Consider the following 72,089-nt stretch of genomic DNA (forward strand, 5'->3'; position numbering starts at 1 on the left):
ATTGTGCCCACACCCCCTTGACTGGGTCCCCTTGGATTATTTAACTCTCTGCGTTGTCCACATGAACCTCCAGCAATTTGTCAATTACAATTCAGGTTTTCCTACCCTGGCACTGGTTCCTATAGAGGTTTCTGCTTCTAATTCTTGACTGGGATAAGACTTGCTATATTTGCATGTCTGTCTCTCTGATTTTGGGGGCAGCAGTTTACCCTGTGTCCTTCCTTCTGTCATGGATCCAAAGATAGCTGTTGATTTCTCAGTCTGTTCAGCTTTGAACTTGTTAGGATAGAGTGGCAACTTCTAAGTTCCTTACGTGCAGAACTGCTATATGTAGTATAGATAGAGAACTCACATATATCCATAAGAAAAAAGATACCCCCCCCCCCCAAATAAGCTAAATTTACGAACAGGATTCTTAGAAGAGGAAACCCAGATCCTCCTAAAAATATGTGAAATGATCATTCTCTCTGGTAATTGGGGAATGCAAATGTAAACCACAATGAAACAGGATTTCATTTACACCAGAATGATGGTAATATTAGTTATGTCAGTACCTTGTGAAAAGTCAGTTGTCAAAAAAATTCCACTTAGTTATAGGTGGTTTCAATTAAGGAGGAAGAAGCCAGTATAATAGAATTGGTCAAACACGGAGTTAGGATTATCCCAATTAACTATGATGCTATTTCTTGGGTGTACCTTTTAGGTGACCAATGCAAGACTATTATTTTTTTTCTAAATAGCCAAGTCAAGGAAGTTTGTCATTCCCTGGATGACTCCTATCTTGAAACCATGGAAATATGACAGTCATTCACACTAGTCAGACTAGTTCCATCTTATTTGTTCTCTACATTTCACCCAGCCCATATAAACAAACGAATCAACACTGGATGTAGCACATAAACCTATGAAACATCGGTCACCTTAAAAGCTACACCAGAAGGTCTTTATTTTTGTTATCACTATCATCGTTGTCAACATCATCATCATCATCACTGTTGTCCCTGACACCACCTCGACAATCAGATATTATGTACAGGTAAATGGGATTTTATTTGGGAGATTAAGTCTACAAAAGCTAACAAGTTGCTACAGAGTATCTTCTAGCTTTTTGTTAAATGATTGCTTTCTATAATTTAGATTTTTATTTCTGGACAGTGTCAAGAAACATGATATTGTTTCTGAGGTCTGAAGTCTCTAGGAAAGTTTCAGAAAGCTGGAAAAAAAGAATCAGATTTCAGCAAAATTTTGCATACCTTTTTTTATAACCATTCATAAGAACCCTACCATTTTTATTCTCTAGTAATGTAATTGAAATCATACTTTTTAATATAAAATTTTTAGAAATTAAAAGCTCTGAATGCCTGTATAGATTTCTGAAATAATGTACTTTACAACATGTATTCTGAATTAGCAGCTGGCAAACTGCAGGGGGTCCTCAAAACTTCATAGATTTTCAAATGAGTTCCCTTCTATATGCTATCTGCTTCCCAAGAGTTCCAGGAGAAAGTCACAGGCGGAGGCCATTCAACTCCTTTGATCATTAATTTCTCTATTCCTTATTCACAACTCTCTCCCTAGTGATTTAAAGTCCTCTCTCTCTCTCTCTATATAAAAGGTTTATCTTTATAAAATTTGGGGAATTTTGCACTGGAATCTTGCATTATCACTCTCCACTATGTAACAGAATTCAGGAGAATCTAATTTAAATGGTCTGTAAGTGAAGTTGAATAAATGAAAATAATAGTTTGCTATGCTTTGTAGTTTAACTGGTAATGTAATATCAAAACGTGGTTATAAGGGAATCTAATCTAGGAGTCGATACCTGGTATGGACTGGGAGTATAAATTATAGTGAGATTGATGTTTTAGAATTGTGAATAATGTAGTTACCATCATTTTTATGAACATTATTATTGTAATTTGATTAAAGTGAATGAATGATTATGACAGAACAGCAATGAGCCCTTACTTGAAGTAGATTCACTCCAAAAGTGAGGCAATTATGGTTTTGTTAAGTATATGGAGTTGGTTAAATTCATTGAAATTTAATTTTTAACTTATTGTCTTTGTTAAATGAAGGGTTCTTCCTGGAATGTAAATTCCTACCTTTAGAAAAAAACTATGGCCAAAAATTAATGTGGTAAATGAAAGAGTAAATTGTTTTAAGAATGGAAGTTTTTCGATATTTAGAAAATAATTTTAAAAATTTCAGCTGTTATTCAAAAATAGTATTCAATTCCTAGATTCCATGCATTACATTTACTAAAGGAAAGGTTGAATAAATCATAAACTACAGTGATCTTTTAGATATAAAAGAATCTCCTTAATTGTTTATGGCAAGAAGAAATCCATAATGAGGAGAAAAAAGCCATATCAATGCTATAGTCAACAATATGTGTTCTTTAGAACTTTCCAGAGCATCTAAAAGGGGATTTCAAAGAAAAGCATTTGTAAGGAGTAATGTAGTGATTATTTGTATAGAAAACATCTCAGCCACTTTAGAATCACTACTTAGGGTATGTAATGTTTGAATCCTGCAAACTAATATGCATGTTTCAGAAACACTAAGCTACCAGAGTGTTACAACTGTCTAATACAAAACAAAGTTGAGACCTCACCATCACTGTGAACTTTTCTAGTCATTAGAAGAAACATGTCATCAGATATTAATAATGTTATAAATATTGTTGTTGGTTACATACTCATTGAAAGTGTGATTCATCTAGTATGAGAAACACTGTGCCTATAGCCTTTTTGCTCTGAGGATGAGATTAAACAGCAGAATTACAGTATGAAAGGATTCATGGAATGTATCTGAAATAGGGAGTTTCTTTGAAGAGCTCTGACAAATAATGTTGGTCCTGGGAGAAACTAATTAACAAGTCATCAAAAGAAGAATAAGGAAGAGGTAGGATTAAGAACAGAGAACAGAACAAAGAGGAGAAAAGACTGGGTGGAGTTGCACAGTAGCGGCATAAGGTAGTCTTTTCTTTTTCAAGAAGAACTTCTCTAGATAAAAATCACTTGATCCAAAAAGATTCTCATATTCATAGAGAATATCTAATCTGCTAAATATATCTGCTGAATACACACTCTTCTGTTTTGCGAGTTTTTTTTTTTAAGATAATGCAGAATGGAAAGAGATTGAAGAAACAGCTGAGGTTATTTTGAAATTTGAAATCAGATTTTTTTGTGTGGATGTTACAGCTCTTCCTCCAAATGGGCAATTTCATGACATCATGTCTTTGAAGATATGGAGAATAACTAGTGTCCAAACCTTACATAGATTAGACTAAGGGTGGCCGTAACACCTAATAGTAACCCTAGACCACTCTATCTGTATGATGCCAAGTCACATCATTTTCTGATTACTTTTTGTTTAATTGATTGGTTTTGTTAATGAAACTTACCTACCTGTTAATTTATATTATACAAATAATCCATGTTTATTGTAGAAACATTAGAAAATATAGTTAGGGAAAAAATAAACAAAAAAGAAAAATCTACCCATAATCTTATAACATGGGATAACTGCAGTTGACATCATGATGTTTCTTTCCACATTTAATTAAATATATAAATGATATTATATTATATATTTGTGTTTATAAATTTATATATGTCCAAGTACATGATGTGGCTAGAGTTTACAAAAATACAATCAGACCATACTTAATGTTTTGTAACCTGCTTTAGGTAAGTAAAAAGAGCAAATAAGTTTCTCCTCAGGAACACGAAAACAGAAAACCATGTCTATTTTGCTCAGTGCTATATCCCCAGCATGTAAAATAGTACTCAAATATGATTTATTAAATGAATGAGCATCAGGGTCTCTCCTCTTGGAGGCATTTGAGGTGAGTATGTTTTAAGCTAACATAATGGCCTAATGTATAAATTATAAATCATGTTGTATGTGTTGGAGGAGAGACAGGTAGATTTAGAATGTCTGTCATCTGATTTGAGCCATTTTCCTCTTTTCATAGGCACGGCATATCTTCAGAGAGAAGATCTCGGCCACTATGGATGATGGTCCTTATTTTCCTTGGAGTGATGGCAATCTTGGGAGTAACTATTGGTCTCCTTGTTCATTTTCTGGCAGTTGGTCAGTATTGACTATTTTCAATTTTCACCATTATTACTAAATCTCCTTTTGCTTTTAGAAATTGACAAGGAACACCATGAATATTAAGTTTCTTCATGGAAATTTTATCTTCTACTTACTATCTTATTTCAACATCAAAATTCTCTATTATTTGACACCAAAGTTTATAAATTCTTTTGAATCAGATGCCTCCTTGATCCACACTATATCACTAGTTCTTGGAGTATGGGCAAGACTGAAATGCTCAATACTTTGATGCCAATATTTATTGTCAATAAAGAAGCTTATATAGTAGGTTTGTAGTTGAATTCTTACATCTTTTAGTAAATATACCTCAACTTTTGAGATCCCTAGTCTTCTTAGCTCAATTCTGGTATTGGTTGTTAAGATACAATTGGTAAGTAGCAATGTTGGATAATCCACAAATGGTTCTTCTAATAGTAGATAGTCAAGAGTGGTAGAATGGCTGAACCTTCATATAACTTGATCTTATTTTTAAAATTTTTATTAACACTGCACTCAGAAAGCTTGGTTTTTCCATTTATTTTTTCTTTCAGAAAAACGAACACTTAAATTTGTGTAACCATTTAATATTTTTAAATAATTTGACATGTGTTATTCTGCTTGATGCTCTAAATAATCCTTTGAGCTAGGGAGAGAAAGCTGTACTACTTTCTCTATTTTCACTTGGGAACGTAGGCTCAAGAAAGTTGAGTGACTTGCTTGATAGCATGGGCTTTTTAGTGGCATATCTGAGCACAAACCCAGAGCTTAATATTTGAAATGTATTATTCTACTTTATCATGATTTTTCTGAGTTTTATTCCTCTGAAACATATTATCTTATACAGGTATGCACTGTCTATAAATTTTTCCTGATTCAGTGACAATTCCAGTTTTTCTTTCTACCTGGTCTCTTCCACTTTGCTTTTCCTCAGTCATCTTGATTTCAAATTTCAAATTTCAAAACTTGTCCGTCAGAAGGGTAGCATATGCTCATAGTCTCTTTCCTGTCATGTCTATCCATGAACTTTCCACAGTATGGATCCTTCTGTTCTCTCCTTGACTCTGCTCATTGAAACATGACATTCTTGGGCCAGCCCTGATGGTCTAGTGGTTAAAGTTCAGTGCTTTGACCACATCGGTGGCCTGGGTTCATTTCCTGGTTGTGGAACCACACCACTCCTCTCTCAGTTGCCATGCTGTGGCAAGAGTTCACATAGAAGAACTAGAAGGACTTACAACTAAGATATACAATCATGCACTAGGGGGCTTTGAGGAGGAAAAAAAAAGAGGAAGATTGACAACAGATGTTAGGCTCAGGGCAAATCCTTCCCTGCACAAAAAAAAAGATACACAAGTCCCTACACTTGTGTTGTTGAAAAAAAAATAACATTCTTCACCTAATTTCCTTAAGGTCAGTGCTCTAAGTTTACCGAATCAAGACCCTGTGAAGAAGTCCAGTAGCTTAATTAGTTACCCTTCCAAAATATAGTTTGAATTTTAACAAGTTATTCTTCTGGAGAAACAATGCATTAATGGACACGAATGAAGCCAAAGGGAGAACTACATCCTGGCTTGAGCAGGAAGTGTGTAGGACAAGAATTCATCCTTGGATTTCTCTACATGGTCAACCACCTACGTTTTCAGATACAAGGCTAGACAGGCTTACATTACTTGAAGTTAAATTAATAGAACTGGGCTCCTTGTGATATAAAAACGGACGCTCAAACTCTTGTTGTAAAAGATTGTTTAAAGTCAGTTTGAAAGATGGGTTTGCTCTAGGATTCTGGCTTAGGAACCAATATAATCTTTGTTAACATTGAGAGCAACCTGAGTTGGATGACAACTAGAGTAATCTCTCATTCAAGTGGTTTGAAATTACTTTCCCTGTCTGAACATATCTATTGTTTCTCAAGACATTTCTTTATTTTTGGATTTCTACTTCTTGTATTAACTCGGAGATTAATATTCCAGAAAGATCATTATTCTAGAAAGGACTTTGGTTCAGCTCTTTCATGTAACAAAACTATTTCCAAATTTTACATACACACTTATAAACAATTCTAAAATCCTTCAGATAGTTTATCTAATAGCTCAAAACTCTGGCTTCCCCTCAAAATCACTTGTGGAGCTCTTTTAAAGAAGTGCTCATTCCCTAGGCCCCACCTCAGTTTTTCTGATCCAGTGGGACTGGGGCAGGACCTGCTCATGTCTGCCTTTTAGAAGCTCTGTAGTGATTCTGATATATAGATAGTATTACAACCTATGAATCTAAAACAATGTTTTAGAAAGGTAATAAAGTATATTTCTATCTTAAGATAGAAGATTTTTATCATGAACTTTGGGATTGGGGGCAGATTATCATGTAAAGACTGACTGTTCCTATGTCTATAAAACTGAAAATCAGCCACAGTTTAGGGTATAAAGTAGATTTCCATTTAATTTATCTAAATTATTGTATTATTCAGTTCAGGCTGCCATGACAAAATACCACAGACCAGGTGGCTTAAACTCGGACATTTATTTTCTCACAGTTCTGGAAGCTGGAAGTCCAAGATCAAAGTGTCAGCAGAGCTGGTTTCTGTTGAGACCTCTCTTCCTGACTTGCAGAAGGCCGCCTTTTCGTTGTAGCCTCATATGAACTTTTCTTTGTATGCATACCGGGAGAGAAAGAAAGAGAGAGAGGTCTCCAGTGTCTCTTCCTCTTCTTAAAAGGACACCAGTCCTATTGAATTAGGCTCTCAACCTTATAATCTGATTTAGTCTTAATTACCTTGTTAAGGGTCTCATCTCCAGATACAGTCACATTGGGGGTTAGGGCTTCAACATAAGAAATTTAGGGATACACAACAAATTGTTTTGGTTCATAACAATATCAAGTGAAAATTAACTTAAAAATGGCACCTCAAATCAGTCCAATTTTCCAGTAGTATTATAACCAGAGTCATATATCGAAACACCATGGTTTTTTTAATAGGGGCATGATATACATGACTTTTGACAAATTAATCTGCTTACCTGTAAATACCTAAGTTCAGCACACTGGATGTAACTCAAAGTTAGCAGATTCTAGTTGTTTGATCTTCTATTTAGCAATAAACTTCACAGATTAAAAAGAGAGTCTTGGAGTTTATTTATTGCAATTTAGTCTTTATTAGTGAAAAAAAAAATCCCAGCAGGCTAAAGCAGTCTGCCAAGGTGGCACAGCCAGTTTATGGCAGGGCTTGAATGAGTTCCTCTAACTTCACATGCATTATTCTTTCCAGAATGACCTTGGGTAATTTGTTAGGCAGAACCTGACATTTGCTTTTCATATGCACTGGTTACCATGAGGGAAAATATAGGAAACTATAGGAATACAGGAAACTAATTTTTACTTTAGATTGAAATGATCCTTCTGACTTCCAGGACAATTAATTATTTCAGTTCAGAAATCACAGTTTTCAAAGTCTATTGTTAGCACTCGTTAGAGACCATGTGGTGCTTTTTAAGGTGGATCCAAAGCATAATCGTTCTCAAAATATATGAATGGCTAATTCCATATTGATTTCTATTTTTCAAAAGTACATATTTGACCTGGAAGAACTAACTCTAAGCTTGTCCTGTTGTAAATTATGGTGGCTTAGTATACCAGGTGAAGCAGTTTACATTTGGGGATGCGAAGGAATGGGGATGTGAGACCTTGTAACACACATCAAGCCCCAGGCACTATATGCTGTAGGGAAGTGGAAGGGCAGCACGACGCCCTGAAGGAACGACTTCGAAGGAGTGGAAGGCAGGCCGACAGGCAAAGGGGTATGAGAAATGGTACAAGAGCCTGTAGATCATCCAGAAAGTGAAGGAAGATGTTTGTAATGTTTCCTGTATCAGAACTGCTTAGAAAGATTAATTGCGCAATCACTAGGCTAAGGATTTAGATTATACATGAAAAATAGGTTTCATCTCTATTGCATACTCAGGTAAATTGCTATTGGCTGCCTAGATTGCTGTTTTGAGGAGGATGCTGAGGGGATCAGTGGCCTTAGCTGGACAGTGACGTCTATTATCATACGAATGAAGTGGGGGAATCATTTCATGACTGCTGGGTAGTTGCCATTTCTAAAATAAGTGTATATTCATTCTCCTCCATTTCCCTCCTCTGATTTTCTCCCTCCCTCTCGTTATTTCCAAAGCTAGATCGAATGTTAATTTTGAGAGAAAAATATGGAAGCACTTGAGGCCACTTCCCCTTTTACAATGGAGTATTTCTTTATTTCACAGGAAAGACTTATTATTACCAAGGTGATTTTCATATTTCTGGAGTTACATACAATGATAGTTGTGAAAATGCAGCTTCACAAGCCAGTACAGATCTGAACAAAGATATTGAGACTAAGGTGAGTCAGAGATTTCTTTGATTAATTTCATTATAAATTTGATTGAAATAGACATGGCGGCTCTTTTGTTTTTTTCCTCTTGACAGATGTCCGATGCATTTCAAAATTCTAGTTTATACAAAGAATATACCAACTCTCAGGTCATCAAACTTCTGTAAGTACCAATTCATTCGGGATCTTATGGAAAGGGAAGTAGGTCGAATGTCACATCAGCCCTGGTTTTAAATAACAGCAAAAAAAAATAGAAAGAGAGAGAGAAAGACAGAGAGCGAAGGAAAGAAGGAAAGAAAGAAAAGAGAGAGAGAAAGAAAGAAAGAAAGAAAAAAGAATTCCCCGTAAATTAAAGTGTCATTGTATTTAGCAAATTTCTGTTCGGGGTAGGAAATGTTCCATACAAATCTATAATCTCCATACTTGAGAGGGAGAATTGCAAGGTTGTTGGTGGCAGTCTGTCTTAACTGACTTCTATGACGAAAGATAATTGTAACTCTATGGAAAACAAGGAGTCCAACCTGATTGTTTGGCTACCCTAATACTAGCCACCTCTTCTCTCATCCCTATCCATCTGGCCATACCTTTTCTAAAATAATTCTCTTTTGTCCTCTAGTCATTACCATCACTGTAATAACTGTGGAGCAAAGTGACTCACTTAAGATAACATTTGTCTAAAAATGTCTTTGAAGTGTGCTTGAGGGTGGTGGTGGTAGGAAGGGATGCAGGGCGGAGGGTATCATAGAAAACAGGCATGAGTGATAAAGAGAGAGAGGACTTATATTTTGGGCATTGTCAATATTTATTCTGGGGAATTCTGAACTTCCAAAACAAAACAAACAAAAAAATCCAGCTGGCCAAACAATCAACCAACCAACCAACCTACTTACCTACAGCTAAACAAAAACCTTCAAAGACCAATTGAAGAATCGATCATAATTATTTGAAAATAGTTGTGGGTTTTTAAAAAGTTGTGATTAATATGGCTTTTAGTCTGAAAATCTTCCAAAATGAATTAATCTCCTTTCCTGATTAATAAAAAGAATGTACTGAAAATATAGCTAATGGAGATTATTCCCATGCCTTAGTGTTATCTTTCTGAGCTTTCTCCTTGTACAGATCTATTGGAGTAGACATGTATAAGAAACTATAGAAAGAAGCTTAGTAGTGGCTCTTGAATATATGCTAGGAGTTATCTTTTGAATGCTTCCCGTTCCTGCATTTAAACTCTCATTTACTTCTTTCTCTAAGATTAAGTAATAGAAAATATCTGTACAAGAACAGAGTTTTTACTGTGTCATAATAAAATCTCATGCTAATCATTTGTTGGCTAGTCCTCAGTTTCTTATATGTATTTGAAATACTTGGATTAGTTTGTGATTCACATCTTCCATGAACAATTCCTCAGAATCAGTCAGAAGATCTTCAGGAACCCTTGCACTTTATACATACTGGGACAATATCTGAGCATTGTTCTGTAATATATGTAAAGGACATATGATAAGTGAAATGTGGGAAATTCAATGTGTTCACAAAATATCTAAAAAATCAAGAAGCAACACACTAGAACATTTCTGTTGTTTCTAGTCCTTATCTCAATGGCTCCAGTGTACAGTTACAGCTGACATTCAAGTTTCCTCCAGCAAAGAGGGATAGAATGAAGACTGAAATCGAAGCTATCTTACATCAGATATTGAAAGACAACATGGCATCCTGGAATGCAGTTCCCACTTCCATTAAACTTATAGGTATTTCACTTATTTCCATTATTTTCTATACTTAAGTTTCTGAATTATTATTTTTCTTTTTCTTTTTTTTTCTGGTGAGGAAGATTTGCCCTGAGCTAACATCTGTGCCAATCTTCCTCTCTTTTGTATGTGTGATACCTCCAAAGCATGGCTGATGAGTGAAATAGGTCCACACTCATGATCTAAACCTGTAAACCTGGGACTGCCAAAGCAGAGCATGCAGAAATTTAACCACTCAACCATGAGGCCGGCACCCTATGGACTATTTTTTTAAAAAGTAATAGGAAAAAAAAATGAACCAAGAGTTTAAGGAATTTTCTGAGAAAAACATATGCTTTCCAAACTCTAGTATTCCTGCCAATGTAATGGAAAGGGCAGTGCCGTGGAGTCTTTGTCTGAAGAGTGATGGGAATGAGGGTTAAAGTGCAGGCATGCATGTGAGTTTGGAATGTTGGCTGTGATGGAATAGGGAGTGAAGGGCCCTAATTGAAACATTATTCCTCCTACTTTCTACTGTTGGCAGGATCTTATTACGGGAAACAGATTTAGGGTTTTCTTGATCATTCAGTGTGGAGGTTGCAGGGGTAAGAGTAAAGTTGGGGATAGGGAGTTCTCACTGCTTCCTGTGGAAGAATGGGAGTAATACTATTAAAGAAAAAAAATTGTTGTAACAAGTCCCTAGAAAACAAGGGAAGAAAATGATAGGATTTTGCCCCAGTACAGAACTTGAAGTTTGTAAAGATCATGAAGTTTCTGCAAAGGTCTTAAAACTCTCACGTGGGTTGTTAAAAGGCCTGTTAGGTGATAAGCATGTGGTTCCAGAGCCTGATTTTGTGGTTCTTCCATATTGGCTGTTGATCCTAGCGTCATTGAAGGCTATCATGGCTGACTGTTGCCAGTTACAGCTCCCTTGCTTAAGAATATAGACGCTGTCACCAATGGGCCACTCATGAGAAGTGAGTTTGAGGTAGTGCTTCTCAAAAGAGCAATGCAATTCCTCTGTGGGTAGCTGTTGGGAAGGAAGACTACATCAGTTACTGCCCCCGTGTGTCCCAGGGATTTAGAGTCAGCACTCTGGCATGTTTTCCTTTAGTTCTTGACTCTTCTCTTTCTCTCTGAAGTCTCTTCCCAATAGAAAAGAGACTTGAAATTAAGTTAAATTCTCAAAATTTTAAAATTCAGTCTTAGTAATGAGATGACTCTGAAGAGCAGGATAGGCCTAATGAAATATAATTCTAACTGGAATTTTTTTCTTTAAAATACAGATAACTCTGTGTATTTCAGAGTAATGAGAATTATCATAGGGAAAAAATCCGAAGATAATGCCCAGCCCCTCTTTTAGTGAGAATGTCAGCTTTTTACTTCACTAAATATTTTACTACAGCTATCATAAAATTGAGAGCTTTGTTTTTTATTTCCTTTCCTCTTTTCCTATACTGCCTGGTAGAGATGTGGAGACATGGTCAAAATATAGCAAGTAGCAGTGAGAGGGGCTGATAATCAATACATGAACTAGTCTGAATAGTTAAATGTTGGGTGTAATTGGGTTAGGAAATTCAGCATTTATGTCCTTGGATTGAAGATAATTGCTTGGTGATATTTTATCAATTTTATGGGTTTTTTTTAAATTTCAGAAATCAGCAAAGCCGATGCTGAAATGCTTACCAACAACTGTAAGTTTAGAAACTTTATTATAAATTTAACACATTCACAACTATTTCTCCATCATTTTTCCAAAAAGGACCTTGAAGTACATAGTGTGGAAATCCATAGTGGTGTTTCAAAATTTTTGGATATAACAGATATCTATCTGGAATTTCTTTTTGAAAAACACTGGCCTATGAATTTTAGCATTTGTAAGGAGTTGTCCAAAAGGGTGAAATGAGAACTGATCCCAAAGAATGGACTCATAAGTGAAGACTGTCATATCTGAAAAAGTTAAAATAAGCAAGATTTAAGGGAAAAAAACTTAGGACAATAAGAAATACAAAACTTGACTGTATCAAATACATCTATTATAAATTAAAAAACAGTTCTGTTCTTTTAAAATAAATTCTCTTTAGAGTATCATGAAAGTAAATATCCAGTCAATGGATATTTATGGAGTATCCATTCTCCACATGCGGCCTTATAGACAGCACTATATATGCTATGCAAGATGCAGATGCTAATGAAGCAAAGATTCCATCCTCAAGAATTTTGCAATCTACTTGGAGAGATAAGAATTATAACAAATAGATACAATAAAACTCAGTGAATGAAAGCTATTTGAGACCAAAAAGAAGATAAGTAAAAGTCACCCATACCAAGATGGAATAGGGTACCACAATAGTACATTCCAGAAAAGAAACAGCATCGCTTAGGCAATGCCTGACAATCACTGAGGAATTTCAAGTAATGTTTTAAGATATATTTCTCATAAAGCATAATCAAAGCAACCTGCTCTTGTATAAATAAATCTTTTCTTCAGGTTGTGGGAGACGACTGACCAACAGTATCATAGCAGGCAATCGAATTGTGAATGGGAAAAATGCCCTGGCAGGGGCATGGCCATGGCAGGCCAGCATGCAATGGAAAGGTCAACATCACTGTGGAGCGTCTCTGATCAGCAGCAGGTGGCTTTTGTCTGCAGCACACTGCTTTTCTAAGTAAGAGTGAAAGTCTGACTAAATGTAGGATTCTGCGTGCAGGCTATTTTGGGTAGCCTATGGGGGTTAACCTAAATGTGTGAATGCTCACCAAGTCGATATGGAATTTACAATTACCTGCATAACTGAAGGGCGGTGGATGCATTTAAATGCAACAAAGAAGGGAAAAGTGAATGGAAGCAATTCACATTTTCCAAATAGCTAGTTTGGCCTGACATTAAGTGCTTTATGGACATGATTTTATTTAATCATAATCATAATTCTGTATGGAAGGTATAATTTAACCTATTTAAAGACGAGGAAACTAGAGTTCAGAAGTGGTGATGTAACTTGGCCAAGATCATACAGTTCTTAAATAACAGAAATTGAACGTGAACTCTGGTATGTCTGATTCCAGTTATTAGGTGCTTATTTTTCTTGCCCTCCAGCGGTTTACAATCTAGTTGAAGAAATTCAAATGTGATATATCAAAGGTATAAGGCAGGGCCAGCATCATTGGCCCACTGGTTAAGTTAAGTGTGCTCTGCTTCAGCAGCCAGGGTTTGGTTCCTGGGCACAGACCTAGACTGCTCTGTTAATGGCTATGCTGTGCTGACGGTCCACATACTAAAAAATAGAGGAAGATTGGCACAGATGTTGGTTCATGGTGAATCTTCCTCAGCAAAAAAAAAAAAAAAAAAAGATATAAAGCAGAAAAGAAAAGGGTAGTAAATGTCATGTGTAAGATACAGATATTAAGTGTATGGAAATTTGATAAAGAAAGAGCATATCTAGCTGAAGTATGAAGATATAAGATTTGATCTGAACCTAAAGATATAAGATTTGATTGCAAGGGGTGGTGGATGGGAAAGAATAATATGCATTTCGGGTTGGGAAAACAGTCTTCTTTAAATGTGTGGAGATAGAAGGACACAAGTTGTATTCTACGTATAGCAAGCAATTTGAAGTACAGATGATTTGTAAAAGGAAACATTAGAAAATATGCAAAAAAAAATTTAGTTTTATTGAGCAGGGACCTACATGGCAAGATTCTTACTTACTGAAGAAGTCTCTTTTATAAAGCACATTTGTAGGATTTGTCTCTCTGAAGCAACTTTCAAAAAGTAGTCCTTGGCGGTTGGCCCAGTGGTGTAGTGGTTAAGTTTACATGCTCTGCTTTGGCAGACCCAGGTTTTGGATCCCAGGCATGCACCTATGCACCACTCGTCAAGCTATGCTGTGGCAGCATGCCACATGCAAAATGCAGGAATATTGGTACAGATGTCAGCTCAGTGACAGTCTTCCTCAAGCAAAAAGAGGAAGATTGGCAACAGATGTTAGCTGAGGGCCAAGCTCCCTCACCAAAAAAACCCCAAAAAACAAAAAACCCAGTGGTTCATGAGCTATGGACCAACTGGTGTGAATGTTGAAAGCAGATGCTTAAGCATCACACTAGAACTTTTAAATATAAATCTCTGAAGGTCGAGTCTGAGTTGATTCTAAGGGAATGAAGTTTAAGAAATACAGCTGTTGAGCATGTGGAGTCAGCAAAGTTCTTAGAATGGAGGAAGGATTGAAGAGTGTCACAGGTACATGTAGGTCTTGAAACCTTAAAAATACTCAGCACCTGACATTTTGAGGGAAAGTAAGAATAGTTAAACAAGATGTTAGGTTCTAAATTGAAAAAGAGTTTCAGTGGGGAACTGGAGAAACTGGTCACCAAATTTAAATTAGAAGCCAAAATGCATTGACTTGGTAAATATAATAGGGTGATTGGGTAAGAACAAGTTGCAGTTTTTTGTGTATGCAGAAACCCAGAGTCTGCCACAGGCTCTTGGAACCCAGGGTGTTTGGCAATCAGAGTGATTCTGGATCCCATCCACTGAGGCTGGTCATATGATTCCTACCCAAGTCAAATGCTCAGAAACTAGATGGGGCTGAAGTAGCAGCAGAAGATGTCAGAGACTAGGTAGGAGGATTTGTGGAAGGCTGACAGCTCTAATAGTCCTTAGCGCTATTTTTATGTGACTGCAGTGTTTAAAACATCCCCATGGCAAAGACATTTTTAAATACGAGAATTTAAGTGCTTTATAGGGTTGTTTAGGAACCTCATGCCTTAGAGTTATGAGATAATAACCACTATGAACAATGTCGTGGCTCAGAAACTGAGTGTGCTTTAATTAAATTGTGTCCTCCAGGAAAAATAATTCAGAAGATTGGACTGTCAACTTTGGAGCTATAGTAAATAGACCACATATGACACGAAAAGTCCAAAACATTATTTTTCATGAAAATTATAGCAAGCCTGGGGTTCATGATGATATTGCCCTTGTGCAGCTTGCTGAAGAAGTCTCCTTTACAAAGTATGTTCGCAGGATTTGTCTTCCTGAAGCCAAAATGAAGCTCTCAGATAACGACAGTGTTGTAGTTACGGGATGGGGAACACTTTACATGAATGGTAAGTTTTTCAGTACAAGCAGAATAGCTTCATGGGAATAATTATTCAGATAAGCGATCAATCAATCACTCTGTCACACAATTAACCAATCAGCAAATATACTGAAAAGAAAACCAAGTGGTGAGACCAACACATGGCATTGTCTTCAATTTCTAAAATTTCTCTGGGAATGAGATTTGGAAAAATTGGAACGATGTGTGAGGCAGCCAGCTGTGATAAACATCAGAGACAGACCACTCTATCCTTGGGCTGGACTGGTCCTTGGTGACCAAAAGAATATGTTTTATTCTATAGATGTTCTTTGTCTCAACAAACAAGTTATGATCCCCATAATATGCAGAATTTATTGCCTTTAGGTCCCCTTCCAGTGATACTTCAACAGGCCTCTGTGAAGATTATCGACAACAAAGTTTGCAATGCTCCACATGCATTAGCTGGCTTGGTGACCGACACAATGCTATGTGCCGGATTCATGTCAGGAGAAGCTGATGCCTGTCAGGTACCTCTGGATACATTATCAAGTCATTTTATCCCCAAATACTAATTAAATGGAAGTTTTTGCCAATACAAAATATTTTTTGTGTTAATAATTACCAAATAGTAACTTCTTATTTCAACCCAAATAACAAATATTTATGAATCCCACTTACGTACCAGACACCAACCTAGATGCTGGGGATGCAGTGGGGAACACAATCCCTGCTCTCATGGAGTTTTCAGTCTAGAAATTTGTATGATGGATAATACTTACAAGGTAATAAAATAAATTTGGCCCTGTTTTCTGGGCAACCTGCAGACCTGGAATGCTGCCTCTTCCTAATCCAGAGATGCAGCAGGAGCTTCAGCATGTGCTCATGTCACCCATTCCTCAAAGGCTTCATCATGGCCCAGCTAAGGCACTTTCACCATAGTGAGGGCCAGACTCACTATAAAGTCAAATTCTGGTCTGCCCAAAACAACACTTGGCATCTGTAGGCAATATATTTCGGTTTGTCCTGGGTTTTGAATAAATTCTAGAGTTCCACAGTTTTAAGCCTAAAGAGGGCGGATTGTTTTTAGTGTCCAGGGGCTATTGGTAACTCCAGAGGAGAGGTAAAAGAAATTATTTGACAGGACAAGAATAATTTTTTCCCTTTTTCTTCTAGAATGATTCTGGTGGACCACTAGCTTACCCTGACTCTAGAAATATCTGGCACCTTGTTGGAATAGTAAGCTGGGGTGAGGGATGCGGTAAAAAGAACAAGCCTGGTGTCTATACTCGAGTGACTGCTTATCGTGATTGGATTACCTCCAAGACTGGACTCTGAAAGAAAAGCAACTTTGGAATGCAACATATGGACAACTGGAGCGTATTCTCATCTGTTGCTTCAAAATCTTTTTATTTTGATTGTTGGCATGCCAATCATTTTCTTATATACAAGTCCATAAAGGTCTTTACCAATATTTCATTATATCTAAAACACTGCACGTACATTTATTTATCTATTTACTAATATAGGAAATTAAGGAAAAAAGATGGTCAAAATATTTTTGTTAATTACCTAGTTCTGATTTCTCTTACCATTTTTTCAGAATTGACCTTAATTTATTTTTCAGAATTTAAAAAAATACACATTATGTTAATATGAGAATATATATGCTGGATCTACGAAACAAATTACTTTCCATTCTATAAATTATCACTGTGTTTTGTTAGACTGGAATATGTAAGATAAATAATGTATGTTCAATTTTTATTTACATGTGAGGTAGTTTGTATGCCTCAGAAAACCACACAGTCTTGGAGTGGAGAAAGGATATCAGAGGTTCAGCTAGACCAAGTCTCTCAATTTGTAGATGAAAAATTACTTGCTTAAAGTCACTCTTCAGCTTCTCTGATAAATTGTAACCCTCATGTGAATTTCCCCATAGAGTTTAGATCCAAAATTAGTCAGGAATTTAAAAATGATTTCTTTTTCTTCTTCTCCCCAAAGCCCCCCAGTACATAGCTGTATATTCTCGTTATAGGTCCTTCTGGCTCTGCTATGTGGGATGCTGCCTCAGCATGGTTGATGAGTGGTGCTAGGTCTGCACCCAGGATCCGAGCTGGTAAAATCCTGGGCCGCCAAAGTGGATCGCATGAACTTAACCACTCGGCCATGGAGCCAGTCCCTAAACATTATTTTTAAGTTGCGATTATTTATATAACACTTTTCTTCATGTCTTTCTTTAGTCATTTGTTTGCCTTCTCTCAGTGCAAAAATAATATGAGGTCCTCAAGGGCAGGCTCTTCTTACAGTGGGCATGCAGTTGTATGGAGGGCTGACTTTGTAATCTCTGCAAATAATTTTCCTTTTGTAATTTCCTAAAATAAAAACAGTAGCTAAAAATTTGAAAAGCAGCTAAAATAAACTAAAAAAAATACTCCTTCCTTCAATTGTTTGTGATGTTACTCTTATTCTTTCTTTATTATAAAGTATGGCTCAAGTGACATGCATAATGATATCAAGCCAAACCATAACCAGGTGTGACAAGGTGGTGTTTCTCTCTCTCTACTCCTTTCTCAGTCAGGTCATACTTACTTTTTAACACCTAGTGTTTTCAAGGAACTGTCAGGTATAGACACAGAATCTCCTTTCAAGGATGCTGTATTTAGTGGATAAAGCCAGGCAGTAAACATATAAATAAGAGAATTTTTGATTGTGATAAATGTTATGAAAGAAATAAAAAGTAATATGATAGAAAGCAGTGAGGCGATGAGGAGTACTAGAGATTGAGCAGTCTGAATAACCTCTCACAGAAAGTAGTATTTGAACTGGACCTAAGTGATGAAGAGGCAAAACATATGAAACATCTGAGAGAAGAGAAATTCAAAGGGAATTGTAACATCTTTGAGACAGAAATAAACGTTGTGGATGTGTGGGCAGAAACAAGACTAGTGTGACTGAAGCCTGGTGGGGAAGTGAGAGATTGTAGGAAACAATGGGAAGAGGTAGCTGGGGACCAAGTCAAATGGGGCTTTGTAACGACCTTGGATTTTATTTTAACTGCACTGGGAGACCCTGGAGTTTTCTAAGCATAGGAGTGAGTGAGATGATTTAATATATACTTCGAGAAGATTGTTTTAGCTTTGACGAAGAGAATGCGTTGGTGGGGGGTCGGGGAGAGTGGTAAAGAGAACAGGATGAGAAGGAGAAAGACAGGTTAGAAAGCTATGGCAGTTGTCCTGGTGAGAAAGGAACACATATTCACCATTTTCCTTGGGTCAAGAACTTACCTAGGTGGGATAACAGAAGGAATCCTTTTATAATGCAACTCAAAATGGAGAAAAAAAGATAGAGCCTCTTTTAGTATAATACTACTACTAAGAGTTGTGAGAGGTATTGCTGGCTGTGTAATAGTCTCCCTGTCTTGTCCATACTTAATTCAGAAGCCAGATATTCAAGAACTTAGTTCCTTCTTCCCCAACCTCATGAGCACGGTGTCTTAGTCAGCTTGGGCTACTATAACAAATTACCATAGACTGAGTGGCTTAAACAACAAACATTTATTTCTCACAGTTCTGGAGGCTGGGAAGTCCAGGATCAAGGTTCCAACAGATCTAGCATCTGGTAAGGTCCTGCTTCCTAGTTTTCAGATGACTGTCTTTGTTTTATCCTCTCAGGCTAGAGAGCAGAGAGAGGCAATCTCTTTCTCTTGTGTCTCTTCTTATAAGAGCACAAATCTCATCATGAGGACTCTGCCCTCATGAGCTAATTATCTCCCAAAAGCTCCATCTCCAAATACCACCATTAGGGACTAGGGTTTCAACACATGAATTTTGAGGCAGCACAAACTTTCAGTCCACAGCACATAGATCTGTCTTTCTCCTGCTTTTTCCAGGGGCAAAGCAGATGGAACTGAATGAGTGATGACTCCAGTACAGAAGTGATGGGAAGTGTTGGGTTTTGTTTCCTTGTGCAGTCTCTAATTAACCAATTAGCTTTGGCTTTAACAAGGGACTTTTAGTCATGACTTTCTGTTCAAGGATTGTATTTACAATAGAAACATCTCCAACCTATCAGTGGATGGAAACTAGATCTTTTAACTCATAATTTAGTATCTTGTTTAGGAACACAGACTTTCATATTAATGCATTCAAGTTTTCACTGAAAAGTGAGCCAGAGAAGAGAAGATAAAGTGATGCAAAATTTAGAGAATTATTTTGTTTATATTTTTTAATTTAATTTAATCTTAGATATAGGCCTAATGGCCCAAAGCCCATTGTAAACTCTATTCCATTGGCTGAAATTTTTTTTGCATAGCTCACAAATATCTTCATGTTCTGCTTACTGAGCTTATATACTATGATCAACCATGACATATACACCCACTGCCCTTGCCCCTTTCTCTGTTCACTAGCTAGCCTGGCAAAACCACAAACTTGATTACACACCACTCTCCAACTTCCTGGTGCATAGATCCTAGTTGCTGACCATAGCTGGAGAAAAACATACACCATGCTGACCAATCTCACTTTAAAATCATGATCACAAACCTCAAATAGGTCCATAATGCTCCCTGAAAATCCTTTTGCACTTCCCTAGTAAAGCTCCCTCTCTTTCTCCTAAATAACTCATTCACTCCTCTTCTCTCCTTAACTCCAACAGTTTCTTCTTTTTATACTCAACTGATAATTTTGCTCATGATTTCACCAAGAAAACAGGAAGAATCAGATGAGAGTTTCTACTAGTACTTACTATAAAAATCCATTAACCCACTTGCTTCTTGAAAGACAGTATAGGTAAGTGAACTCTAGTGCTAAACTGCCTGTGTTCAAATCCTAGCTTGACCACTTACTAGATGTGTGACCTTGGGCAAATTATTGACATGACTGTCATAGCTTCCATGATGTTCCATGGGGATAGGAATAACATCTACTTCATGGTGTGATTGTGGAGTTTTGAAGGAGTTAATCAATGGAATGCACTTAGAATAAATAGAAGATGAGTGTTAGCTATTACTGTGATCTGTCTTTCCTTTTGTTACAATAGATCAACTTTTGGATCAACAACAATCTAAAGCCAATCTCTCCACTTATGGTGAGATCCTATCTATACTCACAATCTCAAGAACTTTGTTTCCATAACTGTCACCTAACCCTCTTAAATTATTCATCTTACCCTCTCTATTGGATCATTTCCAAAGACACAGTAATTCTATAATATTTCCCAGATAAAAACAAAGGGCTTTTTTTAGCCCTACATCTCCTTCCTGCCATATTTCTCTGCAAAACTGGCTGAAAGTATTGTCTCCACTTCTTTTCCTTCCATTTTTTGTCAGACTCACTCTAATCAGGATATTGAGTCAGACGCTCCTCCAAAACCACATTTGTCAAGGTCATCAACAAATTCCATGTAGTCAACTCCAATGCTCAACTCTCAATCCTCCTCTTACTAAACCTATCAATAGCATTTAGTGCTATAGATCGTTCCCTATTGAAACACTTTCTTTACTTGGCTTCCAGAAAAGAGAAAACAACAATAATCTTTGTTTGTCATCAGTTATTCCTTCACAGTCTCTTTTGCTGGATCTTCTGCATCTTCTTAAACTCTAAATGTTAGAGGGCCCCAGAGCTCAGTCCTCAGATCTCTCCTGTTCTCTACTTACACCACTACCGTGGATGACCTTATCCAGTCCAGGATGGCTCCTCCAAGATGTATCACTCTGGTATGCAGATTATTTCAAGTACTTAAGTACTGTACTTCAATACCAACTATTTGCTGACTATTCCCAAATGTTTTAGCGTTAGCTTGACTTCTCCATGGATCTCCAGTTGCATATACCTAAAATTTCTACTTGAAGGTCTAATGGGGAATTAACATTAGTGTGTCAAAACAGAATTCTTCATCTTTCCTCGGTCTTCCATATCTCAAAAAATATGATCCTAGAGTTATCTTGGGTAATAGATATTTGAAATATTATCCTTTGTTATTTTTGTTATTGGATTTTATGAAAGATTTGCAACTGGACTGAGAAAGCTCTATCTTCATATCTGGAAATGCCTGGATTCTTAGCTTTGACACTTGGCCAAAATAGGGCCAGTGGGATTTATGCGAGGTTTAAAGTCTAAAAGTATCCTGCAAACCCCTGGACTAGTGTGTTTACTGATCCTAGATCCTGCTGGGAACTTCTGCCTTGAGCTTTCTTGAAGTTAACAGATTTTGGTGGTTCAATCTTGACACAAAATGTGTATGTGTGTGAATAAGGACTGTGGGGAGCTTGTATCTGTATATCTTTTGGTCTCCCAACATTTGCCTGTACTCCCTTTATGTACTGTATCCTTTGTTTTAAATAAAAGCTTTTTTAAGTATTCCCTATGGAATCTTATGAGTCCTTTCAAATATGCAAACCTGTGAAATCTTTGCAAATTTTAATATTTAAAATGAAGCAATGGTGTGCTGAAGCTGGCTTGCACCAATGTACAAGTTGAATATTGAAATTTCAGGAATTTTTTTAGCTAATTGTGAAACACATCATAGTTTAAGATTAAGTGTATTAAATACCCCAAACTCCTCATGTCCTAATCATTTTACTAATATTTATGGTTTTGAGGTTATTTGTCTGTATTTTATCTATATGGTAAAGCTAAATATAATACACTGCTACTGTGCATCCCTTCCCCAATTCATGTTTGATGAAGTCATGTGGGTAGCTTGAAACTGGCCATGGTGTGACTATTTACACCATGGAAATTGGCCAATACTACAAATTAGTTCCAACCTCTGGTCCTGACACCTAGTTGTTAAATATCAGCATATCACCGAATGTAACAATTCATCGCTTATGCTTTTAAAAGAAATCTTCACCAGATGATGCAACTGGAGCACAATTTCTATTCCATGACATTACTAACTAGCTTTTTTGGCCATGTGCCAGATGTCTTTTTAAATGCCTTAAGTACTGCTTGCTAGTGTCGGAGGTCAATAAGGTTTGTTACTGGTTTTTATTTCTCATAACTTCAATGCAAGAGGAAGTTTCAGAAGAAGTTATTTTTGAAACATTTCCTGGTGATGTGTCAAGGACACTTCAGCTTTGCAGTTTATAGTGATAATTAAAGGATTCCAGGAAAGACAATTACGTGTTTTTATAACATGTTATTATGCTTAATTATGGAAATAAAATAATTCTATCATGCTTTCTTATGCTGTTTCCTCAAAAAATTTAATTATCTTCATTTAAAATTTGTCACAATTGACACTTTTGTTTGAGTAAACAAAACTTTATTTTCATTAAGTATAAGAGTACTTATTATACAACAATTCCATTAAATAACTATCTCTGGTTTTATAAGCCCAGGTTCACGATCTTTAAGTCAGATTTATCTCATTTACCAAAAAAGAAAAGATTCAGCAAAGTAGAAGTGACTAGCCAGGGTAAAGAGAGATTGTCCCTACATTTTCCTTCCTAGTCATTTGATGAAAGAGAAAGGATTAAGAGGAATCAAACAAAGTCATGATCAGAGCACGGACAAAGTCTTAGCAATCAGAGAGCACTAGTCTAGCAGCACCTCTTTCTTCTGCATAAAATCCTACTCCTCCATCTCAACATCCTTAGGGAATAAAATCTAAACTCTTTACTATGCATATGACTTGCAAATGCATAAAAAGGTTGACTCACTCTTCCTATTTATTTTCAAGACATAGCTCAGTTGTTACTTCCCACCAGGATGCCTTCCTGACATCCCCAGGCTGGTGCTCCAGATTGCCTCCTGCACACATCTGTCATTGAACTTTCTGCAAGATGTAAAAATTATCCGATACATGAATTTAAGTGCATGATTGGGTTCAGGATGGCCCCTCCAAGATGTGTCACTCTGGTATGCAGATTATTTCAAGCTGAAGACAATCAAGGCCCAGAAGACTCAGGAAGAACATTTGACCTTCTCCCAAATTGCCCAAAAGAATTTATAGAAAGGCCTGTCTCAGGAAGGAGCCTAGATAACTCTAGGTGTGGTAGGCAGAAAGGCGTCTAGCAAGGGCCATTTTACCAAAAGCTCTCTCTCAGGTCTCACTGTCAATAGATGGCCCAGTAAACATTTGTTTACCAAATATTAACTCTTTCCATCTTCCTGTAAATTGCCTTCCCTTCCTTTGAAGTGTCAGACCTCTATCTCTTTCTCCTTAGTCCATAAAGACATATATATCTCATTTTGCATCTCATCTATCTCTGGAATTCTTCATGCTTATGAGAGTTCCCTTTGTGCATGTATTAAACTTTGTTTGATTTTTCTCCTGCTAACCTGCCTTTCGTCATTTTAATTATTCAACCAGCTATAAGACCCTGAAGGGGAAAAAGGGGGAGGAAATTCTCCGTTTTCCTCAACATACATATATTAGCACCCATAAAAATGTGAAATATTATTTACTGTTTCTTTTCAGTATTAATGGTGTCTATTGAATTATTATTCTACACTCTGTATCTTTACTCAATAATTTTTCTTGAAGTCTCCCTATATAGATCTACACCTGTGTCAGTCAGGATTCAGAGAAGCAAAGGCATTTTAAGCAGAAAGAAACTTGCAAGAAATCTTGTACTTCAAAAATTGTCAGAAGGGCTGGGGGTACAGGGTCTAGGCTAAGCCTCAACGATAATCCACAGAACACTAGAGAACTGGTGCCCAGGGGAAGAGACTGCAACTGGCATTATTGAATCCAATAGCTAAAATCCAGGGTTCAGAGAGCCTCCAGCACCGCTACAGCCTCCTGACACCCACAAGCTGGTCTGGTCTCTGCCTAGTCTAAAATTGTTTCTTGGCTCCCGGAAAGCTGGAGAATGGACAGTTGGATACTGCTGCATGAAACATCATATATCCATGATCTTTTACCAGCATGAATCCCAAAGCAGTCCCATTTCTTCCTTAGAAAATATCTGAGTTCTCCCTTCCAAGTTTCGTGTGAGTATATCTAACTGTCAGAATCTAATTTGTAGCCAGAATCCTAACCGCAAGGGAGTCTGGAAAATGTCATTTTTAGCTTTCCAATCTCTGCAGCATAGAAAGGGACCTTAAAATGGAGGATAAGGTGGGGACAAGTGTAGTGGTTGAGTTTGTGTGCTTCATTTTGGCGGCCTGGGGTTTGTGGGTTCAGATCCTGGGTGATCCAGGGCACAGACTTACATACTACTCATCAGGCCATGTTGTGGCGGTGTCCCACATACAAAAAGTAGAGGAAGATTGGCACAGATATCAGCTCAGTGACCATCTTCCTCAAGTAAAAAGAGGAAGATTGGCAACAGATGTTAGCTCAAGGCATCTTCCTCATCAAAAAAAAAAAAAAAAAAATGGAGGATGAGTGAGTCAGTCTACCCACCATATCTACTCTAACTTCATTCCTTTTAATACCTGAGTAACATTCTATAATATTGATATGCCATAGTTTATCTAACCATTCTTCTACTGATTAATTATTTTCTTCTGTTTTTTTTTTTTTTTTTTTTTTGCTATTGAAGCTTTGTAATAAACATCCTCATATATTCCTGTTTGATTACCTGTACCAGGATTACCAAAGATAGATATCTAGATAAATACCTAGAAGTAAAACTGCTTGGTTATAGGGGATAAAGTTGTAAAATTAAATAGATGCTGCCAAACTACCCTCTAGGGTTGTTGCCTCAATTCTAACTCCTACCATCAATATATGAGAGTCCATTAAAATTTTTAATTTTAGTAGTTATATTATTGTTTTACTGTCTATTTCTATAGTTAGTAATGTATGATGTTAAGCATTTTTCTATGTTAACTGTCCATCTGTTTTCCTTCTGTGAATACTCTGTTAAAATCCTATCCATGCTTACTATTGAGTTTGTAAAATATTTTATTAACTTTTAGGAGATTTACATATATTTTGGATGGTAATCATTTTTTTGAAACATATAACTTATTTGCTGATTATGTACTGGATACTAAGCACTCTGATGATCATTATGAAAAACAGAGCTATATGAGATGCAGCTCTTGCCTTCAAGTTCAAGCAACTTACATTTTCATGGAGGTGACATGATCATGCACAGGACAGATTTAAATACAAATCAGCCTAACACAGCAGATGACAGTAAATATTAAAGGTCAGGAAAAAAAAATAAAAGAGGATGATGCTTTACAGGGAAGTTTTCATGAGGGAAGCGGCAATTAGGTTGGACTATGAAGCATAAATAAACATGGGATGGGTAGAAATGGTAGTATTTCTGGGAGTATTAAACAGCATTAATAAAAGCATGGAGGTAGGAAAGCACTTGCTATTCAAGGAATGGAACTGTGGGAAATGGCTCAAGTAAAGTCAAGTTTTAGGTAAAGTCATTGTTAAGATAATACAGTATCCTGGGCATTGTGCCAAGCACTTGGCATACACAGTCTCAGTTGATACAACAACCTTGCTAGTATGATCTTGTTAGAGTGTATTTTCACCCATGAGAAAGTTGAAGCTCAAAGAGATTTATGTCAAACAACTAGTTATCAGTGGACCTGGCATTGGAATAAGGGTCATGCCCTTTTTGTTACACCATACTACTATAAAACGACATGGATAAAGGGCCTTGAATATCAACCAGAGAAGTTTATATTTTATCCTGAACGCAGTTGAGAGTTTTCAAGATTTTTAAATAAAGAAACATCATGAATATGTGTTTTTGGAAGATGAATCATGCCAGTTAATATCATCATTCAGGTTTCTGCTCAAAAGCCTCCTCCTCAGAGAGGCCTTTCCCGACCACCCTAAAGATAGCCACCCCACCACTACCTCTCCACACAGCACTTTCCATTCAATTACTCTGCTTTATTTTCTTTATAGCATGTATAAATATCTCATATTAAATTATGTATTTACTATTTTCTTGGGCGCTCATCTTTCTCACTAGAATGTAAGCTCAATGAAGGCAAGAATTTTATTATACACATTATTATTTCTACTCCTAGGAACAATGTGTAGCCTCAGGAAGTCCATGAAAAATATTTCTTAAATAAATGAATGAATGGAGTGAGTGGATGGTTAAAGTTATGAAAGATGGTGCCTAGAAGGTAGATATTTGTATCCTAAATATCTAAATGACCTCCTGATTTTTTGTTTTCATAAGAATTTGGTGTGTCACCCAAAAACTTAATCCATATTCACTCAGTAAAAGAACTCTTAACTGGATTAATTAGTTCCATTTCCTATAAAGAATTACCAAAATAGAACTGATATTTCTTATACCAAAATCTAATTCCATCTGTAAACCCATTCCTACAAAAGTATGTGACTATGTATTGAGTCACAGTGAGAATTTTTAGATTAAGCATGTTTCAGAACAGTAATGCTGTAGTAGAATTACTGTATGAAATAAACACCATGTATTTTATCATTTGTCAGAGACTGCTCTGCCGGACACAGCTGGTTTCACTGGGGAGGAGCTCTGTATCATGAAAGGGCTGGACGGAACCTGAGTCAGAACACTGATTCACCAATCTCTGCTGGTACTTCTTGGGTGGACCCCTCAGGTGACCAATCCAAGTTATGCCTACTGTCTTTTTCTAAGTATCCGCTCAAAGAGAATTTTCATTTCTTCCTTTAAACCACAGATCCACACTGTCATCAACACTTGTTAAACAAGTTTCCTTTTAATTGCTTTCTGCTATTGCACCCAGCCCTTAAAATCCCAAGTATCATTGTGGTTAGTACATTTACCTGAGAACCACTCATCAGGACAAAAGAAGCGCAGAAGTTTTCTTTATCTTTATTACCATCAACAGCCATTATATCAGCACATTATGTATAGGTAAGTGGAGATTTACTTGCCTAAAATTCTGACATAAATAGAATTAACACCGTTTCTCCAATATGACTCCCACCCAAAAGTTGCAGTAAAATAACCAAATTTACGGGGGAGTTTGTAACTTTTCTACAGAATTTTGGATTTCCTTCATGGAGAAAATCCTATTGCATACAAGTATCTGTGTCTGGAATCTGTAGTTTTGTGTAGTGTTTTGGGGAGTGCTTCAGAGAGGTAAGATGCAGCTTAACATCCTGCAAAAAAAAAAATAATATGAATGTGTGACTGTTGTAAAGTGGAGAGAAGGAAGCAGAGAGAAAATTTTCTTCTCTTATAAATCAAATGTTAAATTGTTACTGGTAGTGATGATGATTACGACTCCCTTGTATTTGTTTAACATCTTGTGCTTTTTAAAATGCCTGCGTGAATATTGTCTTTAATCTCACAGTACCATTGCTTCATAGGTGTTCTCTGCAGAATGAGACATAAAACCATGTATTTTTATCTACAAAATGTTCGTGAACTAGAATAGTATAATTATGTATATATATACATATGTGCTGTTTATCTTTAAAGTAGCTAAGTAGATAAATACGTTCAGTGAACAGTGATCATTAATGCCATTTTAAAAATATACTTTGAGCTCCCAAGGTGCTTTCATCAAAATATATGCAATAGGCAAAATTAAGTGAAACTAATTATAAAATATTTAACACTCAGGGGCTGGCCCCATGGTGTAGTGGTCGGGTTTGCCTGCTTCACTTTGGCGTCCTGGGGTTCCTGGGTTCTATCCTGGGGTGGCCCTACACATCGATTGTCAACCATGCTGTGGTGGCCTCTCATATACAGGATAAATGAGGATTGCCACAGCTATGGGCTCAGGACCAATCTCCCTCTCCCCCACCCCCCCAAAAAAGAATAAAATATTTAATGTTCAGATAACTGTGAAATATAAATGCATATCTTACACAAATATTTCTTTAAAAATGTGCCTCTTGAGTCAATAGTTGAGCCCTTTAAGACACATATATATTTTCACAATATAAGTTTTTATATAAAAGTGTGATTAGAAAAAGCATACTCACTGTGATAGCATATATACTAAAAACATTTTTTTCTCGAACTAAAGTAAATAATTTATTTTTGTGTCGTTTCTTTATTAAAGATACCATATTATTCCCAACCCTGATGTTTTCATATTAGCCACATCTCTGATCTATCAGTAAAGAGTGGTCATACACATCTAAAAGTGGAGAGGAGATAGCATGATTGTTTCGTTTTGTTTTATTTTGTTTAGAAGATAGTCATCACCACTATGCTTGGTGGATGATATTTTTTTGTTTATAGGGCACCTCCTCCTTCTCCTTTGACGTTTTGACACTTGTATGAAGTCCTAACGTGAAAGATTTCAAAGGATTAAGCCATTGTTTCTAAGCACTCCTAGTTACCTAGGAAACGGTTGAGCCCTAATTGAGTGGTTAGCTTCCGACAGTGGGGCCTTAAACTGATTTCCCAGAGGAGCTTGGAGGCATTTGGAAACATGGTTGATTCTGCGGGTGCATGTGAAGAGGTCTTACTCAATCTCGTGGTTGCACATGGGTGCCTGAACGATGAATCGACAAGAGGAAGAAAAGGAACACTAGAAGCGGAAGTCAAGACTTCAAAACCACATTCACCAGTTTCAATTTTTCTCTTAGGGTTAGTTCTATAGGATGGAATGGGAAAGATCTCAGAAGAAAGCTGTATTTTAGATCCTTGCCAAGGTAGCATTGAGGGTTCATGGCCAGGAGTTTTGTTTTTATGGCAAGACATAATCGATATTCTGTATCCTCTTCCAGTAATTCCCCTTATGTGATTTTTCAGAGAATTTTCACTGTGGACTACCAGAAATATTAGCTTAATAGCTGAGTAATTATTCTGCCTGGGAAGTCTGTCATTTTTAAGCAGATATTTAACCTATGTTATGATTTGTAAGATCTTTAGGTTATGAGTTAAAGGTAGGTACAACCCAGAGAAGCATCTAGGCTGGTAACAAGCTATAATCAAAATGGAAAGAGAGGATAAGGAATGTAGATATAAAATTCCACCGTGTTTTCAATGAAAGACAGTTGAAAATTAGAAAGTTATTTCAGTGTCTGGATGAATTCTAAGGCATTTTATTTGATCATATTTTAGTATATTTAGATTTATTCCTGTTCTTACAAGAATACAAATTCCTAAAAGAAATTGCATAGATAAAAGAAAAAAAATTTGCCCAAGTTTATATGAAGTCTTTTTCTGAGGTAAAGTTTTAAAAATAAAACCAGTCAATATAAGAAATGTGTTAACATACCCCCAATTAAGAGATTACTAGGAAAAAAAGCAATTAGTCACAGTTCATGGGAGACAGAAAAGTAAAGAAAGGGTGTAGAGTAAAGATCAGAGAACCAAGCAATGAGCAAAGCAGTTTTGGTGGAGCTGAATGCTTGTGAGATGAGGTAAGTGCTTACCCATCACTGAAAGGTGAACAACATTTTGGAATTTGACAGTTAAGAAACATATGCTGACAATTTTAAGTCTTTTGAGAGATATCAAACAATGAGACTGTGAAATTCAGGGGGGTGTATGAAAAAATTGACATAAATTAATTGTAGTTAGGATGGAAACAAATGTTTGCCTTGGAAAGAGAGATATCAATTTTTTCTGCAATATTCTATATAACAAGCACTATAATATACTAATCGAGCTTCGCAGCTTTGTGTGTTCTCTGTTTTTGGATGACTCCTAAGTTTACATCCCAACTATGGTTCCTCAGTTAACTACCAGTCTGATATTTCTAATTGTGTACTGGAAATTTAAATATCTTTCAAACTCAAGATATAAAATATTTACCATTTTTCTCCCCAAGTTACCTCTTCTAGATTTCATTTTACTCTTCTTTACGTCTTGAGAGAAAATCTTGTGTCACCTTTAACATATTCCCATCCTTTAGCAATATAGCTAATTAGTTACCAAGTTCTGACAAATATTCTACAACAAACTTTCTCAAATTCATCGCTGTCTTTCTTGTCTTGCTACTATCATCAAGGATCCCATCACTCCATTCCCATGGATTACAGTAGCCTCTTTCCTCATTGGCCCTTCCCTTTCATTGTTTGTCCCTCCTTTAAACTATCACCACACAGACTGCTCAAGATTCATCTTAAGCACTACGAGTCCTCAAGTAAGTCATTTCCACAGGATAAAGTCAAAACTCTTCTGATTAGCACTGAACGTTTTCCATAATCTGTATCCTTCTGATCTATCTATCTTCATGATCTAGTTGATCTTGACATCTCTTAGCTTCCTTCATTCACTCCTTCGACAAATATTATCTATAACGTACTAGACACCACACTCTGCCCTGGATATAAAACAACAAATAGCAACATGGTCCTAGACAAAACATGGTCATGACTAAAGATGAAAAGACTGCCATATGAACATAAAAATTACTCTCAATGTAGATCCATAATAGGGTAACTATGGATGACCTCAATGAAGAGGAGATGACAGAGCTGAGAGAGAAAGTTTGAGTGGAAGCTCACTGGGTAGACTTGGCATGGACGTTTTAGGTAGAAGGACCAGAGTGTGCAAGGACATAGAGACACGAAATAATCTGATTGTCCATGGAACTCTGAGTCGTTTGAAATGGCTAGAACATAGCTTAGAAACATAGATTGGGGAGTGAGATGAGCTGTGGAGAGGTTGGCCTAAGACAAAGGCACAGTTTATTTATAGAAACATGAGGAAAAAGCAGTGCAGACTACAGAGGAAGAGAAGTTCACAAATGTGATGATGGGTTGTAAATATCCTCTTCCTGTGCCTTCCATTTTCTCAGTGGACTAGGAGGTTAGGTTATCAGCTAAGATTGAGGATGAGGTAGACAGTGCTGGAGGCTTGAGAAAAAAGGGTAAGTATGAAATATTTTTCAAAGAGAGTGAAAAAGCATCAATAGAGAATGGATTAAAAAAAAAATCTTGTTCTCGTGAAAGCATCAACCCAATTTATTTTTACCCAATACATCACACACACTGTCCCCAGTGCTGCTTCTAATTTGAAAAACTGGTTGATATTCCCTGGACAGAGTAAAATTTATCAATATTTTTCCATGAAGATAGCACATAGTTTAGTGAGAATCTGCATCACTGGGAGTATTAAAGAGCAAACTCTCAGGTCCCTCCAGGAATTCAAATTTACTAGATCTGAGGTAGATACCATAATCTGCATATTTAACAACCGCTCTCAGGTGATTTTGACTAAGGTCATCCTCCACTCACACTTGGAGGTGCCCCAATATTTAAGACAAAAGCTCAATGTCTTTGCATGGCATCAAAGTTTCTTCTTGTTGTTGCCTCTCTCTCAGTCAGGATTCTCCAGAGAAACAAAACCCATAGGGTATCTCTTACTCTTTCTCTCTCTCTCCAGATAGATACAGATATAGCTAGATATATATAGATATGTAGGCATATAGATATACATGATATATAACCAATAGAGTCGATTGATCTATCAGTCTCTCTCTCTCTCTCTCTCTAGATTGAGAGAAAGATTTTATTTTAAGGAATTGCTTCACACAGTTGTGAGGCTGGCAAGTCTGAAATCCATAGGACAAGCTGGCAGCCTGGAAATTCATGCAGGATTTCTGTTATACTCCTGTGGCAGAATTCCTTCTTCTTCCAGAAGCCTCAGTTTTAGCTCTTAAGGCTTTCAACTGATTGGATGAGGCCCACCCACATTATAAAGGGTAATCTCCTTTACTTAAAGTCAACTGATTATAAATGTTTATCACAGCTACAGAATACCTTCATGGCGAAATGCAGACTAGTGTTTGATCAAGCAATTTTGCACCATAGCCTAGCCAAAGCTGACATAAAATTAACCATCATACTGTGTAACTTTATCTTTTGGACAATTCATGACTCAGAGTTTGCTGCAAGAAAATTGAGTTGATGGTCAATATTTGAGCACTGCATATTGTTCCCTGTTTTTCTAGACTGTCTTTTCAAGCCTCTTTGTCTGAAAAGTTCCCACAAATCCCTGTTTCAACTTAGGCAGGGGCTCTCAACACATGTTTGTTGTCTAAATGAAACAGTGAAAATATCTAACTTATTGTTGGTTGATCACAGCATGCTTTACTACAAAAGATCTCTTTGAAACCACAGCCATAAAAAAACTGGTAAGAGAGATGGACACTGCTCTGACTCAGTACAGCGCTTCATGTTTATGTGTATTCTTTGTACATAATAAGGACACAATAAATAAAAGAGCATCATGATTATACTTTAAAAAATTATGATAAGCTTAGGCATAAAGAACTTCTAAGACATTTCCATTCCCCACTCTTCTCCTCCCTCGCACCTCCCACTGGCAAGTTCTTCACTTACTGATACTCACTCTGTCACTACATGCATGGAAGGGAACCAGATGCTAAGTATAGATAACTTGGTGCCAACCGCAATACTCCTGAAAAGCAATTTTACAGCACAGATCCGAATAGGCTCAACCATAAGCTTTAAGGTAAGCTCACAGGCTTGCTTTCTTCCCCTCCCTCCCTCCCTTCTTCTCTCCCTTCCTCCCCTCCTCTATACCTTTTCTTCCCTTCTTCCTTCCTTCCCACTTTCCTTCTTCAAATTTCTTTTGCTACTACTGTGCCTAAATTGTGAAACTTCTAGGGATGAGCAAGAGGAGAGAAATAAAGATTGGAAACAACTGTGATTTCTCTGATATATCCTTCATATTCATATCCTTTCCTTGCAGACCAGTCACAGCTTCCCGTACATCTTTGCCACTATGGATGATTGCCCTCGTTGTGCTCGGAGTGTTGGCAATCCTGGGAATAACTATTGGTCTCCTGGTTCATTTTCTGGCAGTAGGTTGGTAAAGGATATGTTTTTAAGTGTTTCAGCTTGTTGTAAACTTTATTTCCATTTCTGTAAAAAAGACAATTGCAAACAATGAATTATCTCCCTTTAAAATGGCCATTAATGACCCCAGATCCAAGAAACAAGTCCTGTTAACATTTGCTAAATACCGTATTACAGATATTTTTTTGAATATACACAGGTAAAAGAGTGTATACCATATCGAGATACAAATGCATAGATAGGTAATCAATAGGCCGAAAAAGTACTGTAAACATGGTATACTATTCGTTATTTTATAATTAAAATATTAAACTTATTTTACATGAAGAAGAGAAACCAAAGAATATTGAATTTCAACTAATTTTTCTTGATAACAAAGATGTTAATTTAAAAAATCCTCTTAACATAGATTTTAAAAAGTTTGAAAACGTGAGAAAAGTTAGACTTATTTTTTAAAAACCAAGTCTTTTAACTTTAGACATTATCTTATTTATATCCTGCTAGGAAAGGAAAGAAAATTAGCATACTTGCACTTCTCATTTTTCTCCAACACTTCCCAGTAGTTTGTTAGAAATATTATTCTTTTTACCCTGTCAACATTTATAACACTTTTTTCTGGCTTGTAATTATAATTACTACATTTGCTTAGTTTTGAATATACGTTTATATGTATTTAAATGGAGCATATGCTCACCATCAACTCTTTTTTCATGACTTTGCCATGGATTAAGCTTGGAATTTTTTCCTCCAAAGCTATGTATACTCATAATCTAAAAAGTCAAATTGGCAGAGCTTTTTTATGAAAAAAACAGCTCCTCCTCCACTACCCCTATTTACCATTTCTCAGAGGCAACCGCTTTCAATTCTTTAACTTGGTTCTTAATATTGCAATATCCTAATTTTTCAGTTGTTGGTATTATCTATGCACTTTCTACTGCATTGATGCAGTCTATTTATTGATGAGCATTTACACTTATTCACACCCTAACTATATGGCTGTGACTAGGGATTTCCTATCAGCAGCATCCTGGGGATTACTTTCAATTGTCTGTTGGATTTAATACCCTAATGCCTGGATTCCATATTTCCTTTTCATTATTTTATTTGCTCAATTGTGGTGGAATGTATACTCCAGGAGCTTTCTGGGAAGTATGCATTTTTTACAACTCAAATGTCTGAAAATGTCTTAATTCTACTCTTAATCTTAATTAATAGTATACACTTCAAGGTTGGAAAAAATTTTCCCTCTGAAGTTTGAGGCTAACGCACTATTGTCTTTTGCTTTCAAATTTTCTGTCAAGAATTCTGATGACATTTTGATTCTAGAGCTTTTGAGTGAAATCTTTTCTCCTACTCTCTGAATTTACATACTTCAGTTCCTGAAAATTTTCTTGGATTATTTCTTTGATGATTTCCTGTACTCTTTATTTCTGGAGCTCTTATAATTTGAATAGTAGGCCTCCTTAATATTACCTCTAATTTTCTTATCTTTTCCTTTCTATTTTCCATCCTTCAGGGCTTTAAAAATGACTTTCTTAGTCATTTCTCAAATTTAGTTTCCAATTCTTCTATTGATTTCTTTATTTCTGCTGTTATATATTTATTGGCTAAAATAGTTCTTTATTATCTGGATATTCTTTTATATAACATCTTGATATTAAATCTTCTCTGAATATAATAATTTGTTTTAATTTTTAGTCTCTCTCCTCCAAGATTGTCTCTGTTTCTTTTGACAGTATTTCATATTAGATACTTTTCTCAAATATATGTTGATCTTTTAGTGTCTGCTAATATTTAAGATTCGGGATTAAAGAGCTAACTGGAAACTCTCTATGAAAGAAGTGTCTGTTGAACAATTGCTTTTGCTATAGACTGTTCTATGTAGGTTGTTTTGCTGAAAGAATCCAAGTTACCAGTATATTTAGGTCTTTTCTCTTGCATTGGTCAGAATTCCCATCTCGGGGAAAAAGCTACCCTTGTTTAGTGTGGATACATTTCTGGCTGCTAGCTTTCTGTAGTCAAGTTGGGAAAAAAAAAATCCAACATATAAATTTTGAGTATAGTGCACCTGCCCTCAATTGTGTCTCAGTTTCCCTGACCTAAAAACCTCAGAGATTGGGCAAAAGACTTGGATCTAGCTGTTTCAACCAATCTTGCTACTTTTAATCACACTTCCACCCCTACTTCCAGAAGTTCTTGGTGCCATTTAGGGTTCTTTGGTTTAAAATGACAAAAATCTTTGCTTTCTCCACTGTAATACTTTTTGTCCTTTAAATTCACCAAGTCCCATCTGTCTTAGAGTTGTGTTCATCCTGCATCAATTTTTCCTAGAACACAATGGGCCTTTTTAAGCTACTGACTCAAATTCATTTGTTCAGTTCTTTTTTCAGGAATATCAAATATGCATTTGTTGGATCTCCTCTGCCTCTCATGTTGTTCATTCCCTCAGTAATAATTTTATATTGTTTTCCTTTTCCATTTCATTCTTTTTCTTTTGCTCAGGCTTGTCCTCCATGTCACAAGATTTTGAATCTATATCCATTGTTTCCAATGTGGCTTCCATCTGTGATAGTCTTATTTTTCTCTTTCATTTATTTCTTTTTTTTTTCTGAGGAAGATTAGCCCTGAGCTAACATCTGTGCCAATCTTCCTCTGTTTTATATGTGGGTCATTGCCACAGCATGGATGACGGGTGGTGTAAGTCCATGCCTGGGATCCGAACCCATGAACCCAGGCTGCTGAAGCAGAGCATGCTGAACTTTACCACTAGACAATGGGGCTGGTCCCTTCTCTTCCATTTCCTTACTGAATTCTGCAGTTTTTCTTCCTCACTGAATTGTAGTATGTTGTTGAGCTCTTTTTTTCTGTAATATCTTCAAGATAATGGGAACTAGTTGTTAAAACTCTTTTTTCCTTTTTTCCTTGATAATTCATCTTCTAATTTTTGTTTACTTTCTGTCCTCCTTTGGCTTTTTTCCCCTTCAGCATCTATATACAACTTCTCTACTGGATCCTTTGTAATTATTATTTACTCTTCTTGATCTGGGCGTGATGTTTTCTAACAAATACTATGGGAAGTGAGTCTAGGGGTGGCTCATAGGCTGAAGAAGTTTGCAGCTTATATTTTCGTTTGTCATCTCAAACATTCTCTTATCCACTCTTATTTTCTTCAACACTAGGGCAAATTTACCTTCAGTTTTTAACACTTAGGAAGCTAGGGTGGCCCTGAGGAAAGCTCCTCAATTTACAGACTCTCTGAAATATGATATAGTGATCCTGACTTCCTTCCTTTCTCCACCTCAGCTTACCTCTAGCAGCTTGCTTCAGCTGGGAGATTAGATCATATATAATAAAAATGGCACACTGGTACGGTTTCACTTTTATTTTTGCTGCTCCCATTCTGCAGTGTTAAAATAGATCTCTAGAGAAATATTCCTTATGTTTTTTCCAAAACCTGTAGTCTTATTACTTAAATCACAGAATTGTTGAAACTTTTAGAAAAATTTTCGTTCAACTCGTGAGGAGATGTATCTCTGATCTATTTCACTCCTCACCTTAGTGTATATTTCACAGCTTTTGTCATGCTTGTTTCATGGTTTTCAGTTTGGAGTTGTGGCTGTTTTCTTCCGTTTCCTGGAAATTGAGACTTCCACCCTTATCTTTTGTTCTTTTTCTGGGCCTAGAGGCAGGAGAATGTAGAAGAAGTGCTTCACTCTGTCAGCTTTAAATAGAAGTGTTCTAATAATTCATTCTTAAACTCTGTTATTGCACCCAGAGCACTCTTAGTACAAACAAACAAAAAATTATGTGTGTGTTTAAGTTTTAAATTTTCTTTACAGAAATAAGTTAGAAGCAATCAAGTCATGGAAAGTTGTAACACAATTTCCTTCTTTCTGCCCCTATCCATCTTTCTCAATTCATATTGGCATTTGAACCATTTATAGAGATGGGAATGGTAATCGTATGGTGCAAGTATGCCTTATCAATATCCCATCCCTAAGAGGTTACTTTCCTCTCATCAGGTACCAGCAGAGCACAATGGCTGTATTCAGTGAACCCAACATAGTGAGCAATCTCAGTGGCCCATTAAGCTTGCTGCTTAGAATTAAAATAAGAATAGGATACTGAAGAGTTGATTTCCTTGGTCTAGAGTATGGTTTCTTAGTCTTAAATGTCCTAGACATTAAATATTCAGTTTATCCGCTGGCCTTGGGAAAGTGCTCCATACAGTTATAATAAAACTAGTTTGTATCTTGCCAATATATTTATTTACATTGAAGAATGTTCATGGCTGCCTAATTGTTGTAATAGGTAGAAATATTTAGGAATCTAAATGAAGAACTGAAGGATGCGTTGTAAGTACTGAATTATGAAAAAGGAAGTTGAATAGTTTCAAGGTCTACTTTTTGCTACTTACGGTAAAACCTAATAAACTACCATTGCAAAGCCTGGTTTCTATAGTAAAAGATCCATGACATATAGAGAAGCAAACTACAATTAACAATGTTCATTCACAAATTATTGTTTAAACAACTCATTTTCAGCATTTTGTTTAGAGCTTTCTGACTTCTTTTTCCATCACCTCTCTCACTGTAAAATATTTTCACCACATTTTTAATGGCAAGTCATGTTTTATTTTAATTATGGTGTCTGCCTTCTCTGAATTCATATAGAACTTGTAGTTGAACAATTACCTTGATCATTTAATTATATCCTTATTAGTACCTCACAAGTAATGATTTCATCCATATTGAGCCTATCTCTTCCACAAGATGGTCTTCAAAAGCAATGATCATATTGCAAAATAATATTAGCATTTATTTAGTGCTTATTATATGCTAGCCACTGTTATTACATAGTATGTAGCATATTCCTAGGTGCTTAATATTTATGATATATTAGAGGTAAGATATATCATATATCAAATAGTTTAGTATCTAAGAAAATTTAGGAAAGCAATGTAATGGATTAGGTATGGGCTTTCGAATCAGACAGATCAAGTTTTGATTCTTGGCTTTTCTTAGTAGCTATATGATATTGGATAAGTTACTGAATACCTCTGAGATTACATTTATCCTGAAAAATGGGTATGCTTCATATGGTTTTTTACAAAGTATCTTCACATAGTAGATACTTAATAAATGGTAACTATTTTGATTCACAATCTGGCAATTGATTATTCTACACAGAAATCTCATTTCTAGTATATAGGTCTATCTATCTCAATAAAGATGTCACTGTTCTTTCTGACCTTTGTCTGATATATATCTGGTCCATTCTTAGTCTTGTAAACACTTTCCACAGTGCCCTGGTTATCTAGTCAATTGTGCCAGAAAGATTCATAGGGTTTATCAATATTTAATATGAGCACAATACATATTAGTTGGGATTACTATGTAACCTACATCTGGATTTGAAATCCATTTCACTTAAATAATTCTTGGATCATTTCTTTATCTCACAGAAAACACAACCTATTATTATCAAGGTAGCTTCAAAGTGCTGAACATTCCATATAATAGAAATTATGAAAGGGAGACATCACCAGAAAATAACTATCTTAGCAAAATTCTTGAGACTAAGGTAAATTAGTATTTTCCTATATTTATTTAATTGCTAATTTTCTGAATTGTAAATGTATTATTGGAATTTGACATTTGACTCTATGTTCTCTTTAACAGATGGTTGATGCATTTCAAAGCTCTAACATTTACAGACAATATATCAATGCTCAAGTCATCACACTGGTGTAAGTAACTAACAATAACAATCAGAAAAGAGATCAATACATCATACATACTGAAGTATACCATTATACTTCAAGTTCCTCTGTAAAAAGAGTCTATTGATATGTTACAGTCATTAGCCAATGAGTGACTAATATTCAGCATTATCTTTAGCTGATTAATTGGTCAGTATAAGACCAAAGCAAAGATCAAACTATATAGTTGAGTTCATTAGATCTACGAGAATGTATCAATCCTTAAATTATGGACGACATATCCCTCTGGTTTCTTAAGTTTTTATGTCCAACAAACATTAGATGGTACCTTAGACCAACATTTGATGCTATAAGATTTTTATTAGCAGTAGCATGAATACAGACCCTGTTTCCTCACGTCTTTGTACCTCCAAGTCAGCTAAACACCTTGTAGAACTGCCCTAGAGTTCGTATAGGGTAGAAAAGAGCATTTCAACACCAGTGTTTCATGCCAAGGAAATCTTTCTAGTCACAATAACAAAAAGTGAAACAGCCGAGCTGTGTTCCCTGCATGTGGGTTTGGAGTAGCATGGAATAGCAGAGGGAGCCCCAGAATAGGAGTTAGATAGCCTGAGCCCAGCCTTTGCCACTTAGCAGCTCTAGAGCCTGGCTCAAGTCACTATATCACTTTGAGTCTGCCCCTTTATCTGTGAAATATTGATAATAGCACCTACACTGTCTCCCTCATAAAACTGTACTCAGGATCAAAGAAGATCACGTGTGTGGAAATATTTGCAAATAAACACATTTCAAATGAAAGCAATTATTGCTTTTACCTTAATCAATGCCACCAGACTATGTCTTCCCTTCTTTCCCTGCTCCTGGAACTCTTGGAATTGCAGAATTGATCAAGATCTCAACTAGCATTAACCTTAAGGGCCAACTTTAGTATTGGAAAGAAATGGGAGACTAAAATTGAAGGACCATTTATCGCTCAAAGGTGACCACAACCACCAGAAGTCTCCCGCTTTGTTTTCCCATGCCTGTAACTTCAGGATTCTATAAGAAGTCTGGGCCCATAGGAAGTGATGGAGAGCCTACAGGACAGAGGTTTTGTTTTTGGCACACCCTGCTACAGTAATCAAACTTCTGTGAGCTGAGTACTCCCTAGAAACGATTATTGATTTATATGCCAAAATTTTGGTCATCTGTTAGAGAGACCCAGAGCATAATAATGCCATTTCAAATACTAGCCTTAGGGCTGTTTGACAATTCCTACACGTCCATTGTTTAGCCTCTTGGGCTGCTCACATTTTCCCAATCCCAACCAAATCTGGAGTGAATACCACAGTCAGGTTAATCTTCCTCGATCATGGGTTTTACTCAACAATTTATCTTTATTGCTACGTCTTGACTGGAATTAAAGGTCCTCTTCCATCTGAGCTCAGTCTCCTAGACACTGTTGTCACTGGCTGACTGATTATATGGAGACAGAATACATAGCATGGAGAGCCCAGGTTATGGAGTCAATTGACCAAATCTGGATCATAGTTTAGTAGCTGTGTCATTTTGAGCACATTAGGTGATCTCTCAGAGCTTCAATTTTTCCTTGTCTATAAAATGAAGATAATGACACTTATGCTGCAGTGTTGTGGAGACTATGTGTGATAATAAATGTGATAACAAAGTACCTGGAACACAGCAGATGCTCAATAAATGCTAATTAATATTATTGCTACTCAGTTATTCTGGAGTACTATTTCTCCTCTTCTCTACCTGATGAAATTTTTTGCTTGATGATAAAATAGCAATGAGAATACTTTAAGGTTCAGTGTGTATGTCACCATTTCCGTGAAAATTTCTCTGATCCTTTAAGTAAAAAATGACATCATTCTTCTGACTATCTGCAATAAGATAACTATCCGATCATTTCTGCCTCATTAATTACAATCATTTGTATACATATTTTATCTTACCTGGAAGTCTGGAAATTCCTTGAGGGTAGGAACCATGTGCTAGTCACCCTTGTGTCACCCAACAGCACCTAGCCCAGACACTTGGCTATAGCAGTTACTCAATAAATAAACTGATGAATACATTAATAAATGATCCCAGTTCTTATGCAATACTTCTACTCTGTGCCTCAGGTCTTTCTTAGTTTTCAGATTGTAGAACTGCTTGTCCTCTAAACTGAATAGTATAGCTGCATGCACACTGTCACCAAGTAAATGGGCAGATAAATGATCCTGTGATTAACCTAAAGTGAAGGCGCTCTACAAACCCATAAAAAAGCAGAAGGAACCAAGATATGAATGATCAGGGAATGATGAAGGAAATGCTATTTTTTAGCAACATATGAAAACTTTATGTTGTTTCCAGTCCTTATAGCAACAGTGTGACAGCACATATATGGCTGATGTTCAAGTCTCCGAGATCAATGAAGGAAAACACAAGAGGAAGAATTGAAAGCATCTTACGTCAGATGCTGAGGAATCCATCAGGATCCTTGACTACAGATCCTAATTCCCTTAGGGTCGTGGGTAAGCTTATGTATGAGATGGGAGCAGTGTTACTTTCACCTTTTTTGTCTCTAACACATATCACATGCACCAGGCATAAAGCTGAACCTCAATATATATATTTTTTTCATATACTTTTTTGGTGAGGAAGATTAGCCCAGAGCTAACATCTGCTGCCAATCTTCCTCTTTTTTTTTTCGTCCACAAAGCCCCAGTACATAGTTGCATATCCTAGTTGTAGGTCATTCTAGTTCTTCTATGCGGGATGCCACCATAGCATGGCTTGATGAAAGGCATGTAGGTCCACGCCCAGTGTCTGAACTGGCAAACCCTGGGCCACCAAAGTGGAACAAGCGAATTTAACCTCTCGGCCATGGGGCCTGTCCCCTCAGTACATATTTTTTAATGAATAAGTCATTGTTTCACATCAGAGAAATAATTTGTATTCTTCATTATTAAAATCATATTCAAATCATAATAATGCCACACCTTAAAATTGTTTTTGGGGTAAAAAAGTTGCTTCTCATTCTAAAGCAAATAGTAAGACTTTGAACAGTCTTTATAAATGTTGGTGTATCTTGCTATTCTTTTTGTGATCTCCTTTAACTTTGAAAAGTAGCATACAATCTGTCGTTATAAGGCAGGTCACTTTTTTAAAGTTATTTTTGTGTACTGACAGGAATCAGGTTCACTGTGGGTCTTCTTGTTCTTCTAAGGAAAGATACTGGCAATTTTCAACTCTAGATAACATAGAGTACAGTTCCAATTAGAAAAATATAAGTCGCTCACGTGGGACCATGAAGATGTTCTTTCCATATTATACATTCACATATAGTAAAACAACAATTAAAATAAACCAAGGTTCTCTCCTTTCCAACAACATTTCATCCTGAGATTCCAAATTCTTTCTGGAGACCTCTGCACTGCTGAACCTTTGATCCTACTCCATTGGCCCCAGGGTCAGTGGAGTAATGCTAGGTATTAAATTTACTATGGGCTTTTTGTTCTATTTCAGAAATCAATAAGGTCAATGCGGAAAAGATTATCAACAACCGTAAGTTCAGAAACTTTTTGATTAAATGTGTGAGATGATCTAAAACACAGCAGTCAAGATTTGTTACTCTTGGCCAGGCACAATTCTAAGTGCTTTACATATAACTCATTTAATGCTCACGGTAATTCTAGAGATAAGTATTATTATTAATCCCATTTTAGAGATGGGGAAACTGAAGCACAAACAAGTGAAACAACTTGCCCAAATTCATCCAGCTTATAAATGGTGGGGCCAGAATTCAAACCAAGGAGGCTGGTTGCAGAGACCATGGACTTAACAGTGACTTTATCTACCTCCCACAGCTTTTGTATTCTCCAAGGCTGAAGTGTCTTGGAGATACTATGCTGGGTATGCAGGTGATTCTGCAGATGCTAGTGATTTCTGTGCAGATTACATTCTGTTCTAATAAAGACCTTGTCAGTGCAGGATATTGTCAGATAGAACCATACAAGAATAACTCAGCTCACTGTTGGCTTTGTAATCAAGTAAGCAGTGTCTTCCTATTCTCAGTGGAACAAAATTGACTCTTTCTGACAGGCTGTGGGAGACGAGCAAGGATGTCAGCTACATATGATAGAGTCAAGGGAGGTTCCAGTGCTCAGGAAGGAGAATGGCCATGGCAAGCAAGTGTCAAAAAGAATGGCCAGCACTACTGTGGGGCGTCTTTGATCAGTGAAAGATACCTGGTGACTGCAGCTCACTGCTTTCAAAAGTAAGTTCATCATGTTGCCCAAGGCTAGGGACGCCAATGGCCCTGGAACAGTTCCAGTTTGCATCTGTTATGCCAGTTTAATTATCAGTAGCACTCCCTCTCATTCTTAAAAGTGTCCTGGTTTGGAAGATAAAGTCTTTGGTAAGCCAATCTAAGGCTTTCTTATCTAACCAGTAAAATTGGAAGAGTCATTCATTCTTGATACTACATTTTTTTCTTACATGATTCTTGTCTCTCATCACTTTATCCTCCAGACATCCCAAACTACTTGTAATTGCTAAAACACATATCCTGTTTCATACTTCCCTCCCCCTCTGCACACGCTGTCCCTTTCTCCTAGTCTTTTAGGCAAATACGACTCAGCTGTATGGTCTCATCCAAAATATTACTTTCCCGAAGAAATCTTCCATTCCCTAGGGCAGGCAGATTTAAGTCCTCCTGTTTTGTGGTCCCAGTAAATATATACATAACCATTTAAGCAATTATAACTGCTTGTGTTTATGACCCTCTTTCATCAGATTTAAATTTCTTGAAGGCATGGGCAATTTATTTTTATTTCTATATCCCCATTGCTTTACATAGTATACAGTGTAGGGATTCAAATGAGATTTTTAAAATGATTTAAAATATCATATTAAATCACTGCTGATGGACTACAGAGCAAAGAAATATTAGTGTCATGAAAAGAGTATAGTATATGCAGGCCATATTTCTATTATTTTGAAATAAACGCAAAATACATGGTTTTTGTTTCTTTAGGTCACAAAATCCAAGAAACTATACTGTCAGCTTTGGCACTAGAGTAGTTCCCCCCTACATGCAACATGCTGTTCAAGAAATTATTATTCATGAAGACTACATCCAGGGTGAACATCATGATGATATTGCAGTCATACTGCTCACTGAGAAAGTTCCATTTAAGAATGATGTACATCGAGTTTGTCTTCCTGAAGCCACACAGATTTTTGCACCAGGCGAAGGAGTTGTTGTTACAGGATGGGGAGCACTTTCATATGATGGTAAGTCCAGTGAAAACTTAACATAGTGTGTAAAGTACAAAAACAACCAGAACCATTAGTGATCTACGTAGAGCCAAAGGCATCATTTACCTCCAGATGCCCACTACTCCCAGGCGATTCCTCAGGGAACGGTGTCTATGGGGTTATAATTTTGCAAATTGCCTTGGTTTGGAACATTCCAAAGAGACCAAGTTGGTTGCAGAAACTCCCTAACCTGGAGAACCTAATTGAGAAAGTTCTGGTCCAAAGATGTAAGAAGAGAGATAAGGACATAGAAAAGCAATGTTAGATATTTCAAGTCATTCTTTGAACGTTTCTTTTTCATTGGTTTGTGTGAGGGAACTGAGTGAACTTTTTCATCCTGAAAATAGGCAAGAGTCAAATATTAGCTTTATGCACAGAGGACAAAACAAAGTTTCCATCCTGCTCTGTTTCAGACAAGCTCTTTTGCTGATAACGTTTACTTCATCTAGGTGAATACCCAGTGTTACTGCAGAAAGCGCCTGTGAAGATTATTGATACAAACACTTGCAATGCTAGGGAAGCATATAATGGCTTGGTACAGGACACAATGCTATGTGCTGGGTACATGGAAGGAAATATTGATGCCTGCCAGGTAAGTCTGGACGTTATTTACATTGACCACATAGTACATAGGTAACTGCAATTATTTTATGAAAATCATCAATATGGAGACAATTCTATGCTTCAATTAATTTGCGCTTTGACAATCCTGTCAAACTCACTCTCGGTTTTGGTACTAAAGTAGTTCTCCTCTACATGCGAAATGTGTTTATAGCATTTAACAAATACTTATGTTGGACTTAACTCTGAGCCAAGCACTGACTGAAGTCCTTTACAAGTATTAATTCATTTAATCCTTATCACAACCTTGTGATGTAGGTACTACCATTATTATCATTTTATAGATGAGGAAACTGAGGCAGGTAAGTAAAACTGAGGAAGGTAAAGTAATTTACACAAGGTCCACAGCTAGTAAGTGGGAGAGCTGGCCTACAAACCAAGGTAGTCTAGCATCACAGTCCGTATTCGTAACTATATTTCAAGTAAGGATCAGTCTCAGAAATTTTTGAATTACTTCTGGTCCATTTCTCTTACCTTCTTAGCCTCCTCATGGCTAGGGTTCTGGCTGCTTTTCTCAGACATGAAGCTCCGTATTCAAAGTATTTCCATAATATATGTCTCCCAAAAGCTTTCTCATAGACCCAGACCTGGTAACTTATCAGTTCTTGCGTTCAAGGTTCAAGTCAACCCCAACAAGCCCCAGAGAATATATTCTGGCCAGTCTCGGTTGTGGTTGGCGTGCTGCAGGGATTGACACCATGTACCTTCCTGGGGTCTCTGTGAAGATGAATCACAAACTTCATCTGGTTTATCACTTAGTGTAAGTAAAGTATCTGGAAGAAAATTCTCATAATGATAAATATTCTCTGTTTTATTTAGGGTGACTCTGGAGGACCACTAGTTTATCCCAATTCTCGAAATATTTGGTACCTTGTTGGAATAGTGAGCTGGGGAGTCGAATGTGGTCAAATCAATAAGCCCGGCGTTTATATGCGAGTAACCGCCTACCGCAACTGGATTGCCTCCAAGACTGGTATCTAAGAGAAAAGCATGCATCACATAGCAACTGTCTTAGGTCCTTTTTGCCTGTTACTCCCAAGCCTTATTTAACATGCATTTTAAATTAGTGTGTACAATGGCAATTTTGAAAGAATTGTGGTCCTGAGGGAGTATTTATGAACTTTAGTTTTAAGCAGACTCTATGAGACAAAACAAGAAATCTCATGATTAGTCAAGGAAGACCTATGCAAAGAAATTACTCCTGTCAAAAATGGGCTAATACTATTTGCTTTCTATTTCATGGACCTACATCATGATTATCTCAGCACAGCATAAAGTTCTTAGTTTTAGTATTCAGATTTTCTGGGATTATGAAAGTATGTCCTTGTCCATTGCAAGTAAGCAGATAGCTCTGCGAGAGACTGCAACTAAAACATTTTGAGGGTTGGGTTGGAACATGCTGTATCTGCCTTCTTGTCATAGCTTTTGTGGAAGAGGTGCGGTTGGGAACTAAGGCTGGTCGGAATTTAGGCACTGACTTAGAGTCTTTTATTTGTACTGAGGTCTCGATCAACTCTTGCAATCATTGTGAAATAATTACGTCATCCTCAAAACTAGGCAAGACAACACATTTTAGACTTACAGACACCAGGTACACTAATTCTTCAGTGTTGATACCGGTTTCTATGGCAATTCTTTATTTGTAACATCGATAAAAAGCTGTAGCTATGAACCATGAAAATGTGTAGTGTATTTTAAATAAAACAAATTTAAAAGTAGAGTGTCTTTGTTCAATATGAATTTACTTTCTTTCTTTTTGGTTTGTTTGTCTTCTTAAGAGTCTTTTGCAGGTGGCTTTTTCTCTTTCCCTTTTCTGTTATTATTCCTGTGGCTTGGGAGAGAGCTCCAGGGTGGTTAAAAAGCTACCTCAAGGCTGGGGGGAGAGGCTCCAGCAGGCCAGGGGGAGGCAGTGGATGGGTCCCTTAAAGGCCACTGTGCTTGGGAGGCTCCTGGTCATGTTTGAGGATGACGCTGAACTAGACAGGCTTGGGGCTGTCCAGCCTGCGGAGTTTGGTTAGGTGGTTGCCCATCTTCTGGATGAGTTTCAGCTCCAGGTCTAGGAAGTGGTTCTCCAGGAAGCCACAGAGATGAGGGTCCACGCAGGCAGTGCCACGGCATGCCCTGTCTCCCAGGAGAAGGTGACTTCCCAGGTATGCAGGCTGCCAGCCACCCCCTCATTTTGGGATGGCTTCTGGAGTTCCTGGGCAAGGACTCTGCTGCCATGCTGGTTTTGTGTTTTCAAGGGATGCAGAGAAGTTTACATAATGTTATAAGCCAATGTGACCCCAGTAAAAAATTTTAAAAGAAAAAAAAGAGACACAGGGTGCCTGCAGGCTTCTCCTGGGCCAACTCACAGAAGTGGTACAACCCATCGGGGCCACATCGTCCCATGGGGATGGAGGCACAGAGACAGGTAGGTGAGTGAGGCCAGCGGATGTAGGCTGACTGGGTGTTGACAGCAACCTCCACCTCAGAGGAATAATTCTGGCTGATCTGGGGGCACAGGGTTTGTCAGCGACTTCCAGGAGCCAACCAAACTCACAAAAATGGCATCAGCAGGTCTCAGAAGTGGATGATGGAATGGCCAAGAAGATGATTGTAGAAGCTGCGGCTTGAGGCTGAGGAGGAAGCTGAGGGTAGATGGAGGCTGGAGGGGTCTGGAGGGGAGAACATTTCTGTCCCAACAGAAGACAGGGTAGCATGTTGTGCCTCTAGCTGGCTGTTATGTAGGGGAGAAATATTAATTACCGGCCATATTCTTGGTCTCAGAGTTTGTGGAAGTGAGAATAGGGTTCTGTCTTTATGAACCATATGGTCTTCACAAGTTAAGTGACTTCAGTTTGTAATAGTCATTCTTCAAGAATAGAAGTTTTGATCAGTTTTTACTAAAAATTTGACTTAGAGTCTTCACAAGAGTCATTGTACAGTGTTTACATTTTATTTAAACTTCAATTATCTAGATTGAATATATAAGAGAAAATCTTTTACCTATTCAATATTACTCTCCCAGGAAATAGAGATTTTACTCTATCAACTAATAACCATTTTCTATCGATCAAAGATCCAGAATAAGTATGTATCATATACAACCATATAATGTAATTGTCCAAAGTTTCAGAAATTTGGTTTTAAGTGGCATTTTTTAGTTCTTTTCTATTATACATAATCCCGCTTTCTTAAAATGTTTAAAGACCAAAGACTCTTAAAGAAGTCTCAGTTATTAACCACCTTGATATTTAACCCATTTGGTCATAGTTAACATCAAATATTGTCTTATTCATTATGATCATCATAACAAATGAAACAAAGCTTAACATTTACTGAGTTCTTATTGTATGTAAGGCACAATTCTAATAAATTAACATATATTGCCCCAATTAATCCTTACGTCCTATGAAGTATACCACTATCATCCTGACTTTAAAGATGAAGAAACCGAGACACGAAGAGGTTAACAACCTTGCCCCAAGGATGCAGAACAACATCCATCCTAAATCATTCTGCTGCTTAGTCCATCATGGAAGTCTATGATAAGGAAGTGACTTTGATCAGAGATGTGGACAGTTCACTTTTTTGTTTGTTGATTTTGTTTTGTTTGTTTGTGTGTTTACTTGTTCTGATAAGTCTGAAACTTCTTATAGCTTTGGGTAATATCTAACACTAGTAAGAAGCTCACACTTGGAAATGATACCAGCAGCACTTTCACAAAGGCCGTATTTGTAGAGTATTTTATGTCCTTTGCTTGATCCTATATAAAAATGCCCTCGGAATCATTACCTGGTGAATTTGGTTGCCATTGGCCCTCTCTTCACTCACAGCTTTCCACAAAACTCTCCAAATATCTCCTGTCATTTCACCATGCCCTCTAGGCCCTTCGGAACTAGAGGAATTAAGTTAAGCATACAGTGAGAAGGACATAGAAGATGGGAGACAGATCCAAAAAGGAGAAAACTAGTAACGGACCTAAGAATAGATCTCAGATTTCTCAAGCCTTATTAAACTTTAGATGAAAGATATAGGAACAAATATCACATGGTTCATGGCAACATACTAGAAAAAGAACTAATATAAAGTTGACTTAATACCTTAATACCTAAATAAGCTATATAAAACCGAAAGTAACTATACCCTCAATTCAATTTGGCTTGTGAAATTTGCAGTGGTCTCTCCAAATAAAAATAGCATTTTCTCTTTATCTTGTTATATTATCCTATTGCTTCCATTCTTTAAGATTTGCAGAATATATGCAGGGATATCTTCACCATATCAACAGGAAGTGGATTTGAGTTTCATTCACAGAACTCACTGAGTATGATTGCACTCAAACGACTTCCCTTGGTAGAAGAAAATTGATGCTATGTGTAATTATTTTGCAAAATCTCTTTATTTGCTATTGTTAACTTCAAAAGGCTCTTTAGAATAAACCAATTGCATATCCCCTCAGAAGTAATTTCTGAAATTAACATAAAGTAATAATCAAACTTCCTTACTTTGGTAAATAATTCAGTTACATGTTAATTAAGCATTAACCAGAAAAGAGGGATAAGTCAAGGGTTCTCAAAGGATAGAGGAGAACAGGAAAACTTAGTTACCCAGAGCATCTTATTTTGATTGGGAGCTGATGACCATGATGAAGCAAATGGAGAAGAAACTCAGAGGTTCCAAAGGAGCCCAGTTTCCTTTTACTTCCATTTATCATATATAGGAATGTCAGATAAAATGATAAATTGTTGTTTTTAAAATGTAAGCTACACTGGAGTAGAAAAATAAGTCATATGAGGGAGTTACTCAAAAGAAACCCATATGAATAAAAAGGAACTAATTCATCTTCAGAGGATGTGAAATCACGCAGTTTTGGTCAGGATGACATGTGCTTTTTTTATACTGGGGTGACCTCCTGACAACTGCTCCTGTAAGCTGTCTAAGAAAGAGGAAGAATAACAAGAGCAAGAAATGTGCCATCTTCCAGGAGAGTTAGGAAAGATTCAAGTAGACACTGGATACCTACTCATCCAGAGCGGGTGGGTTTGGTTTTCAAAGTGGAGGTATCTTCTTTGCTCCCATCGGCCTATGAGGGTCAGAGTGTGTTAACGTGGAATAGTAAACTTCACTTCTGTAAAAAAAAAAAAAAAATCAATTTATTACAAATAAATGTTTGTATACATCCATTTTTTAATTCAAAATGAGGAGAGTAATTAACCAAATTGGTTAATTATTTCAACTTCTAAGTATTGCCTGTATCATATTCTATATTTTTTTGAATTGCCTTTGTTAATGACAAACTTTGTGATGAGAAGTAACAATGCAGAGGTAACTGTTTTATCTATAAAATTTTATTGACTTTTTAAAAATCAAGTACTGCCAATTAGCATTGTGTCCACTCACACAGTATTCAAAACAGATGGATAATTCTGTGGATATTTTAAATGATAAGGTATATCACAAACAAAAAGTTACAACTTAGAGTGTACTTTACTTAATTATGTAACCTGGTAATTTTAGATCAAGAACAACTAATTTGGTTCACTTATTCATAGTATAAAAATTTTAAATTTCTTTCCTGATAGTCTTGACATTATCATTATGTTAAGAGTAGTGCAAAATTTGGCACAGATACTTTGGTTAGAAACATATTTGTCTTAAATATTTCACATAAACTAATTAAATGTGCATCACAACATGCATGCAGTCAATGCATAATAAAAAGGAGGTTTCAAAGATAAGTGTTTTGAACATTATGGCAATGTATGTTATATATTACACACATTAAAGTTCTGTACTTTAAAATCCTGAGATTGAGAAAAGGGAAACAATGATCACTCAAAATGGTTCTTATAGGTATTTATTCAGTTTGTATCAGAAGAAATCAAACCTTAGAGAGCCCGGCATCTGGAAACTTGATGTCCAGTCAATAATCACAACACACTTTTCTAAGTCCTGGGAAGGATGCTTCTCATACTGGAGTAATACCGGATTATTGCTGGCTCGGTGATTTTCCCTTTTGTAGCTGTCTTAACCATTTTATATTTGCTTCTCACTTCTCCTTTGGCCTTATGTGTTCATTAGGCCTTTGACAATGTCCTGAGATGGTATTGGCAGTTTCTGTAACTGATTTTTTCTATAAAACCAGCGTCTAGATCCGTTTCCTTTTCTACTGGACCTTTTGGCCTCTTGTCTTTTCATTTTTCAGCTGCTCATTTTTTCTTTAACCATTTATTGTCAGGCCCAAGATTTTCCATGCTTCTTCAGATCTGCTAATATATTTGCTGGATTTGTTTGCTCTCTTATGATCCTATAACATCCTTTGAGATCTTACTTCCAATAGTACATGGACGTTTTGGCTCACTCATTTTCTCAAAGAGTGTTGGGTCCTGTCAAGAACAAAAGCAGGGCCCGGCCTGGTGGCGCAGTGATTAAGTTTGCATGTAGGGCTTTGGCAGCCCAGGGTTCGCCCGTTTGGATCCAGGATGCACACCTATGCACCACATGTCAAGCCAAGCTGTGGCGGGTGTCCCACATATAAAGTAGAGGAAGATGGACACGAATGTTAGTTCAAGACCAGTGTTTTTCAGCAAAAAGAGGAGGATTGGCAGCAGATGTTAGCTCGGGGCTAATCTTCCTCAAAAAAAAGCAAAAACAGAAAGGAATAAGAAAGCAAAACTTGCATTTGTGGCGTGTGTCCCTCTTAGGAAAGACTACTATTCTGGGAAAGAGGGGGACTTGAGTCCTCAGCATCCTCTGAAGAGAGTGTTTGTTTGCGACAGCAGAAGATGGGTCCCTCCATTCTTGCCCATGTTCTACTGGGCTTTCATTTTTTTTTTTCCCCTTGCTCTTCTTTTCCCAACTCTTCTACACGAATAGTAGCTATTTCATGAGGCTGTGTAATTCTTGTTATGAGCTTACTCAGACTGCTAGCCTCACAGTTTCAAAAAGATAGTTGACTTTTTATAGCGCTAGGTAGCCTCTTAGCATTTCCCCTCAACTAAGAATCTATATGCTTTTCTACTCTATTGATGAAACAGGTTGAGAGGGTCCTTCCATTACTCCCTCTAGTTTCTAGGGTAGGAATCAGCAAAGGAGCAAAGGTCAGCAGTGCCCTAGTGCAGGGAGTGTGGGTTTAAGAGAGTTTAATCGAGCTATTGTGAGACTCTCTCCTGCATCTGGGAACCTGGAATAGTGAGAGTTCTGCCACTGTCTCTGGAAGCAGCTTTTATTCTGAAATGAGATTGAAGGACATATTATAAACGAGTTGCATGAGGTCTGTGGACTTTAGGGTGCTCATGATTGCTATAAACAATTCTCTGTACTCATGTAGTCTGCCTGCTATGCTGGGTTTGCCAAGTCCATATCCTTGATCCTAGATTATCTATAGCAGTGGTACTCAAACTCTGAGCTCTTAGGATCCCTTTCCATTCTTCAAAATTGTTGAGAATCCTGAAGAGCTTTTATATATATAGGCTATATTCATTGATATTTATCACAGTAAAAATTAAAACTGAAAAATATTTAAAATATTTAATCCACTTAAAATAATAAAGATAAATTCATTACATGTTAACATAAATAACAGAATTTTTATTTAAGTAACTATATTTTACAAGGCCAAAAAATGAGAAAAATGGCATTGCTCTACAGTTTTGCAAATGTTTTGAGTGCCTGGCTTAATAGAAAACAGCTGGATTCTCACATCTGTTTTTATATTCAATCTGTTGTTTTGGTCGAAATATATGGAGAAAATCTGGCATTACACAGGTATGCAGTTGAAAAGAAATATATTAATAGCATTTTAGATATTTGTAGGTATTTTTCTTTGAAAATACACCAATACTCAACAAGTAGTAGTTTCTTCCAATGTGGAATTTAACCTATCAATTAAATTTTTGTTCTTTTATATTAAAATCTATTAGTATATCTTGCATTTTGAATGGATCTTTTATCCATGCATGATTTGTAACAGCATTTATTGTTCATTTTGAGTTGGGGAGATGTTCCAAAAGTTGACATTTTTTCAGCATACAATATCAAAAAATCACATTCATTAATATCAGAATTGATCCCATCATAAAGTTTTTAAGTATCAGGGAGCTGTCAAATTCACAGGGGCACCTATAGATTTACCCAAATTCTAATTTTTATGGTAAATCTCAAATGTTATCATTAGCAACAAATACTGTCAGTTGTTTTCCTTGTGATGGCTTTTCTTTATTCATTTTCAAGATAACGTCTGCCCAGTACTGATTCTAAATGATCATAGTTTATCAGTCGTTCTTTTCAAATAAAATGTCATTCCATGACAAAAATGGTGAGTTCAACATGCAAATTATATAATTATTCCAGTGCTTTATTCAGGACGGCCATTTTATTTCAGTATGAGTCACATGTACCTCTCATTTTGTCATTCAGAATATTGCAAGGACATGTACTCATTGTCAAGATTTTATACAGTTTATAATTTTTAATGTTTCATCCAGGGAATTCTTAAATGAAATTGAATATTTTTCCCTGTGAGTGTGTAGCAGTGAAAAATACAAGGATACAATACTTCTGGTATTGTTTGATGCCACTACCTTGATTTGCTAAGGTGACAGAAGGTTTGGCCACCTTTGCTTTTGCACCATTTGTTTGATTTCACAGACCTCTTGAAAGGGCCTCAGAGACCCTCAGGGGTATGCAGACAAAACCTTTAAAACCACTGGTCTATGCTAATTCTCCTAAGGGAAAGTGTTCATAATTAATATCCAGAAAATAAACTAGTCTATCTATAAATAACCAAGAATCATCCATCCATATACTCATAGACAAGAGAAGCATGTTGAAGAGACAACTGACCCAGAAAGTGGGATGGGGGCAATCAAAGCTGAGATGAGCCCTATAAGATAAATAAGGGGAATCCAGGAAAAGACTTCTGGGTGAAGGGGTGGAGGTGCTTGGGAAGGGCATGTAAAGCAGAGAAACCTTACTGTCAAATACGATGACTGAACATAGCATCATGTATTAGTCAGGATAGGCTAGATTATATTCTGGTAACACACACCCAAATCTCCAAAGCTTAACACATCAAAATTTATTTCTCATAGACTATTGCCAGTAGGGCGACTCTCAAAGGCAGCTGGATCTACAATCCAGGCTGCTTTTGTCTTGTGGCTATGCCATGTGAACATGTGGCCTCCACAATCTCCATAGCAGAGGAAGAGAAATAGATCCACTAACAGAACTGAAAATGTATCCACTAATGCTCCTAGACTCCGGGGACTAAATCTTACTATTGCAAATGACAAATAGTTTCTACAGAGGGAACAGTAAAGGGCTCTGTTAGTCAACCAGAATGATGTCTGGTAGGCAGATTCACTGCAGCTTCAGATCAAAAAGGAGTAGTAGAGCTGGAGGGCTCGGATAATAGGCAAGAGCTTCTTTATGGTATAATGATCAGAAGCTCAGTCTGGTATTGGAGAACTAACTTTTTTCTTTAAGTGTGTAGGACAGGGAAAAGGAAACAGGGTTTACGTAGAGAGGAGAAGTCTTTAGAACTACACAAATTTATGTCATAATGCTAAGAGAAAAACAGTTATACAAAACTGCTATGTAGTTTGTCTCAACTGTATAAAATATGCATAAAAAAGACTAAGGAAATGTAGATAATTTCAACAATTTATTCTGATGATATTCTGAATGATGTTTGTTTCCTATGATCTGTCTTATATTTTCCATAATAAGCATGGTTACTTTGTAACCACAGGAAAAAATCAAGCTTTGTTAAAAAAATGCCAATCTCGTGCCATAGTGGTGGCTTACACAGAAGAACTAGAAGGACTTACAACTAGAAGGTACAACTGCGTGCTGGAGCTTTAGGGAGGGAAAAAAAAACATGGGAAGATTGACAGCATATGTTGGCTCAGGGTGAATCATTCCCAGAAAAAAAAAGCCAATCCAGGAGAGCTAATTTTCAATGAAGGAGCCAAGAAGATACAATGAAGAAAGGAAAGTCTCTTTAATAAATGGTATTGGAAAACTGGACAGCTACATGCAAAAGAAGGAAAGTAGACCATTATATTAAACCATACATAAAAATCAACTCAAAATGGATTAAAGATTTGAATGTAAGACCTGAAACTATAAAACTCCTAGAAGAAAACATCTTCAGTACTCTTCGACATAGGTCTTAGCAGTATCTTTTTGAATATCATGTCACCTCAGGCAAGGGAAACAAAAGAAAAATAAACAAATGGGATTACATCAAACTAAAAAGCTTCTGCACAGCAAAAGGAACCATCAACAAAATGAAAAGACAACCTACCAATTGGGAGAAGATATTTGCAAACCATGTATATAATAAAGGGTTAATATCCAAAACATATAAAGAAGTCATACAACTCAGCAACAATAAAACAACTTGATTAAAAAAATGGGTAGATGACCTGAACAAACATTTTTCCAAATAAGATGGACAGGCACATGAAAAGATGTTCAACATCACCAAGAATTAGGAAAATGCAAATCAAAAAAACAAAGAGATATCACCTCACAACAGTCAGAGTGGCTCTTGTTAAAAGGGCAAGAAATAGTACGTGTTGGAGAGGATGTAGCAAAAAGGGAGCCCTCATACACTGCTGATGGGAATGTAAATTGGTGCAGCCACTGTGGAAAACATTACGGAGATTCCTCAAAAAATTAAAAATAGCATTACCATATAATCAAGCTGTTCCACTTCTGGGTATTCATCCAAAGAATATGAAAGCACTAATTAGAGAAGATATATGCACCTCTACGTTCATTGCAGCATTATTCACATTAACCAAGTCTTGGAAACAACATAAGTGCCCACCAATGGACGAATGGATAAAGAACATGTGGTGTATGTACACAATGGAATACTACTCAGCCCTAAAAAGTGAAATCTTGCCATTTGCAACAACATGGATGGACTTTAAGGGTATTATGTAAATGAAATGAGTCAGATGGAGAAAGACAAATACCATATGATTTCACTCACATTTGGAAGATAAACAAACCAATACATAGATACCAAGAACAGATTGGTAGTTTACCAGAGGGGAGGGCTGGTGGGGGGAGGGCAAAAGGGGCAAAGGGCATATTTGTTTGGTGACAGATGGCAACTAGACTTTTGGTGGTGAACATGATGTAATCTATACAGAAATTGAAATATGATGTACACCTGAAATTTATATAATGTTATAAATCAACGGTACCTCAATAAAAAAATTTTAAAAATACCAATCTAAATGATACATTTTTTATAAGTCATAAGTCAGACACTGAGATGAGATATTCATTAATATGGTGAACATACTTTTTCCCCCACCTTAAATTGGGTCATGTAGCTGGATATAAAATTTGACAAGATTGAAAATTTTATATCAAACAATCTTGGAAAAATTTATGGTTACATAACCACAAGGAACTGAAAGGATGTAATTATATTTCTTTAAGCTCAAATGGGAGATGTTAATATGTGATAGATTTATCATAACTCATATTCTTACTCTCCACAAATGTGTTAATGAAATTTATGTTAATCCAAGTTTTATAAACTGAATTATGCTTTAAATTACCAAAATAGCTTTATATTTACATAAATTAATTATTTTAAATTATTTTTATATACTATATATATACATAAATATAATATATTTGCTTAAAAGATAACAAGCCTTTAATTTTTACCTCTGAAATCTGGGGTTTTCTTTTTTTCTTTTGCAAACAGCAGAGAATGCCTATGTTCTATCACTTCTCCCAGCAGAGAGCGCTACAACATAAGTATCATGCTTCACAAAGTATTTTCCATAAATGTCAAACTTGCATAGCTACTTGACAACTCTCACAAATGGGCAAAGTACAGTCCCACTACTAGGCAGGAGAGTAGACAAAAGAAAAACTTCTCTTCCAATCTTTATTTCTGATAAATGAAGAATATAAACAGAGATAATTTGTGCACATTCTTAGCAATTTGTACCAGACATCAAATGGATGGAGACAGCTATCACCTCAGAAGGTAACCATTTTTGTGAGGGTAGCAATATATCTGGGAGGGGTTAAATATCGTTCTGGTAAGAGCATAGGTTAAGTTCCATTTTAAAGGAAAATATCAAGGACATCTTGCAAAGGACAGTATCAAGTTTCATGAGAAATAAAGATGTATTTATTGAGCAATGGATTCTGCTCTAAAAACTACATGATCTAGCAAACTCAAACGCAAGACAGAAGTAATAACTGCCAGATTTTGACCTCTAAACTCCATTTCATATCCCCAGTGGCCTACTTGGCCACTCCAAACAATTCAAGGTCCCATAAACGTAATATGTCCACCACATTTCATCATCTGACTCACATACATGTTCCTCTTCCTCCGTTCATTCCTTTCTTTAGTGGCTTTACTGTTGTTGGAAATTCATTGTCACCTTTAACTTCATCTTCTCTACCATCTTTCCACAAGTCCCAACTCCCAACAGTTTCCTAACTAGTCTCTGAAACTCTTTGGTGATTTACTTGTACATGAAGCATAAGTTGTTTTTTATTTCAATTATTTTATTGAGGTCATATTGGTTTATAACATTGTATAATTTCAGGTGTACATTATTATATATCAGTTTCTGTATAAACTGCATTGTGCTCACCACCAAGGGTATAATTTTTATCTGTCACCATACATATGTACCTTTTTATCCCTTTTGCCTTCCCCTCTGGTAACCACTAATCTGTTCTTTTTATGCCTGTATTTGTTTATCTTCCACACGTGAGTGAAATCATATGGTGTTTCTCTTTCTCTGTCTGACTTATTTTGCTTAAGATAATGCCCTAAAGGTCCATCCATGGTAGCTGCAAACGGGACAATTTTGTCTTTTTTTTTTTTTATGGCTGAATAGAATTCCATTGTATATACGTATATACCACAACTTCTTTATCCATTAATCCATTGATGGGCACTTAGGTTGCTTCCACCTCTTGGCTATTGTGAATAATGCTGCAATGAACATAGGGGTGCATCAATCTCTTTGAATTGTTGATTTCAGGTTCTTTGGATAAATGCCCAGTAGTGGAATAGCTGGGTCATATGGTACTTCGATTTTTAATTTCTTGGGAAATCTCCATACTGTTTTCCATAGTGGCTGCACCAATTTACATTCCCAGCAGTGGTGTATGAGGATTACCTTTTCTCCACATCCTTTCCAAGGTTTGCTACGTTTTGCCTTGTTAATAATAGCCATTATGACTGGTGTAAGGTGATATCTTATTGTAGTTTTGATATTCATTTCCCTAATAATTAGAGATGTTGACATCTTTTCATGTGCCTGTTGGTCATCTGTATTATGTTTTGGAAAAATGTCAGTTCATATCCTCTGCCTATTTTTTGATCAGGTTGTTTGTTTTTTGTTGTTTTTGTTGAGTTGTATGAGCTCTTTATATAGTTTGGACATAAACTACTTGTCAGATAGATGATTTGCAAATATTTTATCGTAGTTCGTGGGTTGTCTTTTCATGTTGTTCATGGTTTCCTTGGCCTTGCAGAAGCTTTTTAGTCTGATGTAGTCCCAACTGTTTATTTTTTCTTTTGTTTCCCTTGCCTGAGTAGACACGTTATTCAAAAAGATGCTGCTGAGACTGTGTCAAAGAGTGCACTCCCGAAGGTTTCTTCTGGGAGTTTTATGGTTTCAGGTCTTACATTCAAGTCTGTAATCCATTTTGAGTTGATTTTAGTGTATGGTGTAAGACAGTGGTCTAGTTTCATTCTTTTACAGTGGCAGTCCAGTTTTCCCAACACCCTTTATTTCTCCATTGTATGTTCTTGGCTCCTTTGTCAAGGATTAGCTGTCCATAGATGTGTGTGTTTATTTCTGGTTTTCAATTCTATTCCATTGATCTGTGTCTGTTTTTGCACTGGTACCATGCTGTTTTGATTACTATAGCTATGAAATATATTTTGAAATCAGGTATTATGATGCTTCCAGCTTTTTTTATTTTCTCTCCAGATTGCTTTGGCTATTCAGGGTCTTTTTTTGGTCGACATAAATTTTAGGATTCTTTGTTCTATTTCCATGAAGAGTGTCATTGGGATACTGATTGGAAATGCATTGACTCTGTACATTGCTTGAGGTAATATGGACATTTTAACTATGGTTATTCTTAAAATCCATTCGCATGGAATATCTTTCCATTTCTTTATGTCTTCTTCAATTTCTTTCAATAATGTCTTATAGTTTTCATTGGAAAAGTTTTTTATCTTCTAGCTTAAATTTATTCCTAGATATTTTATTCTTATTTTGAAATTGTAAATGGGATTATATTCTTGACTTCTCTTTCTACTAGTTTGTTATTAGTATATAGACATGAAACTGATTTTTGTAAGTTGATTTTGTACCCTGCAACTTGGCTATAGTTGTAGATTATTTATAATAGTTTTCTGGTAGATTCTTTAGGATTTTCCATATATAGAATCATATCGTCTGTAAACAGCAAGAGTTTTACTTCTTCCTTTCCAATTTCAATACCTTTTATTTCTTTTTCTTGCCTAATTTCTCTGGCAAAAACCTCCAGTACTATGTCGAATAGGAGTGGCAAGAGTGGGCACCCTTGTCTTCTTCCTGTTTTCAGAGGGGTGCTTTGAGTTTTCCACCATTAAGTATGATGTTGGCTGTGAGTTTGTCATATATGACCTTTATTATGTTGAGGTACTTTCCTTCAACACCCATTTTATTGAGAGTTTTGATCATAAATGGATATTGGATCTTGTCAAATGCTTTCTCTGCATCTATTGAAATGATCATGTGATTCTTACTCCTGATTTTGTTAGTGTCGTGTATCACATTGATTGATTTCCGGATGTTGAACCATCCCTGTGTCCCTGGAATAAATCTCACTTGATCGTAGTGTACGCTTCTTTTAATATATTGCTGTATTCAGTTTGCCAATATTTTGTTGAGGATTTTTGCATATAAGTTCATCAGTGATATTGACTTGTAGTTTTCCTTCTTTATATTGTCCTTATCTGGTTTTGTTATCAGGGTAATATTGACCTCTTAGAATGTGTAAGGAAGCATTCCATCTTCTTCAGTTTTTCGGAATAGTTTGAGAAGGATGGGTACTAAATCTTCTTTGAATGTTTGGTAGAATTCTCCAGAGGAGGCATCTGGTCCTGGACTTTTGTTTCTTGCGATGTTTTTGATTACTGTTTCAACCTTTGTACTTGGGAGTGGTATATTCAGATTCTCTATTTCATATTGATTCAGTTTTGGGAGGTTGCATGAGTCTAGGAATTCATCCATTTCTTCTAAGTTATCGAATTTGTGGGCATATAGTTTTTCATAGTTTTCTCTTATAACCCTTTGTGTTTCTGCAGTATCTGTTGTAATTTCTCCTCTTTCATTTCTAATTTTATTTGAGCCTTCTCTCTTTCTTTCTTGGTGACTCTGGCTAAGGGTTTGTCAATTTTGTTTATCTTCTCAAAGAACTAACTCTTATTTTCATTAATCCTTTCCACTGTTTTTTTAGTCTCCATTTCATTTATTTCTGCTCTGATTTTTATTATTTCCTTCCTTCTGCTGACTTTGTGCTTTGTCTGTTATTTTTCTAACTCTGTTAGGTGCATTTTAAGATTACTTATTTGAGATTTTTCTTGCTGGTTGAGGTGGGCCTGTATTACTATGAATTTCCTTCTTATGACGGCTTTTGCTCCATCCCATAAAAGTTGGTATGTTGTATTTTCATATTCAATTGTCTACAGGAATTTTTAATTTCCCCTTCAATTTTTCAATGATCCAATGATTGTTCAATAGCATGTTGTTTAGCTTCTACATATTTCTGACTTTCCCAGTTTTGTCCTTGTGGTTGATTTCTAGCTTCATAGCATTGTGGTCAGAAAAGATGGATTGGATGATTTCAGTCTTCTTCAGTTGATTGAGGCTTGCCTTGTTACCCAACATATGGCCTCTCTTTGAGAATGTTCCATGGGCACTTGAGAATAATGTATATTCTGCTGGTTTTGGATGGAATGCTCTCTATATATCTATTAAGTCCACCTGGTTAAGTGTTTCATTTAAATCTACTATTTCCTTGTTGACTTTTTGTCTGGATGATCTGTCCCTTGAAGTAAGTGGGGTGTTGAGGTCCCCTACTATTATTGTGTTGCTATTAATTTCTCCCTTTAGGTCTGTTAATAATTGCTTTATGTACTTTGGTGCCCCTGTGTTAAGTGCATATATATTAATAAGTATTATGTCCTCTTGCTGGAATGTCTCTTTTATCATTATATACTGCTCATCTTTGTCTCTTATTGTCTTTTTTAATCTCGAAATCTGCTTTGTTTTATAAAAGTATGGGAACTCCTCCTTTCTTTTGTCGTCCATTAGCTTAGAGTATTGTCTTCCATCCCTTCACTCTAAGCCTATGTTTATCTTTGGAGCTGAGGTGTGTTTCCTGGAGGGAGCATATTGTTGGGTCTTGCTTTTTAATCCATCCAGTTATTCTGGGTCTTTTGATTGGAGTATTCAATCTATTTACATTTAGAGTGAATATTGTCATATGAGGACTTCATGCTGCCATTTTATCTCTTGTTTTCTGGTTGTTCCATGTTTCCACTGTTTCTCTTCCTTTGTGTTTCTGACTGCCATTTCATTTTGGTAGTTTCCTGAGGGAGATTTCTCAGTTTTCTCTCTTTTTGTGAATTGTGGCTCTGCTCTGATTTTTTGTTTAGTGGCTATGATGAGGACTGTATGAAAGCTATTGGAGATGAGATAGTCCATTTTCTTATAGCCCTTATCTATGTTAAACTAAGCTGCCCTCTCCCCTTCTGAGTAATTACTGTTACAAATTGTTCTGTTTTTAATTTTGTGAGTTTGTGGCTAAGCTGAAATGTTTATCATTATTTTTGATGCTTTCTTTCTCTTTCTATTTTAAGTTGTAGTTGAGTCTTTGCCTCCCTGTTCTCATATAGAGCTGCAGGTTTCTGATCATATCTATCTATTTATCTCCTTGCTCAGAGCTTTGTAGACTTCTACCTTTTTGTTGCTGTTGTGAGGGTATCTTTAATTATTTCTTGTAGGGGAGGTCTAGTGGCAATGAACTCCCTCAGCTTTTGTTTACCTGGGAAAGCTTTTATTTCTCCATTGTATCTGAAGGAAAGTTTCACTGGATAGAGTATTCTTGGCTGAAAGTTTTTCTTTCAGTACTTTGAATATTGTGCCATTCTCTCCTAGCCTTTGGGGTTTCTGCCAGGAAATCCACTGAAAGCCTGATAGGGTTTCCTTTGTAGGTTATTTTCTTCTGTTTTGTTGCTCCTAATCTTTTTTCTTTACCATGAAATTTTTCCATTTTTACTATTATATGCCTTGGAAAAGGTCTTTTATCATTGGAGAAGTTGCGTATTCGATTAGCTTCATTTATTTGTAAATCTAAAACCATCCCTAGGTTTGGGAAGCTCTCAGTAGTTATTTCTTTGAATAAGCTCTCTGCTCCTTTCTCCCTCTCTTCTCCCTCTGGAATACCTATAATTCTTATATTGCTTTTCCTAATTAAGTCAGATATTTCTTGAAGAATTCTTTGGGTTTTTTTTAATCTTAGTTCTGCCTCCTCCTCCACCTATAGGATTTCTACATTTTTCTCCTCTAGAAGGCTAATTTTTTCCTCCATAAGATCGGTTCTATTTCTCAATGATTCTAGATTATTTTTTATTTCATTAATTGTGTTTTTCATATCCAGAATTTCTGCTTGATGATTTTTATAGTTTCAGTATCTTTGGTGACCAGATTCATTTTATTGCTGAGCTCCTTGAATTGTTGTTCTGTGTTTTCTTGTAAGTAGTTGAGTTTCCTTATGATGGCTATTTTGAATTCTCTGTCATTTATGTTGTAAATTTCTGTGTCCTCAGTGTTGGTTTCTAGAGAATTGTCATTTTCCTTCTGGTCTGAATTGTTGCTGCAGTTTCTCATGGTGTTTGATGAAGTAATCTTTTATTGGGGCATTTGTGGTATTCTTAGGATGCAGAGTCCCCCTGTTACTGCTAGGGGGAAGCAGGAGCAGTGTTTCTGGCCCCAGCCCATTTGCTGGAAGCTGTGGGGGTATTATGGGTGCTTGCCCCTGCCTGGGGTGCACTCAGGCACTTGTGTGGACTGTCCTTGGCAGGTGGTGCTTCTTCACTGGGAAGTGAACTAGGGCTGCTCCTTGGTGGCACAGGGGCCTTGTAGGCTTCCCTCCCCACCAGGAAAGTGAACCCAAGTGGGCTCAAAGCTGCTGCACCTCTTCCCACAGCTGCCTGGGACACATTCCCTCTTTAGAGGCTCAGTGGCACTATGAGCGATTGAACACACCTGTGAAGCCTTTGCCCGAGCTTGTAGATCTGCTGTGGTCTATGTTTATGGCCCATGGGGCTGTTGTGCTTGGCGGATGGGGCTTCCTCACTGGAATCTGAGCTATGGCTGCTTCCTGGAAGCACAGGGGTGCAATGGGCTACCTTTCCCTGCTGGGAGAGGGAACACGAGTGCAGGTTAAGGGTTGCCACTGCCTTCTATGGCTGCCCCAGTGCATATTCCCCCTTTCAGGGCACTTGAACCAGGTTGAAAGTGTTCATGTGCATGCACAGGGCTACCAGGGGAAAGCAAGTCATGTTCATCTATTTCTGCCACTTCCCAGGGGGCCAGTCCATCCACCCTCAGATGTATAGCTGCATGTATCTCTCAGGTGTCCTGTTGTGCTGTGTGGGCTTCCTCCATTGGTCAGTGAATATCTATTTAGTTGTATTTCAAAAAGGGGAGAGAGAAGGGAACAGCTCACTCCATTATTCTGATGTTACTGTCTTCTCTTGTATTTCTGACTGCCATTTCAGTGTGGTGGTTTTCTGTGATTGTTTTATTTTTATTTATGATTTGTGGCTCTATTCTCATTCTTTGTTTAGTGGTTACTGTGAAGTTTGTATAAAAGATCTCATAGGTGAGATAGTCTATTTTCTGATAGCCTCGTATCTCTATTAGGCTAAGCAGGTTCCATCACTCTCCATTTCCCCTTCTGAATTATTGTTGTCACAAATTCTCCTTTTTTGTGTTGTGAGTTTGTGACTAAATTTAAGTGTTTAAAATTATTTTTGATTCTTTCCTTCTTTTTATCTTTTATGCTATAATTAACTGTTTGCTAATCCGTTCTGATAGAGAGCTGCAATTTTTCTGATTTTGTGTATTTATCTCCTGATCAAAGCTTTGTAAACTTTTGCCTTTTTGTTTCAGGTGGGAGGGCTGCCTTCATCATTCCTTGTAAGGGAGGTCTAGTGGCAATGAACTCCCTCAGGTTTTGTTTATCTGGGAATGCTTTTATTTCTCCTGTTGCATCTGAAGGATAATTTCTCTGGATGGAGTATCATTTGGCTGAAAGTTTGTGTCTTTCAGTATTTTGAATATATCATTCCATTCTCTTTTAGCCTGGAAGACTTCTGCTGAGAAATGTGCTGAAAGCCTATTAGGAGTTCCTTTGCAGCTTATTCTCTTTTGCCTTGTTGCCCTTAATATATTTTTCTTTGTCATTGACTTCTGCTAATTTTACTGTTCTATGCCCTGGAGAAGGTCTTTTTGCATTAATGTAATTAGGAGTTCTATTGGCTCCATGTACTTAAGTCCAGTTCTTTCTACAGGTTTGGGAAGTTCTCAGCTATTACTTCTTTGAACAAGCTCTCTGTTCTTTTCTCCCTCGTTTCTCCCCTGGAATACCTATAATCCTTCTTTGCTTTTCTCAATTGAGTCAGATATTTCTCAAAGAATTTTTTCATTTTTTTAAAATCTTACTTCTCTCTCCTTCTCTACCTGTAGCATTTATTTATTTCTGTCCTCTATTCCACTAACTTTGTCCTCCATAACATCAGCTCTATTTTTTATGGTTTGTAGAATATTTTTTATCTCATTAATTTTGTTATTCATATCCAGAATTTCTGTTTAGTTTTTTTTTTAAGTTTCAATCTCTTTGGTGAAGTATTTCTTCTGCTCATTAATTTTATTCCTGAACTCATTGAATTGTCTTTCTGAGTTTTCTTGTAACTTATTGAGTTTCTTTATGACAACTATTTTGAATTCTCTGTCATTTAGACTGTAAATTTCTGTGGCTTCAGGGTGCAGACTGGCTCCAGCCACTCTGAAGGTTGTGCTGATGTGGACAGGCCCTCTGCAATGGGTGGGCAGATCAGGCACCATAGGGGAGGCCTCTGTGCTTGGCAGGGGACCAGCTGAGATACTGCATACTAGGTGGGAGGGTTGCTTACACAGGGGCTGAACCACCAGTCAGTGAGTCCCATGGGCTGCTGTGCTCCGTGGGCTGGGTAACTTCTGAGTGGTGGGGCACATTCTCACTTGCACTATGCTCAGTGGGCAGGCACCTTCACAGGGGATGAGCCACCACCACTCAGTGTAGGGGCTGCCACTGGTGGGGCTGCCATGGCACAGTGGGTACTCCTGCAGTCTGGGCTGCAACTTCGAAAGCATTTGAGTAGGGCAGGTTGTCTCCACCTCCTCTTACAGATGTGTTGGCTGCTGTGTGACCTGGCTCACTGCTGCTGGGGAGAGGCAAGGGTGCACTTACTTAGTTCCACTTCCTCCCAGGGATCCAGACCACACACATTCAAATGCTGCATGGATCTCTCAGAGGTCTTGTTGTGCTGTTCAGAGAATCCTCTGATGGTTAATGAATGTCCATTTAGTTGTAACTTAGAGGGAGAGACGAAGGGAACAACTCACTCCACCATGATGCTGACATCAGTCTGAAGCATAACTTTTTAAAACTGACTTTCAAAGCCTTCATAATCTGAATTGTATTTAAATTTCCAGTCTTACTGTGGGTTCCTCCTTTAGCAACTCAAATGCCAGTCAAAATTCGAATTTCCTTCAATCCTAGTGAAAATGCCACCTAAAAAGACTTCATGGTAAAAAGTATTCTCTCCTCCTCCCACTCTTCAATAGCATATCATTTGAATCTGTTAGAACATTTACCAAAGTCTGTCTTCTATTAAAATAATGAATATATGGTCATTATACCATTTTCGTCAAGTTCTGAGCCAAACAGTGTAATGGAACCTTAATATACTGAATCAAATGGTACACTGATCATACCAGTAGGGTAGCCTTGTGCTTCTGTACTTGTTCACTTGTGCTATGCATTGCATATGTCCACTTCCTCATGAGAGCTGCACCAGAAGAGTACAAATTTATGTTTTTTAAAAAATAAAGATTATATAAATCCTAAGACTTTGTCCAGTGAAGGGCTATAGAGAGGATAGTGTCTTTCAACAATATTTCCCCGGTTAAGGTTTGGTTAAAGACAGTAAAACAGCCGAAAGAGTGAACTTAACAAACTCTAGTGAAAAGCACTTTTCGAAGCATTCATGATTTCTTCAGAGAATTTTTCTGGATTTTTTAAAAATTGGATTTCCAGATTATCTCTTGTATAAGAGCAAAATTAAGGAAAAACAGCCCTACCCCTCCAAAAGTAGCTTTTCTACTTGGTTCTGTGATATTTTCCAAGACTAAATATTGGTTTTGAACTAGTATAATATTTCTCTGAGGTTAAAATATCTGAAAAACTGCTAAGGGTTTTGCAATACAGAGGAAAAAAACATTGACTGAAATACTGGCATAGGGATTACACAGACACATTAATGCTTGTGTGTAAAATAGTCTTGTGTGCAATTCTAAAATGTCAGTAGATCTTAAAAATTCTACTTAGACTTCTTACAAGTATATTTCTGCATGTTTACTAATACCTTTAGGCCACTTATAAGCCACTCACCTCCTCTTTTTATACAAACTGGCTGAAAACGCACAGATATATAAATCATAAATTTATGAGAAACATTTAAAGTTACTGACTTCAACTTCTCAGCCAGTTGAGGACCATCACCTATAATATCCGTGAAAGAATCATCCTTCCTTTGCCTGAACACTACCAACGGCAGGAATTTCCTGACTCCTTGATTCTGTTCATTCCATTTTGGCCCAGAAAAATTGTTAAAATGTAGCAGCATGTGTATAGCTATTATTTGTGTAATTTTTAGTGAAAAGTCCTAGTGTAGTCCTCTTTATCAGCAATCCTGATGATATCATAGGAGTATACTTATTGCTACATTTTTATTTTAAAGAATTAAATATATTTATATATCATATACACATAGTCCAACATTAGTATTTTAAATGAATGCAAAATCTTGAGCTATTATTCTCAGATCTCAGTTCTCAGGTCTTTGCAGAGCACCACTGATTGTGTGCACTTTGGTTTTCTTAAAACTCCTGCCTTCATCTGTCAGCCAGACTGATGGGAGCTTTTCTGATGACTTGTTATAGTTGCTATTTTCTAACACTCTGTCAGCTCTTTTGTCATCATGGGCTACTACTTATTTTGGATTTTATTCAACCTATGATTCCACCTAATGAACAGACCCTAATTCCCCAAGAAGAGTAAGAGAGATCCTTACTTTTTTTTCTTTTTTAGTGGAGATTACCATTGTCTTCTCTTCTCTCAAGCCTTTTCCTCTGCTGTCAGAGTCTCCCTGAGTCTTCTGGGTCGCTCTGCCCCTCGGTCCTCCAACACTCTACTCTACTACTACATTCTGAAATTCACTATGTGTGTTATGTCTTTGGTGAATTTAGAGTTGCCTTTCTCTACCATCCACTTATTTGTCCTAGCCTTTTCCTCAGGAATGACACAATAAAATTAATCCCTCTCCCTCAGGTAGCTCTTCAAACAATGTTTGTATTCCCTTCAAATGTTCTTTTGAAACCTTGTTTCTTCGTCAAGTGCTTGTATGAGATAAGCTCCGCACTGTTTACCATCCTAGGAATCTATTTCCATTTGTCAATATTCCTCTTCAAATGTGGTTCACAAAAATGAAAACAATCTTCCAGGTGTTACAGAATCAGCAGAGTACACTGGAATATTACCTTTTGGATTTGATGCAATCCTTTTAGAATGTATTCTAAGAATTTATAGCAAGCGTATTACATTAGACAAAGAAGCTATTCGCTAGTCAAAAAGGGAAAACCTTAGTTCATTCAGTAGATATTTTGTCTTTGAGAGGCCATAGAGTCTGTCCAGTTTGTTTTCCTTTCCCATATTCTTCCAAATTTGTTTATAAACACAGTTCATAAATTTAGAAACACAGAGCCTTTCATAAAAGTAAATGAAGAGTCAGTTTGCACAGTACTACACTTCACAAAAGCGAACCATTTATTATTTCTTTGCCTTGGTTTTAGGCTCTTTTCCAGCATTTAAACTGTTACACTTTAGGTCCTTGGGATAAAAACATGTTATTGCCTGATACATTCATTCACTCAGCAAACATTTACTAAGTACACTCTGTGTCAGGTACTATGTAGTAGGTGCTCACAATCAAAGATAAAAAGGAAACAATCTACATCTCTCAGAGATCATATGGAGACAAATAACCAAGAATATAATTCAAAATAATATGTATATAATAGTATAATATAGACTTTACTATGGGAGCACATGGACACTGCCTGAAACCTCTAGTAGATCACGCAGTTCTTCTGAGGAGAGATCACTTTAGCTGAATTTAAAAGCTAAAGTTTTTCAGACTGTCAAAATTATTTTCTGCAGTAAGTGAGTAGAGGGCATATCATACAAAGAGAAAATCTATACAAAGGATTGGAGATATAACAGAATACAACCTATTTGCAGAACTGCAGGCAGTTAGGCCCTTCTTAAGCAGAGAATGTTGAAGGTGCTGTGGAGGACGAGGCTGGAAAGCAGATGAGGGCTTTGTTAAACTTATTGAGAAAAAAAATATCACAAACAGGGAGAAACAAAATAAAATCAGATTTGTGTTTAGTGATTAATCACCAAGTATTTTCTGAATTTCCATGTTTTCAGAACAGTAAATAATGTTATTGAGTCTGTTCAACAAATGCAAAATACAGTCTTTGACTACAACCTTGGGAAGTATAAACTACAATATATGAAATGCTAGTGGACAAAACACAGCAGGACCAAGTTGGGAAGCGTACTTTTTGTGAGCATTCTGATACGGTAAGATCATACCAAGATGGACTAGCTGTCCTGGAATGGTCCATGGAAGGCACACTAGAGTAGCGGTTTACAGTATGGACAGTAGAGTCATCACTCCTGCCATTGCCCAGTTGTACGACCTTAAGCAAGTTTCTTAAACTCTCAAGTCCCCACGTTCTTGTCTACAAAGTAGGAATGATAATAGTACCAAGGCTTGTACATAACATAATGAATACAAAGCATTTAACACCGTGCCTAGCACATAGCATAGGGCCCACCTCCATCCCCTACTCCATGGTGATCTATTGTTACCGAAGGTAGGCCTTGATGGGAAGGGAGAATTTGGACAGGTAGGGAGTGTGGGAAAAGGCTGACACTTCAGGTGAGGGATCTAATGAACTTGAACAAAGCAACGAACATGGTGCATTTGAGTACGATAGGAAAGGAGTGCACATTAAGGAGTGGAGGGACAGGATTGGACATATAGTGTTGATCTAGAGTAGTGGCTCCCAGCTTTGGAGCCCTAAGGGAAGAAGCAGGATGTGTATCATAAGGAATCCTCCAATTTGTTAGTGTTCCAAACAACTCCTTAAACTGAACATATTACCTACCACTTTCAAATATGTAGAGATGCTGTCAAAATTTATAAAATAAAAATGGTATTTAAAAGAGTCATGGGGGGCCAGCCCCGTGGCTGAGTGGTTAAGTTCACGCATTCCGCTTCCTGTGGCCCAGGGTTTCACTGGTTCGATCCTGGGCACGACATGGCACCAATCGTCAGGCCACGGTGAGGTGGCGTCCCACATGCCACAACTAGGAGGACCTATAACTAAAAATACACAACTATGTGCTGGGAGGATTTGGGGAGAAAAACGCAGAAAAAAAATATTGGCAACAGTTGTTAGCTCAGGTACCAATCTTTAAGAAAGAAAAGGTCATGGAATTAACAGATATTTTAAATTTATCAAAGAATGCCATTCTTCAGGTCTCAACTTAAATGATTATGTTATATGCAACTATTTTCAGCTTCTCAGTGAATAAATCAAATTAAAATAGCATCAGAAGACTCTACTTTCTCTTTATAGTCATCATTGGCTCTTTGCCTGAAATTAGAATTTCTTATTAATATAAGAGATGCCACTGAAGAATTGCCCCAGTTACAAGACACATAAGAGGGAGATGAGAGTTTGTTTTAAAAGGCTGCAACTTAAACATATGAAAGAACATTGCTTTTGAGATATAAGTACGTGGCATAGCTATTCATTTCCGTTCCCAAATGATAAAGACATTAATCAGAGCTTCCCCTTAACTCGAGACAGGTTAAACCTCTAACATATTATTTAAAACTAGGTAATGTGTGCTGTCACTTGGATGGCTAGTCATCCTCTACCAATATATTTTGAACTCCTGCAACCTCAGCCACCATAAGACAATAAATATGTGTCATGAGATTGCTTAAAGGTATGATAGAAACAAGATCTGTGCTTATCTATTAAGCAAGCAGGTCATTAAAAGACATCCTCAACATTTGATGAGCAATTGGATGTGACCCAAAGTATGCAATATGTAGCATTATGTTAGGAGACATCTGATCTTTTCTAATATTGTTGTCACATTATTTGATCCCCCGCCATTTTTATTGGGGTCTTGACCTTTATTCTGACATTTGCAGACACATATCAATTAGATTGCCACTAATTATAGGGCAAAAGTTGATAGCTCCACTAAAGTCTTTTATGTGTCTGAACTTCCCTCTCCCAAGACTTTGATAGTGTTGCCTTCACTTCATTTTCTTCCTCTGAGAGGAATGGAAATAGTGGTAGTGCTGTGATTTTTTCTTCTCTCAAGTTTGGCTGTTATTCTTTAAACACACTACATTAGCAAATTTGGTCGGGATGTTTGGCCATCAACGAAAAGTATGCACTAATATAAACCATAATAGTAAGCAAATAAACAATTACAAGTGGATAACCTATTTATCCATATACTCACGTATTGCTACATCAGAATTATTTCTGCTATGTCTGTCCCTAAAAAATCCTAAACTTCACCTCTTGAAGATGAGGTAAGACATTTTCAGTTACTGGTGACTTGGGTAGTTGCATGTGCAACTCCCCTCCATCCATCACACTACCTATTACCTATGAAGTGCAGAAGTTAGTCAGGAAACCTGTGATGGTTCTCCTAGTGGGACAACTTCCTCTACTTTCTTAGAGCCCAGCAAATATGGTTCTCTCTCCTGTTCTTTTTGTATCCCTCAGTCAATTAACTATAAGTAAACCAACAAAAATTCTGTTTCTACAATTTAAAGCTGTTGCTGATCTTTTTTAACAAGATGAATAGGATTTGACACTAGGAAGAGAGGCTAAGGTAGGGGATCTTACAACCACCAACTATCTCAGTCTGAATTTCCTAGAAAACAGAGCTTGAAGGAAAAACCTTACTTTTGGGGGTATGCAGCTCTAGGGAAGAAGGAGTGAGGGGAAAAGGGCCAATGGAACAGGAAGGGATGGAGAGCAAGTACAAAGGGTAGATTACCCATCTGGCTGGAGCTTTATATCAAGCTAGTGGGATATCTTCAAAAAGTCTGTATGAACTTCCGTGTTTTTGAATAGTCTGACCAATGAGAGTAAAGGGAGAAGAATGTATCCACCTTCTCTTATCTGCCTTTGAACAAAGTTCAACCTATGGTGAATTAACAGTGACACTCTTTTAGCTTGTACCACTTGGCCCTTACAGCAGCCATGGGGAAGCTAGATCCCAAGACAGTAGTGAGAGCATCCATAGCAACAGCGACACTGCATGGGGTGAGCTAGTGAGAAGAAGGAAATCAGTGAATGCTTCCCTCCTGTCAACATGCAGACTTCAGTCTCACAAACCCGGCAGGGCAAGCCAGTGCACCTTCAGAATGTCTCAGAGGCAAAAGAAGAGCCCAGGTAGGAAGCAAGTGGTTCAAAGAAAAGAGTGAGTCAACATGCTGTTAGGACTTGATTGAGAATTTCATGAGGGATTGGGAGCAGCCATCTCAATGGGACCAGCTGGCCAAGCAGGTGGAGTTCCACAATAATATGGCCCCATCAGGAAGACATCAACAAGCTTTCCTCCAACAAAATCTGAAATCCCTCCTCTATGGTCTATGCTAGTGTGGTAGGTGCCAGGAAATCTTCTGGAGAATTATCAGGAAGACGCTATAGAAAATTATGGTCTAGAATCCAAGGGATGAACAAAAACTGGGTCCAGCCATGACCAAACAAAGCTGGAAAGGAGATCATGATGGAGGATTGCAGTCATTGTGAGAAAAAACTATTTATGGAAATTATCTTACAAAAGAAGCAGGGGAATAAGCCATTCTTAATTCTTACCTGTTCAAGCTAAGTTGATCAAAGATATCCAACCATTTTGCAGTATTCACCAATGGTGAGGAAATATTCACTAAAGCAAACAGCACCCATGCAATGAAAAATGTGAGGTACTGTTAGGTAATG

At 36.9% G+C, this 72,089-nt stretch overlaps 2 protein-coding genes across 2 annotated transcripts; both read left to right on the forward strand.

Moving 5' to 3' along the window:
• Positions 1–915: 915 nt before the first annotated feature.
• TMPRSS11B (transmembrane serine protease 11B) lies at positions 916–17,719 on the forward strand. Its single transcript, XM_070262396.1, has 10 exons — positions 916–1,036; positions 3,983–4,101; positions 8,364–8,479; positions 8,566–8,633; positions 10,058–10,218; positions 11,853–11,891; positions 12,689–12,866; positions 15,044–15,303; positions 15,660–15,802; positions 16,449–17,719. Exons 1-10 carry the CDS (start codon positions 1,029–1,031, stop codon positions 16,608–16,610), a joined length of 1,254 nt encoding a protein of 417 aa, XP_070118497.1. The 5' UTR covers positions 916–1,028; the 3' UTR covers positions 16,611–17,719.
• A 9,122-nt stretch (positions 17,720–26,841) lies between these two features.
• LOC100067439 (transmembrane protease serine 11B-like protein) lies at positions 26,842–46,319 on the forward strand. Its single transcript, XM_005608740.4, has 10 exons — positions 26,842–27,072; positions 32,845–32,960; positions 38,416–38,534; positions 38,633–38,700; positions 41,032–41,192; positions 42,187–42,225; positions 42,763–42,937; positions 43,697–43,956; positions 44,430–44,572; positions 45,421–46,319. Exons 1-10 carry the CDS (start codon positions 27,065–27,067, stop codon positions 45,580–45,582), a joined length of 1,251 nt encoding a protein of 416 aa, XP_005608797.2. The 5' UTR covers positions 26,842–27,064; the 3' UTR covers positions 45,583–46,319.
• The last annotated feature ends 25,770 nt before the right edge of the window (positions 46,320–72,089 follow it).

The sequence above is a fragment of the Equus caballus genome, chromosome 3 (genome assembly GCF_041296265.1).
Source record: "Equus caballus isolate H_3958 breed thoroughbred chromosome 3, TB-T2T, whole genome shotgun sequence".
In the NCBI taxonomy this organism is placed as follows: domain Eukaryota; kingdom Metazoa; phylum Chordata; class Mammalia; order Perissodactyla; family Equidae; genus Equus; species Equus caballus.

Excerpts from the sequence above, each read along its gene's own strand:
- TMPRSS11B (XM_070262396.1), top strand. Across the intron at positions 8,480-8,565 it reads ACAAAGATATTGAGACTAAG|ATGTCCGATGCATTTCAAAA; the intron begins GTGAGTCAGAGA and ends TCCTCTTGACAG. Across the intron at positions 8,634-10,057 it reads TCTCAGGTCATCAAACTTCT|TCCTTATCTCAATGGCTCCA; the intron begins GTAAGTACCAAT and ends TGTTGTTTCTAG.
- LOC100067439 (XM_005608740.4), top strand. Across the intron at positions 38,535-38,632 it reads GCAAAATTCTTGAGACTAAG|ATGGTTGATGCATTTCAAAG; the intron begins GTAAATTAGTAT and ends TCTCTTTAACAG. Across the intron at positions 42,226-42,762 it reads GGAAAAGATTATCAACAACC|GCTGTGGGAGACGAGCAAGG; the intron begins GTAAGTTCAGAA and ends TCTTTCTGACAG.